Source organism: Lygodium microphyllum, chromosome 13, assembly GCF_053477565.2.
Source record: "Lygodium microphyllum isolate KBCC chromosome 13, Lygodium_microphyllum_v1.1.10, whole genome shotgun sequence".
NCBI lineage: Eukaryota > Viridiplantae > Streptophyta > Polypodiopsida > Schizaeales > Lygodiaceae > Lygodium > Lygodium microphyllum.
Window position 1 is genome coordinate 128,740,576 of NC_141147.1, and position 72,089 is coordinate 128,812,664.

A 72,089-nucleotide genomic window follows, 5' to 3' on the forward strand; every position below is an offset into this window, starting at 1 on the left:
TTCGGCTTCTCCACAAAGTGGACTAGAGCGTCACTCAATGAATGGGTCATGTAGGGTCTAGGTGGTCTAGGTATGCCTGTAGGGTTTATCTCCATCATCCTAGGAATGGCTAGCTTGGCGTCATTGGGTGATGGGAGCTCCCCTTTTAAAGAAGTTTGGCAACCTATTCGCTGGGTAAGGTTGATTGTACGGTTGCGAGTATATGAGTCTCCTTGGTAGTCTCTGCAATGCATGGCATCATGGCTGACGAACCTAGCACAATTGGCACAAGGTTGAGACCAGGGGTCTTGACCCTCAGCTGGTAGGTGGTTTCCACTACAATACATGCATTGTACGTGAGGGCGTGTTGGTTGCCTCATCATCTCTTGTAATCTAGCTAGCTCCATTTTCACCCCCGCTAGCTCCTGGCTTGAGTCAGTGCCCTTTCCTTTATCCTAAGTACTTGGACTTGTTCTTTCGCTTGTCATTGAAGCTCGCTTGGAATTCCTAGAGGTAGTCTCCTCTCAATTCCAGCTCCTAGAACTTCTCTTCTTGAGCTAGTCATCCAGTCTAATGGCCTCTTCAAAGACCCTAGCCACCAGCACATCCCGCTATAAGGTTGAGTTGCCTGCTAAGGCCTTGTAGAGCTCTTCACTTCATATTCCATTAATGAATACTATGGACACTACTCTCTTGGTTGGTCACTCGTCCACTGGAATTCTCTTGAAGAGAATCTGCACGTGGCTGTCGTAGTCTCTTATGTCCTCCCTATATTTCTACTTAATGTTCATCAGGTGCACAAGCAAGTTATCGGAGTACCCTAGCTTGGAGAATCTCTTAATGAAGAGATTTTTAAGGCTATTGAAGTTGGCTCACTCATCACCAACATCTAGACTTGTGTACCAAGTCCTTTCCTTGTCGCCTAAGCATAGAGCAAATGCTTGTGAGCATTGAGTAGGGTTGGTGAGGCCGTTGGCCTCACAAACTTGCTCAAACTGCTCCAGAAACTGTACGGGTCGTCATTCGGTTTGTATTTATCCAGCTATTTCGCAACAATGGGGATTTTCGTTTGGCTCTTGGAGCCGTGGTTAACTCCTAGTTCTGCGAGTAACGAGCTAGCGCCGCGGCACTCTGCTCTACTGCTGTGTTATCTAGCAATCACTTTTTCAGAAGCTCACTCAGTATGAGGTCTCCTTTTGGTGCACTCTCCCTCTCTGTGTTGTCTGGTCCTGTCAAATTTCTGCTCACTAAGGCTAGCATTCATTGGATCTCTGCATTTCCATGTTTTGGCATAAGCTCCTAGTCTGTTGATCCTGGTTATAAGCCACTATGCCTTGCAAAGCCTTGCATGTTAGCTTTCTTTCCTCTTCAAGATTTTCTATGACAACCTCCACAGGTCTGACATGGTGGTCCAACCGAGTTTGTGCATCATATTCGTCCATCATTTGTTGGATCTTCTCTAGAAAACCTCCTAGATCAAGCTCCTCGTTGTGTCTACCATCTGAGATGGTCTTTGCCATATCTGTGGTCTCGCGCTACACCAGGTTGTCGATGAGATTGATTAGGTCGGGTAGATCCACTTCTTCGATGGAGAGTGCCCTTGCGATGCCTGGCTTCTATCTTCCTCTCCAGTCCATTCCATGACAATTAATTAATTAATTAACTAGTTAATTAAAAAATATTAAATTATGTAATCAACCTCTAAAAGAACAAAAAAAAGATACCAATGCCTTTCCTCCAAAAAAATTCCCTCCACAAGAAAATATGGACCGTATCATTGGCATGGATAGAAGGATAGAGCAAGTTCGTCCAGATCTTGCGATGGAGAGGCTTACCTTCACACTTTTTTGAACTTTGAGACTTATCAAGGCTATGTATAACATGAGGAGGTCCACTACAAGCACAATTAGACAAAGAAGGCCCTAGTTGTTGAACGAAAATATCATAATCAAAGGTCATGGTTGATTCTGTCATGTTTGCTGGAGGCCTTCTCTTTAAGAGAACATAGCATGATTTTCTACCAAGAGCATGCCATCTTCTTCCGAATAGAAGGAGCATGAAGATGATGGCTGGAATGATGTGTTTGAAATGACACAACGTTGAATGTGTTACTCATTGAAGACGAAGGAGCCACTATCTGCTTTGGGCCACACAGACTGGAAATCAAAGAGGTGATGGCTTGAAAAGCTACGTTTGCTTTTCAAAGCCTTAAACGCAATGAAAAGCTTCAAGGCTTCTTATCAAAAGTAAAATGAAAAGGAAAAGCAATAATTTAAAAAAAAAACACATGTCGTATATGAAGGAGTGGGAAACTATATAAGGAGGGAAGAGTAATAGGAGGGGACCTTCGCTTGAGAATGTATTTTTTTCTTTTCTATAGTGAGGATAGGAGGGTCACACCCAAGATTTTTGGAGCAAGGCCTATATTGTTTAAACATTTTCAGGCATAATGAAAATTGCTCGATGTATCACCACAATCAAAATTTGAGGTAAGAATATTTTGTTTTATTTTTTAAAGGCTAAAGGTGCTTTATATTGAGTGTGTGCCCTCTATGTATTTGAGGCTACAAGAGGCATTGTCATTGTTTATATGAAAATAGGATTGCTGGTGTTCAAATTTTGTATTGTCAATGTTTCTCGTTGAGTTTAGCTCCCAAAAAAAGTCAGTCACCTTACTAGAACTCCTTTTCATCTTGTTTTTGGGTTGTGTGAAGAGGATTGTCTCCGACCACTGCCCATAAAACAATGCATATTACATAGCACCGAGATGGTAAGCTTGCTTATGCAAAAAAACTCATTATGTGAAAGCATATTAACCTTGTTCATCATTGAAGTAACAACAAGAATGTTTTGTACTATGTAAAGCGTGAAAAAACTGAAGGTCTTAGATCTATAGTGATAGCAAATGTGGCCCATACATAGAATGGTAAAGAAAATATAGTGATAGCAAACGTGGCCCATACATAGAATGGTAAAGAAATGATGCTCATGAATTTCACATGTCATGATCAAATGATGTGAGAGCTTAAAAACATTATATCATTGCACGATATTAATAGTGATGTTTCACCATATGTAAGGGAGGAAAGAATGCAAAAATAAGGACTAAAAGTGCGAAGATGTGGCAGCTATCAGTGAATAAGGGTGACTTATGTTCCCTCCCTCCCCCCTCCCCCTTCTCCAACAATACAATGTCAATGAGGATGATTTGTCGTTTTGTGGGGGGAATAAGATTTGAGATTATGGACTTACAATAGTAGAGGATGTGCCAACCACACACATAGGTGAACTGAGGGTTGATGAAGAAACTACAAACACAACATGTGATATCATGGTGATTCATCTCCTCGAAGACAGTGTCGTGCATGGATTAGGGGATGGAATTTTGTAATGGAACTCCCGACAGTTGATGCCATGCATTTTGCTGATCATGTGCTCAAGGACATAGGGATGTTCCTTTTCCTTGCCACAACACATTCCATGGTAGAGTTCATCAAGCAAATTGTGGAGGATGGACGCCAATAGATGGAGTCAGGGCAAAAGTGTTGGGCCTTATGCATGGCATAAGTTGTTCATTGTAAGACATTTGTCTATGTCATTGGAGGTAGAGCAATGAGAGTTTTAAAGTCATAATATGGTCATGCTGGATAATGTTTACATATCACGCTTACACTGGCTCCATCCACTGAATGCAATTGCTAAAATTAGTATTTCATGTTCAATGTTGTTTACATATCACACTTATTACTAGCTCCATTCACTGAGTGTAATTGCTAAAATTAGTATTTCATGCTTTAAATGCATGTACATGTGATATATATTCTAGCATGCATGCGATTAGACGTCACTTACAATGGAATTATCCCTATTAGCCATGGCTTTACACTTTATGCATTATGTTTGCCCTTAGCATGGTTTAGAGCCTTAGTCTTTACTATTCCTGTGTAAAGCAATCTTTAAATCCCTCGTGAAGTGCAGTTTGTAGAGAGTTTTTAGTGAGACCTAAAGAGGAAAATAGGGTGTCATTCTTGTTTTTCGATCATTCTTGATGTTCACAACTTGTTGTATGATGGATTTCAATGAGATATGGGATCTAACAGTTGTTGGTGATATTGTCTTTCTGTATTTTTGTCCATTATACTTTTCAATTTGTGTCTTACATTCTCCAAATAATAGTGTTGTAGTATGTATTTTCAAGTTCCAATGTCATTATATTTGCGTTTCCTATGAATTTCCTAATACTAGATTGTGTGTTCTTTGTACTACTTATAGTAATAGTGAGATTTATTTTATGTATGAGGCACAGTAGTCCTATTATGCATTTCGCATAGATTAGGGACTGCAGCACTTTGGCGATCTTGGTTACTCACTTTATATTGCTTTGATTAGCACATCGGTACCAACCTTCATATTCACTAGTCATTCCTACACCTAACATAAGCTATCACACCATTGTTGGTTCTTCTACCACATATAGCTTGCTCGCCTTGTATTTAGGTTGGTAAACAATAAAATCTAATTGCTAGGCATCGAAGACCTTCCAATCCACATATTGCCATGAGATCTGAAAATTTGGAAGTTGGAGGGAAGTAACTAAATAGTGGCACTTTCTTGTTCCATTTCAATTTGAAGGAGCAACATGGGTTTCAACCAACCAACCATTAGGAGAAATATGGACTTAGAAAGGACCCTCAACCATCATCTCTCATTTGACCAACACAATTTAGATAATTGCCAATTTGGGCTTCCTCTTGTAATTCGGCCCCTTTGCATTGCTATTTGACCCTATCTAGGCCAACATTGGCACCATTGCACGTATTTGGCTTTGGATACCCTATATAGCCCAATTAAGGCTACATACATTCACCCACACTCATATCCCTTTGCTCCCTACTACGAATCTTTGGCCACATTGATCTTGGACTTGAGAGATATTGCCTAAGCTTAGGACTTGAACGTTGGCACACATTATCTGATCGAGGCTAATGCAATTTACTTGGTTAACTTGGGGCAACACAAACACTTATTGTAACCTTGAACTATTGGCAACTAAAGTAGCCACCTCACTTGACTATGTCATGCCCAAATGAGTGCTCCATTAATATAAATTGTCATTGGTTCAATCATCATCACCCCAATTCTACAATGCAAGGGTGGCATTGTTATGGAAGAGTGACTACAAAGAACCGGACACCTAGAGGAAGAAAGTACCAGACAAAGATGAGGACTTTGAGGAGGAGGATGGGATGAAGCCCACAAAGTGCTTGAAGAAGGACAAGGGTTGCAAATCCTTAGAGGGCACTTGGAAGGCTGCACCAAAAACCCTCTAGTGTAACAAACTTAATAATTTGGAGCACTTGGAAATAGATTGTGGTCTCAATCAGCAATGGTATGCGATTTGCAAAACAACAACTCATACTATGGAGGTCCACCATTATAATGTGCCCAATTCAATGGCTTGAAAAGGGGGATGGCAAGGGCAGTTGGAATGCTTTGAGACCCATCCACTAGGGTTGCATCAATAATCTCCTATACTGGGCACCAATGCCCTCAATCAATATAGTGGAAATAGAAGAGTTCATGGAGCCTACTGTGAATGTGATAACTTATTCAAGGAAGCCACTCAAACCAACACTAAATAAACCTACATGGATATCCTAGTGTAGTGGGAGCTCACGCTCAAGCGCCAAGACCCACGGACCACTTATTACTTCAAGCGTTTCAAGCCGAATGCTAATGGCTACCTCTCACATAGCCTACGCGCTCTCACGCTTACCGGGTGTAGTGAGCTTACCTTCATGCCGATCGAGTTGCCTCCTCTCCCGCACACTCCGGTAGCTCCACGATCCAAGTGCAAGCTTCAAGCAAGCTCGATCCTCCCGCTCCAAGCTCCAAGCTCCATCACCATGAGCAAGATAAGAGAAGAGAAGAGAAGAGAAGAAGAGAGGAGAAGATGGAGAGCTTCTCCACCCCACGGTCCCTCACCCTCACACACTCACTCCCTCACACTCTCACACTCCCTCTCTCAAGCACAAGCTCAAGCAAGCAAGAAGAAGAAGAAGAAGAAGAAGAAGAAGAGAGCTACTTTTGGCCACACACAAGAATGAGCTTCTCATTCCACTTTTTGGCTTTTATACATGCCCTACTCCTCATTGGGCGGTCATCCCCTTTTAACATGACCGGCCATTGGCCTAGGTCCTCTTTTCCTATTTCCTTCCTATCCTTCTTGCTTCTTCTCCACTGCCCGTCTATCTTTACAATTTGCACAGGAGAGAGCCTGGAACTCTTTTACAAGATTTCAGGGTGCGCCTTTGTATTTTAAAATGCACCTTTCCCCTTTTGCATTTGCCTTGGACTTTTAAGGTTGCCCTTGCGCTTTTGGCCTTTTCTCCTCTTCTTTCTTCAATCAGGCTACCTTTTTTCCACCTTTGCCCTGCGTCTTTTTTATTTCCTTTTGCTTTCTTCGTGTTGGGGTTAACACCTAGGGAGAGTATGAGAAAGTTCATCAGATTGAATGATATCTCAATGGTTTCCCATTGTGGTTAGGAGAATTCTCATGGATTTTATGGCCTTCAAGTAGCTCATAGACCTAAAGTCTTGTAGTCATATTATCAAGATGATTTTTTGGCTGGAGTTGGACTAGAGCTCCTAAGTCATAATGAGCCCATTGGGTGGGGTGAGAAAGGAAAGAGGTAGGAATAAAATAAGGTGCACTTAGCTTTAGATCCAAGTATATAGCCATTGGTATGGTATAAAGTTTGAGGAGTAGCTTCATTTCCAATGTATGATCTTATCTCGAATTTCCAATATTTAGTGTTCTGGCAATCTATCCATTAATGACTACTATGGATTGAATATTATTGAAGCTCTTGGATCTATTAAAGTGCTAGTTGATAATGATGATATAATGGCTGCATGTTTGGATAGCTTGGGTGAGGAGTACAAGAAATTTCGAACCTCCATCAACATAAGAGACACCATCCCTGATTTTGCAAATCTAATATCTATGTTGATATTAGAAGATAAAAATTTGGGACTTGCTACATCTTCATCACAAAGCAACAATAGTTTAGAATAGGGGCTCTATTCTAATGCAAGGAGAGGTAGAGGTCATGGTAATAGAGGTTGTGGTGGTGGCTATTATGGGAAAAATCAAGGATAGTCTCTCACATGAGTAGTCATATATAGGTGGTAGCGGCCACTCTTGAGGCACAGGGAGCCATGGAGGATGTGGCAGACATAATGTAAATTACGATAACATACAATGTTGTAATTGTGGTCTAAAAGGCCATATTTCATATGATTGTTTAGAAAAAAGAAGTGGAAATAACTGAAACGGGGGAAGATAGCATAAAAATTATGCATTTACTAGTAATCAAGTTGATAATGAGAAGTTCACTAGCACGTGTACGTGTGCATGCGCGCACGTGTATGTGTGTATTTGTGTGTTGTAAGAAGAAAATGATATCACCAGTTGCATGATAATGGAATAGAAATTTGCTTGGGAGGCCTTCTCCAATGCATGTGATCTCACGGATTTGGCCATGCTACTTGCAAATGGTGTCCCCCTATCCTTCACTTGGCACAACAAACATTGGGGGTCAACCTAGAGGGCAATGAGGCTTGATTGCTTTTATGTCTCCCTAGGTGGTTAGTGGTTGGCTAAGCGACCATCATATTTGGCCCTACTAGAGGTAACTTTGTCTGATCATCTCCCCACTTTGCTAAACTTTAGGATCATCATTATAGGTGAGAGCTACAAAGACACTCCCCCATTCCACTTCAATACATCATTCCTAAGTGATACGAAGTTCATGGCTAAAGTTAGGGAATCTTGGGAGGCAACTAGAGATTGCACGATCACTTCTGATTTTTTATGGAAGAAGTGTCTGGATGCTCTCACTGAAGCAATCCGTTAGGTACAGGAATGATAATAGCCACTGTCTTGGCTCAACAGTCTACTCTAGAAGTACTATAGGCAACCCCATTAGATTTCTATCTTTAGCACTTCCTAGTGGACATGGAGTTGTATATGAAGGCCCAAGAAGCTCTTGTAGTCCAATCTGCCAAGGTCCAACTTAAAAGGCAATGGCAAGTGATTGTGGATGCACCCTACAAGTTTTTCTTTGATTCCTTCAAGTTGAAGCATCAAAGGGAATTGATTACAATAGTGGAGGATCAAAGCCATTTGCTACACATTGATGAAGTCACAATCACCTGAATCTTTGAGCAACATCTTGTAGCAATAGTTGGCTCTAAGTTGCCAAATGTAGAAAATTATGATGAGCACCTCAAGGAGTTCCTTCATGATGTCATGATCCCAGTTCCTCTTGAAGAGGCCCTCCTTTTGAAACACCCTTCCTCTTCAGAAGAAATTGAATTTACTCTCTTCTCCATGAAACATGGCAAGGCACTTGGCCTTGATGGGTTTTCGGTAGAGGTATTCTAAACCTTGTGGGATTGTCATGGCAATGACTTGGTGGTCATGCTAAACCATCTTAGATCTTCGAGCATGATGCTCAATTCTTTTAACCATGGCATGATGAACCTCACTTCACAGTCTCCTCTTCACAGGTTTATCAGAGGGATATTGGTTGCTTTGCAGTTTGTCCTACATTCTCAGGCTTTGGTGGGCACACTATTCACCAATGTTTTAGCTATAATCAACATAAATGGTAACTTCTCTAAGCCATTCCAGCTTAGAAGGTTCATCTACCAAGGATTCAAGATGGTACCATCAAAAGCCTTTTTCTCCCATATGCATATATGATGGCAACTCAATTCTTTGCAGATGACAACATTTCCATTGTTGTTGCAGGGAAGGAGTCAATATATGGTCTTTTGGAGGTTCATTCTGAATTTGCTATTTTTTCTACCTCACTTATAAAGCAATCCAAAATAGAGTTGATTCTACTTTCATGGAAGGAGCCTATTGACTAACTGAAAGATTATGGTTTCAAGGTGGTTCACTACCTAGGCACCCCGATAGATTTTAGCTTGACACTTAAACACAGGTTTGACCGGTATAAGAAGAAGCTCCAAGCCAACGTCAATGAGAGGTGGGATGTCCCCTTATCCTTTGTTGGCACAATCATAGTACTTAAGAGTGTTTAAACTTCTACCATTGTCTATATGGCATCCCACTTAAGTTTTGTTAAGTCATTCTAGCTTCAAGTGGAGAAGTGATTCAAACAATTTTAGTTGTCTCAGAAAAAGGAATCTTTGCAATCACGTAAATAGTCATTCAAGTAATTGCATGCCATAAAATTGTAAGTGATTGGATAAATGAGGCATGTAGAATAGCCAAGCTTACTAGGGGCCTTACATGAGGTCAGTATTAAGGTCTAATAGACATATAAACTCTAGCTATTTGTACCTCTCGGCCATTTGAAAAAAGCCTATTTTTTTAAAATTAATCTTACAATAGCTCCAAAGGCTCTTGCTTGCTCCATCTTTCTCTTGTGTATGGATGAAAGTGAGGAAGAGAGTGTGAGAAGTGTGTTAACTAGTTTCTCATTTTCATCTTCTCTTTATGTCATAAAGCATGGTCAAATTTTTGAGCACTCATTCATGATGCAAGTGGATATAATGGTTGTACGACCTATTAGGATCTATTAATGGATGAATATGATAATCTTCAAAACCTAGGATCTCTCTTTACAACCTGGGCTTCCTTGAATGAACTATCATGATCTAATGAATGAATTAGTGGAAGCCTTGAAAGAAAATAGTTAATCTAACCTTTGCCACCTAGATACATTTGCAAGGTATAATGGCTCCTACAACCTCTCCTCCTAGCACCAATCAAAATGCGGGTCATGTGCATCATCACCAACTTCCTAATGATTTTGAAAGGACTCAAGGTTTTTCCCTTGCTCACTCATCACAATGGAAGTAAAGTTATCGTAGAACTTTATTTTTCACTTAGCATGAAGCTACCGCAAAGCAACATCACCATGGAAGCAAAATTATCATACAACATTTATTTTTCTCACTTTTTGCACCCCCCCCCCCCCCCGAAATATCATGCCAACCTACCATGCAGTGGAATCACACCATCACCTAAAGCTATGGTGAAGCAACACTACGATGATAACATGGCAACATGGTTTTCTTGGCTTCTTTCTCCCCTACATACAAGAGTTATAGATGATAAGATTCTCCCTCATCTTTTTTCTACTAACTCTCTCTCCCCCATTTTCTCTCACTTCATTTCTCTCTCCACACACACACACATGCGTTTTCCCTCTTTCTTTTTTACACATATAAACACGCATGCATGCAGACACACACACACACACACACACTCTCTCTCTCTCTCCCTCTCTCTCATTTTTTTCTTCTTCCTCTCTCTCTCTCTCAACCCCCTCTCTCTAAACCCCCCCTCAATCTTTGCCTTTTAAATTTTTTTTCCTTTTCCCCCCCTCTCTCTCTAATTTTTAAAAAATTGAATGTTAGATCAAACGTTAGCTCTCTCTCTCTCTCTCTCATTTTTTAAATTGAAGGTTAGTCTCTCCCTTTCCCTCCCTCTCTCCCTCCCTCTCTCTCTCTCTCTCTCAAATTTTTAAAATATGACTAGTTGAAGGTTAATTCTCTCTCTTTTCCCATAACTTTTGTTTAGATGAAAGGCTAGTTTTGGAGAGAGAGAGAGAGAGAGAGAGAGAGAGAGGAGGAGGAGGAGGAGGAGGAGGAGGAGTAGGAGTAGGAGTAGGAGTAGGAGTAGGAGTAGGAGGAGTAGGAGTAGGAGTGGGAGTGGGAGTGGGAGTGGGAGTGGGAGTGGGAGTGGGAGTGGTAGTGGTAGTGGTAGTGGTAGTGGTAGTGGTAGTGGTAGTGGTAGTAGTAGTAGTAGAAGTAGAAGTAGTAGAAGTAGAAGAAAATCTGAATAGGAGAAGAAGAAGAAGAAGAAGAAGAAGAAGAAGAAGTAGAAGAAGAAAATCTGAATATAGTTTATGGGTTGTCAAATTTATGTGATGTGAAAATTGCTCCATATACATTAGTGAGTGCCACATCCCCATGTATTGCATTTTGGTGCATTCATTCAATATTGTATTTGTCTAAGTTGGTTAAGCTTTCTAAGTTTGGTTTTTATTTCTTATGCCAACGTTGCACGAACCCTTTTGCTACATGAAACATGCTTTTGAGAACTTGGTGGAAACATGCTTTGACAACTTGGTGGAAACCATCGGAAGCACCAAGAGAATCTAGGCTTGGAGCATCCAATGAGATATCAAGGGAGGTAGGTAATCCACATGACACATTGACAATGTCATGACAATATTAGTTTTCGTATTTGTTTGTGAAGCTTAAAAACTTTCTTGGAGAGCACCTTGGGGAAATTAGATGTTCTCTTACAAGAATAGCCACAAAGTTTCAAATACTTTTGCTCACATCCGAGCATGATAACTAAAGAGCAAGAATGTAAAGGGCAATGGCCAAAAGCTCTAGCCTCTATGGCCAAATTGCATGTGCCGTCGATCGATCATTCGATGTGCAACAATGGGAAGGGAGGGCATTAATGGTGTGTAGAGTTCCAGTTCGATGTGGGTAGCTAGCTAGCTGTCAAATCTTGACCTTGCTTTTCCATCCTCTCAAGACCCCTCAAGCAATGCATTTCAGTGAGTAGAATCTCTTTTCCTGGTGGAGTCTAAAAGGCAAAAATGCTACCTTCATCTTCCTTGTCTAGCATCTCCGCTCCTTCCTTGTGCAAAAATTGCTCTTGGAGAGGCATCTGGTACGTTTTATTGACGTCCCCGGCCGGTGATGTCGGAAAGCTGGATGTTCTTCCTTTGAGCAGACTCTCAGAGGAGAACAGACTCTCTCTCGAGCGTGGAAGCCTTCGTTCTCAGAAGAGAACAGACTCTCTCTCGAGCGCTGCCTGTATCGCTCCCACGGCCTTCAACCTCAGGGCCTTTCCATAACGCGGTTATGCTGCCTTAGCTCGGACGAGAAGCAGCGTGGAGCCTTCCTCCTCAAAAACACGCGCTCTTTTATCAGTCCCATGGTTAACCTCAGGCTCTCGCCGTAGGCGCAGGTACGCTCCATTCTCATGTCCAGTCTGCATTCCACTACGTTTCCTTTTTATATGCATTCACATAATAGTTGTGTATGCTTATCCTCATCTTTGCTTCAATAGTATGACGCTGTTCTGCCTTCGCATAATACTGCAGGCTCTGCGTCGAGCCTTTCCTTTCCAGCAGTTGTGTTCGTTCATCTCGTTATTTGCTGCAAGTCCTTTTCGATTATTTTGACAAGAAGTTCTTATAGCGCGAAAGAGAGGACTGGTTGTAAAATTGCCAACTTTCAGTCATTGCGGTGTGGCCGGTTCAGTAGGAGATCAGGCAACATTACAGTGCCGACTTTGTGAACGAGCACGTAATCATAATTTGGAAAAGGACCTGTTCATGTGAGCACAAAGGTTTGCGTTCTTCATCTTAGCAAACCTTGGAAAGAGCAGTTTCAGGTTGCAATGGTTATTTTTGTGTGGCATTATGGAGGGTAATGGACTTTTGTTATTTCTCAGCTTTATGATGGCATCTGATGATATGCGCACGTCCAAAATTTCGGTTTGGTGGGATATTGAAAATTGCCCCGTTCCACGCAATGTTGACCCCCATCTAATAGCTCAAAATGTTAGCTCGGCACTGCATCAAGCGAACTTGAAGGGTCCTGTTACAATTGATGCGTTTGGTGATACAAAACATCTGGAGCAGAAGACGTTGGAGGCACTTTCCAGTACAGGCATAACAATCAACCACATCCCGAGTGGTCTCTTTTTCTAACCGTTCTCTTATATTGTCTTACACTACTAGCAACCAAAGCAGATCTAACAAAATTTTGGAAAAGCTTGTTTGTAATTTATAACTAAGTGATTGATATCTTCTTGCTTTATGGTTTAGTATGTATTAGGACTATTTGAATGAGAGGAGGAGGAATATGTGAATGAACGTTAGAAAATAGAAGAGCAAAAATGAAGTTGGCCTATATCATATGTCATAGTATGTGAATAAAGTGAGGGTGCTAGGAATGCAAAGATTGAAGACGGGAAAGAGTGTGACTAAAGAATACAAGATGCCAATGTGACAAGCTACCCCATGATAGATATATGATTAGAATTTAAAATGACACAAGATGTATTTGAGGCTCAAATAATGTAGGGCTTGCCCAAAACGACCCTAACCACAAAATAGGTAAAGTGGACCAAAATGAACCTACATGACCACAATTCGATAGAGCTCCTAACGTTTCTCATTGACTTGATGACACAAGATGTGTCCAAGCTCAAATAACATAGGGTGGGCCCGAAATGACACTGACAACAAAAATAGTAAAATTGAAATAGTAAAGTTGGACCAAGATGACCATTGTTGGAATGAGCTCCTAATGTCTGTCATTGACTTAGTGGAGGGTCCAAAACCAAGAGATAATTGTGGCCATGAACACTCCCTCTCACAACATAATATTCTTGATATTGGCCAGGCAACTTTGATTGTTACAGTGAAAAATGGTGTGCTCTTGTTGAAGAAAGCCAATCTCAGTCAATATCTTAATCAAATATCATCTTTGGTTGTAGAACAAGCAATTCTATACTCCATATTTGAAAAAGAAAGAGTGATGGTTGGTTATTGCTTGGTACTCCAAACAATAGCACTATGTTTAGACTAAAATAGAAACTTGTAGTGGATGTGTGAGTGTCTTAAGTAGCTTGCTAAATTTGAATCAATGCAACTTGGTAGAGAGCCTCCCCTTGCCATACATAATTTCATTTCTCGGGGTGCTCTACAAGTCTTAAAAACTAGCAACCCTTTCCAATGGAATTAAGAGGCATCTATATGAAAGAACTCAAAATGATGTATAGAAAACATTGGGTATGAATAAGCCAAATCGGGGACTCAACCAATCTCTTGTATGTTTTGACATTTATCATAGCACTTGTTGAGAAACCAAGTCATTCAGCAAATTTCCCCTCCTTCACTCCTATTTTGGTTTCCATTTAAAGCCCCAAAAAAGGCTTTATTTGGATCATTATTTAGTGTTCCGGTGCCACCCAAGAGAGCTGGGGCACCACTCGAGAGACTTCAATGAGTACCACTCGAGATAGTTTGCACTATAAAAAGGCACAGACTTCCCTCATTCATCATCCCCTATTCATTCCTTCTAACACTATGTCATTCTCTTCCATATTCGTCTCTCCTTTCTCCCTCCTCTCCATTGCCGTTCATACCTCAGGGTGTGTGAGGAGGACAATGGTTTGAGGCTTTTGCATCCATGTCCGCATGGTGCTTTGCAGCCTACATCATCTGGCATCAACCCTTCTCATCTGGTGTCATCATCAAGCTTTGTTTGCAGCAGTTTCAAGCCACCTATAGCAGTCGCTTGTCTTTAGCCACTTACACGGAGAGATCTTCTTAAGATATTCTTGCGCTTTCTTCTGCAATTGGTTGTCATGTGGTCGCCTTCATAGCAACCATCATCTCATTGGGATTTCAACATATCCTTCATCTTTGACACTTCCCGAGGATTGCATTTTGCTCCCTCTACAATTGGCTGTCCTTTCCCTAACCATTCAACATTACCTTCGATATCTATTGCTAGAGGATTGCATTTCGCTCCCTTCATTGTGTAGATTCCTTACAGGTGATGCTACCTGATCGTACGGGATGGTGCAATTATCAAAGCTTCGACTTTGGTGTATCAACTTGATTCACTTAGCATGACTCAGTGATTCATTGTTCATCATCATCTTCTTTTGTGTTTCTCCTCTCTCCCAGCGTTTGCCATACACGTGCTTAAAAGACACGTTGTAGAAGGAAGCAGTCAATTTGTTGATACCAAGCTGAAAGTGCCTACTTCATGCCATTGAAGACTTTCCGCAAGCAGTCAACAGGATCATGTGATCCTAGGTCATTGAAACTTGGTGGTTGGTCAACTCAAATCTTCTTGAGGGACAGCATTTAGCAAGAATGGCATCACATCCACTGTGTAGATAACCCACTTGTGATGCTATGATGAAACCTTGTGGTCTCTTCACATCCATTCCATAGATAAGCTACTTGTGATGCTATGACGAAACCACCTAGTTGCTTTACAAAAGATCCTCTTGAAGGATACCATTTAGGAATGTTGGCTTTGCATCCATTTGGTTGATAGGGCACATGTGATGGGAAGCCAATGCCATGATCATCCAAGTGGTAGTCATCCGAATGATCGATAGGCCATGGTTTGATCAAATCCTAGCTTTTGGGAAAATCCTCTTAGAAGAAGCCTAGATTTGTGTTTGTCCAAGGTCTATTACCCTTGTACTTGGTCCTATAGATCCATATGACCCCAATCACCATTCTTCATAGAGCACAAAACCAAATTATTAGGCTGATTCTGTTTCGGGAATCGAGATTGTCTTGCATGGGGTGTTGCCATCTATCATGTGATAGAACCTCCTCAATAGAAGTAGGCATCATATCCTTCATAATCTTGTGCATAAAGGCATAATTGACACTAGTTGACCCAACATGTTTGTCCAAGGTCTATTACCCTTGTACTTGGTCCTATAGATCCATATGACCCCAATCACCATTCTTCATAGAGCACAAAACCAAATTATTAGGCTGATTCTGTTTCGGGAATCGAGATTGTCTTGCATGGGGTGTTGCCATCTATCATGTGATAGAACCTCCTCAATAGAAGTAGGCATCATATCCTTCATAATCTTGTGCATAAAGGCATAATTGACACTAGTTGACCCAACATATTGTAGGTTAGTGGAGTGTAGTGTACTTCAAGGGTGTGAAGAAATACTCGAGCATAGAAGGTAAAGGTTGAGTGTACGACAAAACACAAAGTGATAAACAGTAGAACTGAGATGTGAAGAGTAGCTTGGAGATAATGAAGAATGAATCAATGCTCAAAGCAATGAACACAATGCAAGAGTAAATACAAGACCTGCAACTCCCATACCTCAGAATGGACTGGGGCAGAGATGAGCTGGAGATTGTCTCATACTTTGAATGGATCCCAAATTGCAGTAGGCAGTCTTCATGCAGTGACCAACTGCTGTAAATGCTTGGAAACAACAGTGAGGCTATAGTGTCCCAAATACGCTGGGCCGAGGCAGAAGAATGCTCTGATGAAGTTGGCAGCAAACAATGCAGTAGTCGTCAGCTCCTGGAGGTAGTGTGTGATCAGGGTGGCAGCTATAGGCAGAAAATGCAGGTGGCAGCAGAAACAATGACATCAGCAGCTGTACGGCAAGGCTGATCAGCAAACACAGTCTTGGTAGCAATTGCTTGGCAGTGAATAATGGCAGGGCTGATCAGCAAACAGTCCTGTTTTTGTGCTGCATGATCATTTTGCCTCTTCCTTATGCATTTTGGGATTTGCTGCACCCGCTTGAACTATTTCAAGCTTGCTCCAACTACTGCATACTAGCTCGTGGTCATCTCTGTGATGCTGAAAGCTCTCTTCTTGTAAGGTAAGGTAAGCTTTAGTTGTGAACGTTCAGCTTGTTTTCTTGCAGATAGACCTGAATTTTTGCAATTTTCAGACAATTTATACACTATTTCAGGATCTTGTCTTGTTTGTTTGATGTTTGGGCAGCTTGCAACCAACATTAGCATGGCCCCCGATCCTAATTGCTGTCATGTAAACTCTTATAAACTCGTATGAGGGGTTAGGTGGCCTAGACCCAAACTAACATCAAGCACCCACAAGTACCTATCTAGCATAAATTTATGCAACTTTTGCCAATGTCACCCAGCTCTCACTTGGAGTACTTAGGCCATGATTGTGACTTAATTGGTGTGCACTTCACATGTGAATCTCACATGTACACAACTAGGGGGCCCCGATCTTCTCGATCATTTAGAGTGAGAATGTGGCTCTAAACATCGATCTTTGCGACAAGCTGATTGATGGGACCACCTGTTGCAAGAGGACTAATGGTCTCCTCATCTGGATCATCAAACTTGTTAAATTGGTGATCCATAACTCTTCAAAAGAACCTACAAACACATATGAATATTATGTGTTTTGGAGTTGGGCTGCCCAAACGAAAGAGAAATCAGCTATATCTTGCAAAAAGAAATTGAAAATGCCTTGCACAATTTGTAGAAGGCTTGAACAAGGTAGAAAATTTCCGTTGTTTGCGACAAGTTTGCTCTAAACAGTAAGCTGAGGGTGGTCTTCCCCTTCGTAGAATCTTGGAGTCCTCGCTTTGGCAATGATACCATGTGAAAGTGTGCAATGGAAGAGGAACACGAACATGGAGACAGAAGGGAAGAGAAAGACGACAATAAAAGAAGAGAATTGAAGAAGAAAATCTGCATTGAACTCCAAAAGAATGCTGAATACAAAAGTGGACTGATCAGTTCCTACATGCAGCCCAAAGCACTAGTAAGGCCATTGGATTAGGTTGATGATGAAGGAGGGAAGGGTGAAATGCAAAAAATGGAAGAATTGAAAAGAGGAAGGTAGCACCAGAAGATGAAGGAGTGCTCTAAACATTGAAGTGTGTTGAATATCTACAAAAGAATGACGACCAGCCGATTGGGGGGCAGCTACAAATAACTAAATCTGCCCAAAATTGACTGATTGCATACATCCAAGGCCAAAAAATGCTGACGGACTTGATAGTCATCAAAATAATAATAAAGAAATGTTGATTGCCGATGTATAGCTGGTTGCCCTCATCTTGGCTAGTGTGAATGCAGTCCAAATCCACTGAAAGAGAAATGCAGAAGCTGGAAAACAGCTATCCAATTTGAACATACCTAAAATCAACTAAAAAAGAAATTCATGCTTTAGACAGAGCTGCCTCCTCCGTCAAAGCACATGACAGACCAGGTTTCAGAGCTCCTAATGTTCACATCTACCTTAGATTGAGGGTCATAGGCAAGAGATGATTGTGCAAATTATACATTGACTGGTAACAAATATGCCCCAAAAAGTGGATCTGATGCAAAAAGAACTCACTTTTCTTGTCATTAGTAACCCTCTGATGTTACATAGATCATTGAACACTATTCTTGAATGTTTTCTATGTTCCTCATCATTCTTTGATACACTATTATGGAAGGGACTCCCCCTCACCAAGGGAATGTCTATTCTCCTTATTTGAAGAAGGCTCCCCCTCGGATGGTTGAGTGTCCTGAGAAGACTCCTGAGGGGGGGAGGGTGAAGGGTTGGAAGAACTCAACAAAGATGTAGTCATATCCACCAAAGATGGAAGGGAAGCCAAGGTAGAGGGTAAAGAAGGAGGAGGAATAGGAGAGGGAGGAGCTGAAGATGGAGGGGTGCTAAGAGGCAACTTGAAAGGAAGAAGAGGCATTGAAGGTGAGGGAGGGTTAGTCAACAACAAAGTATCACTTGGAAGAGAACCATCAATCGTATCCTCAAAGACCACAGCCTCATCGAAGATCGCATCCCTGCTCACCTCAATCTTCCATGTCATTAGGTTGTAGAGCTGATATCCCTTCATGGTGGCGCTATAGCCCACGAAGATAAGCTCCCTCGACTTCGAGTCGAGCTTCGTCTTCCTCTTCTTCTTGTCCACATGGACAAATGCATCACATCCGAAGATGCGAAAATGAGATTGGTTGTGGATGTGAACTGCATTAGCCACCGCCTCACCCCAAAGAGAATGAGAAAGACTTCTATGCTCCAGCATCGAACGGGCAATCCCCAGTATGGTCCGATTCGCGCGCTTCACCACACCATCTCCGATGGGGTGTTCGAATGGGAATAATCCACCTGGATGTTGTGTCCCTACAAAACTCCGACTCCAAAATTAGGAGTACGCCTCGGTCTTGTACTCTAGAAATCAAGGCCACATACAACGACTGAAGTTGTCAACAATCAGCATCAAATACATAGCCTTCCCAAGGGTTGTGCCCATAGGTCTGCAAAAATCGGGATGCACCAACTTCAGTGGTGAAGAAGTCCTCCTAGAGGCAACGTGTGGGTGAGGTTGCCTATGTTGCTTGCCCCTCAAGCAACTAGGGCATAAAATGTGAAGAGGAGAGAAATCATGAAGTCCCTCCACCATTGTCTTTCGAGAAGCCCATTGTGTCGCATTAAGATGAATATGCCCATAACGAGCATACCAAAGCAAGCCAAGCTCGTGGGAAGATCGCACAGCTAAGGTTGTGAGTTTGTAGAGCCCACCCTCCCGTGTACCTGTCCAAAGAGGTGCACCTGTAGAAGCATCCTCCATGGTAACTGCATCCTGGGTAAAAGTGACTCGGGTACATGGTTGTGTAAGACCATGGACAAACAACAATAGGTTAAAGCCCAAATAGAGTACATAAAGAACTTTGGCAGAAGAAGACTACTTGTTAGGGAATAAAGGTAAGTCTCCATGCCCCGAATAGGAACAATAGAGTTGTCACCAATGGTGACTGTGCCCCCTCTAGAATGGATGTCCTAAAGCCAATCCTTCCTGAAGGTCATGTGAGAAGAAGCGCCACTATCCACGAGCCAAGGTTTCTCTTGAGTGGTAGAAGCAAGGGCTATGTCCTCCTCAATAAATTCATGCACAAAGACAGGCTTTGTCGTGGCTAGCTTGCCTTCGAATCTTTCTCCTTGGGCTTCAAATGGGGGTACTTCTACAAACACTTGCTCTCGAGATGAGTGCCCTTTCCATAGTGTGCGTAGTTGGGCTTCTTCTCCTTCAAGTCCTTCGTGTCCTCTTCCTTCTTGTCCTTGCACAAAGACAGACTCTGTTGTGGCTAGGGTTGTCTTCGAATCTTTCTCCTTGGGCTTCAAATGGGGGTACTTCTGCCAACACTTGTTCTCGAGATGAGTGCCCTTTCCATAGTGTGGGCACTTGGGCTTCTTCTCCTTCAAATCCTTTGTGTCCTCTTCCTTCTTGTCCTTGGCCTTCTCCTTTTGCTGCTGCTTCTTCTTGCCACCTGTACATGTAGTAATAGCCTTGGTGGAGCCAAAACCATTGGCCCCCACCTCTCTGGGTTGCTCGTCATGCTCCAAGACAAGTGATGAAAGCTCCTCCCATAAGAGTTTCTCACGGGTTCTTGAGGTGATGAGGCTAGTGTAGAAAACATGAAACCGGGGAGACGGCAGCTGAGTCAGGAGCATCATTGCCATATCCTCGAAAGGGATCGTGATGTGCTCCTTCATGAAAGAAGAATCATCAAGATTGAGCATCCGCAATTTCTTCTCAAGGGAAATCTTGTGGGCAAACGTCTTGTCTTGATACAAAGACGCAAGCTTCTTCCACACTTCTGCCATGGTGTGCAACTTGCGAACATGTACAAGAACAGAATCCCATAGACTCATGAAGAGAAAGGATTGAGCTGGAGAGTTGAGCCGATCCAATAAGGCTGCACGGTCCATGGAGACCCCATCATCAGGGTCCTCCTTGGGATAAGCAATGGGTGAGGAAACAAGCTCCCATAGGTTGAAGGTGTTGAGGATACACTCCACCTTACAAGACCATAATGAATAGTTGGAACCATCCAATTTGTCTTCCTTGGGTAAAGAAGGGAGTATAAGCACCTGAATAGAGGGAATCAGAGAAGGCATGCAAACATCCAATGGAGGCTTCTTTGACGGAGCCTTCACTGTAGATGGATCCCTTTGAGATACATGGACAAAGGAAGGGCGGGTTTGAGGAGACTCCTCCTGTCGTCGATCATGAAACTTCCGATATTCACGTCTTTGCTCAGACGAGTGTTGAGAAAGGAGCTCCTCCTCCAAGTCATCAAAGCTTGTGAATTTGTAAGACATCTTTCAAATTTGCAATCACCAAGCAATCGGCAATACAAGACAGAAAGAGAATGTGCTGACTATATAAAAACTATAGCCAACCACCATGGATGCTGCCACCTTGGCCCAGGAGATACCGCTTACAACCAAATGCAATGCTAGATGAGGTCATCTCCTCCTAAGGATACCGCGTGCAGCCAAACGTAATGTCTGATGTGGTTGCCTCAGCTGCATTTGAAGGTGGAAGGTTGGGGGTTGATGGCTGGTGTCCTCTCTAAGAAATCTCTCTTCCGTGCTCTCAGGTAGGCAATGATACCATATGAGAGTGTGCAATGCGAGAGAGAGAGAGAGAGAGAGAGAGAGAGAGAGAGAGAGTGGAAAATGAAAAAAGAAATAGTGCATTGACTGAAATGAATATTGAATATAATGATGTGGACTGATCAGTCCCTGCACGCAGTCAGGAGCGTCAGTGAGGGCACCAAATTAGGTTGAAATGAATGGTAGCACCAATGTTGGAGAGGAATGGGACATAGAGTGCTGAAATCTGCAGAAGAGAGTGCATGAGTGACGGGGGGGGGGGGGGCTTCTATATATAGTCCCAACCCCCCAAATCTGGTTGACTTGCTGGCAGCCAGCCAAAATTGGCTGACCACCCCTAAATCTGGCCGACCTACAGAAAATGCCCTAAAATGGGCTGCCTGCCACCTAAAAAGGAAATGCAAACACACACAAATGCTGAATGAATTGACAGAGCTCCTCTGTCTTCTGCTAGACTCTGACATGAGATCACAACTAGGAGATGATAGACTGACTGACATGCTAAAATAGGTAGGCTAACAGAAACAATGCTGAAGCTTCAGTAAGAAGCACATGGAAAGTTCACCTCTACCTTTACTTGCCTCAAAACCTCCACTAGGTTCTAGGTTTTTTTCCATCTTGAGCATTGTGATACTTTATACTTTCACATTGTTGCAATTCCAACTTAACTAATAGGTAACATTGTATCCGATTGACTAGCCCCTTATGTATACGTGACATGCTAGGAGCACCAAATGCATTAGGAAACATTCTTATTTGCATACTTTGGACTAGTGTAATGTGATTATGCATGGGAATTTGCGTGCTACCAGTCTCCTCTCTATGCCTTTGTTGCCCTCTTTATGGGGTACAATAAGTGCATAAATCGAGAATCTTTTGCCAATTGCATAAGCATTTCAGCTAATACTCTTAGCTAATCTTTAAAGCATTCATCAAATTTCTCTCCATCTCTAGGTTGTCAATTTCTAAAGGCCTAGAAGGACCCACTTTTTGGTCTAAACCAACATTATCAGCTTATTGCCCATGCTATGTACCTTGTCGAAGATCAAACATTACATTTCTCCCAATACTTTGTGAATTTTTCAGATTGGGAGGCTTTGTCATTGCTTGATTCCATCTCACTATCTAAATACATTCTTATTGTTATGCTCAACTGAATACAATTTCAGCACTAGAGCAAAGCTTTTGACCTTTAATCAAGTACCTTGGGGAGTCGATGGTATCCTTGCAATGGAACCATGAAACTAGCCTTTCTCCTTGGATAGGGTTGTAAATAACTTGATTAAGCACTAATTACGACGAGTAACCAAATCACATAAATTGAAATGCATACTTTACCACTTTAATCTTGGACAATGGATAACTAGTTGTTGGTGCCCCTTGTAGTATCTCTTTGACTTTTATCGCATATGGATGGAGTACAACTGAGATCCTTTTATCTCTTTTGCTAATCCAAGTGCCTCTTGCTGGTAGAACTAACCAGCAAGCCTCCAAACCAATTTGCCTCTTGGTTTGCTTGGGGATTGGCCGTCACCCTACTCCTTGAAAGACAAATTAAGCCCCAAATCCGATATGGGCTGGCTGGCCTCTTGAATCTCCCTGAAATTCTTTAATTTCAATTGTTGGAATTCAAGTCCTAGGCCCTCAATTCGGAGCACATATCTCGAGGTGGCTGTCAAACCCTAATTTTTGTTGTAAATTAGGGTTAAAAATTTATAGCAAAGATTTCCCAATATCTCGACCTTTGATGACTCAAATGGTTGGATTTTTTTGAGATAACTTGAGGGATGACTGTAGGATGAGAGAGAATTCTGTAGAGAGGGAAATGTTAGAGTTTTATCGCAAGAAAGGCCGGAAAATTGCTACTACCTTGCTCAAACAGCCATTAAAGTTGTTACCTATAGCTTAGGACTGCCAGAAAGGCTGTTGCCCTGTCCTCTATGCTATTACTTGCACTAGAAGGAGCTTGAGCTGCTGCCACCTACACTTTGAGGGCTCCAAATTGCTGTTGCCTGTTGTAGGGCTGGTTCTCGGTAGCTGCAAATCACAATAGTAGCATCTCCTTGCTCTCTAACAACCTCCTTCCCTCTCACAATGGTTGGAATAGACTTCCACTTGCCCCCCAGAAACATTTTTCCCACTTGCATGGGCAAGTTTTGCCAAATGGTAACCTTTTAATCCCATTTTTCAACATTATCTAGTACATAAATTGGCTAAGCCAATTTGTCTTCCAAGTATCCTTGAGCAGTTATTAGCCCTTAGATTGGCATTAATTAATTAATTATACCTAATCTCTAATATCATCATTGACATTAGTGGCCAATAAATTGGTCTAGGCCAAAATCTTACACAGGGTACCACCTAGTACCTATCAGACATAGCTTATCACAACTTTTGCCTTTGTTCATCAATTGATATTTCGGGGTCTTGGGTCCCGCAACTATGAACTAATTAATGTGCATGTCACGTGCAAGTCACTTTTGCATGTTTGAATAACTTTTAATCAAATGCTAAGCAGAACAATAAAATTTCACATCCTCATGATAGTTGGTCAAGTCATATAAGGTGAAATTGTACAGCATCTTTATTGTCACTGATTAGCAGTCCACCATGACCTCCCATTACCATTAAGGGAAGCTCTCATGCTGCATGCACTCTCTTGTACAGTGAAATGGTTTTTAAGATGTTTTGATGAGGGGGATTGAAGTGGTGAGCATGATATGTGAGCTTAAATTTGGTCATTTAATAAATGTAGAATAAAATGAAGGACAAGGCGAATACTTAGTAGGTTCTGTTTCAGAACATTACTATGGCTTAACAATTTGCATGGTTGCTTCATAGTTCTTTTCCAGCATTAAATCAAGGCAACTGGTTTACCTACAATGTTGCAATACATGCATGAAGCAATGAAACAATTGAGCCTTTCTAGTTTGGCTAGCTTCTTTGGTTTTTGTGTTTTGATGGTGAAAGCAGCAGTTCTCATCTCAAATGCTAACAATCTGCAGTGTGCTTCATAGAATTTTTTACTAAATCAAATCAAGGCAACTGCTTATCATGCAGAGTTGTACTACATGCATGCAGCAATTAAACCATTGAACCTTTCTAGTTTAGCCACCGTCTGTGGTTTTTATATCTTGTAGTCAAAGCAGCAGTTCACATCTCAAATCTTGTGCATTGTTTCACTTTGCACCAGGTAACAAGGATGCAGCTGATAAAGCTATTTTGGTGGCCATGTTATTCTGGGCGTTAGACAATCCACCTCCAGCTCATTTTCTTCTAATTTCAGGTGATGGTGATTTTGCTAACGCTTTGCATCGCCTCCGAATGAAAAGATACAACGTTCTTCTAGCTCGACCAGATCAACCCATCAAACCTGCGCTCCTTGGAGCTGCTACAAGTGTTTGGTACTGGACAAGCATAGCAAAAGGACTTCTATCTTCCTTAGAACATTTAGACGCTAAGGATGGACCTGTTTCAAAGTCTCATTCAGTGATGAAGCCATCTGACAAGAGAGAGGTTTCTAGGATTGAACCTACTTATTTTTCCAGGTTAGATAATTCCTTTGATTTGAATGACCTTGTTCCTGATGAGAAGAAGCATGTAGAGGGAATCTGTCGGGAAGTTGACATGCATACGGATCGAAGTGTATACTCACCTTCACCTAAAAGCTTGTCCGATCAGGAATTAAATCTGCAAGAAGATATGCCTTCTTCCTTTCCATATTCTGGTCCTCGACACGGAGCAGATCCCAACACAAGGTTCCTGAAGCCAACTGATACACAGCTGAATTTTCCAGGGAGGTTGCAATCCAGCTCTCTAACGGGTCAAGGAGCCGTGTATCCATCATCTCATGACCTTTCGAATGGACATGTTGCTAATCTTCACACTGAGGAGCCTGAACGAACTGTAAGGAACATTGCAGAAGATCATAAGTCATCAGTGGACTTAGTCAGGAAGGCTTTGCGAATCCTGAGCCAGGATGGGCTTTCACCTACAGAGGTGAACTTGCAAGAATGCATGTGCTTCTGGGACAAGAAGCTCAAAGAGGCCAATGCCTTGCAGATGCTGCAGCTAGCAGTAAAACGGGGGGATATTGTGGAATTGAAAAATGGACCTGGAGGTTTGAGGATGTTTCTCCCATTGAACTGCAGACTTTGGGACTGTACCAACGTAGAGGATATGCATCACAAGTACCCAGTTGAGGTGTGGATGGACTTGCACCAGTTTCTATGTTCTGCTGATACTTGTCGAATGTTGCTCGAGTCCCAAAGCAAGTAAGTAGATTGAATGTTTGTGCTGATACACATTTTCCATGTTTTATTTGGGAATTGAAGGAGCGCAACTGTATAATTTTCTTCAGATATGAAGCAGCACAAATTCTGAAGAACAATGGGCTACCAGGGATACAATGCCTCTCTGTGGCTGAAATCATTCACCTCCTGAATCAGGCCATCAGGAAGAAGTGGCTGAGACTTGACGGAACAGAGTGGCCTTGCGTGTGTACCAATCTAGATATAGCCACCAATTATTATAGAATTAGAAGTAAACCAGATGTCTATAGTGCTAAACGAAATTGTGTTGGAGGCAAGCCAAGGAAACCTGTTACCTGTCTTACAGTATCTGAAAAGCTTCAGAAATTAAGGGCTTGGCTCCTTGAAACCTCAAGTTCAGTGGTCAACTATGACGTATCTGGGATACGCAAGGACTTTGAATCTGACACTGGTATTTACCTTGATCCCAGCGAATTTGGTTGTTCAAGGTTCAATGAGCTTCTTGCTAAGTTCTCTGACATTGTGTGTACTAAAGAAGTAAGGAAAGGGCTACTTGTGCTGTGCCCTGTAAAACACAATGGAATTTCCAAGCTTCCCTTTAAGGCTGTGGACAAGAAAGTGGTGGTAGATGTCCATTGTGACAGATCTAAACAGGCCAAAGGCATTGTAAGACCCACCACAAATCCCGTTTTAGAGAGGCTCAAGGCATGGCTTATTGAAGTCCCGAGCCTCAACACTGGCTATGATATTTCCTTGATAAAGAGGGATTTCCTACGGGATACTGGCATTACTCTGGATCCTGAATCTTTAGGCTATTCTAAGATCAAGGATATTGTTTGTGAGTTCTCAGACCTTATTCGGATGGAAAGTCCGAGTAAAGGAAATTGTTTACTCTATCGGAGTGTGAAGGGTCATGTTCCACAAGTAGTCTCTTCCTGCAAGAGTGAGCCAGCTAAGCAGTGGAAACCAGTACAACAGGAGCAAAAGAAAACTGCAGAAGTCAAATAATAGGAAGTAAACCATGGAGTGGAAAGTGGAAAGCTACAGCCTGCAATGCTGTGAGCACTGCAAAATAAGGTCCTGAACAAGAAGTTGGACCTTACGAACTTTCTGTAATTTATTTTGCTGCAATAGAAGATGCAGCTCAGACACAAGGCACAACTATATATGGATCGAGGTTTGGTAACATATGCGAAATCACATAAACTCAGCATTCACTGATGGAGTCATTGAAAGGCTCACAAATGCTTCACCAAGTTTCTTGTGTAATCACTCATTTCCTGCCACTCTCATAAAGTGCAACACAGAAGACATGCATCATAGAGGCACGCACTTCAGCCAAATTAAGCTTTCGTGGAATAAAAGATAAAACTAAGTTCGATAGTGGATATCTAGGCATGCCTTGTCTAGTACTAGACGAAATTAAAAAATATACTTTATGCAGAAGAAGACTAGCATTTACTTCAAAGTTATTTGTAAAACCTTGTCATTCGCTATGACTTCAACCATTGTCCATATAAGGAGGCCAAATGCATTCCATTTGTTCAATATCATGAGTTATCCACCAATCATAACATTCGTTGCTTCTAGAACAAATTACAACACTCAAGTTTCTAGCATTCCATGCCTAGTGTGTGCTACAAGCTATCTCCAAGGATTTGACACTCATTTAAGAGGGGATAAATATTGACCTGATTCCAAAAAAACAAACAAATAGCAATTGCCTTAAAAATTAACTTTTAAAAGTAGTAAGTGATGACCACAATTGGAAGTAGCAACGAGCGACTAAGGCTGGGTTTGTAAATAGTGGAGTAATTCTTAGAGACATTTAAGGCCTTGGGCATTTGTTAAAATTGTATCCTTATTCATTACTTAGGCTTCAAGTTTAGGTTATTATATTTAATATAGTTGTAAGGTATTTGCAATATGTGAAAAGTAGTCATTGTAAAATTTAATCATTGGATTCACTCTTGTGCAAATTGTATAAACCTACAACTAGAACTAAAATATCTAGCACACTTGTACACACTAAACGTCTTGTAGGCTAAATATGAAAATCTTATGCATGCATTTCAATATTCTGTGGGTAGGTTACTAGGGCTTAGTCTAAACATCGAGCATTATAAGGGGACATAAGAGATTAAACATGAAAAGCTGGATATAAGAGACCAATCAGAGAGTCGACAAGGTTGAGAGTCCTTCCCCGAAAGTAAACCCTATGTGTGTAATGTGTAAAAATCTTTTGTTCTATCAGCTTGCACCTTCATAACTTGAGATTGAGGGAGAGGATGAGGGAAAGAGTGATATGGAGTGAGGGACTAGTTAGAGAGAAGCCCTTTCTCTCTTCTTGCTTTCTTTTCTTCTTTCCTTCTCACTTCCATACTTGAGAGGTTAAAAGGTCAAGTGAGAGAGGGAGAGTGTAAGAGAGTGAGGGAGAGATTGATGGGAGAAACTATCTCCATCTTCTTCTTCTTGCCCTTTGTTTCTCTATTCTCTTCTCTTAGCTAGGAGTGATGACATCTTGGGGATCGAAGGAGTAATGTTGGCTTTAGAAGTGTATCACTTAAATCTTGAGGCCATCAACACTCTCTCGTCCATTCGGATTACAATGCTAGAAAGATAAGTGTGGTGAATCTAGTAAAACTCATGAGTGGCATGGCTTAATTTTGTTTCATGGCAACATAGTGGATGAAGCATAATAGGTTGGAGCTAGAGTACAAGCTAGTTGTGTGAGGTATATCATACATTGGGAGTTGAACCCTTGAAAGAATAAGAGCTTCACCAATATTTCATTATTGGGCATAAAAACAAGTATATAAAAAAGCCTCAAAATCATGTTGCAGTAAGAGAATCTTAATGAAGTGATGAAGTCCCTTGTGTCCTAGTTTCATGAAGAATCTCTTAAGATTTGAGTGATATCTTGAAAAATCTTGCGAACAACTTGTGAGAAGCATGAAGGGAGAAGCTCGAGTGAGAGCACAAGCAAGCGAAAGCAAGAGCAAGTGTAAAGAAGCTCAACATATAGCCAAGCAAGATGAATACATAACTGACAACACACTGACAAAGATACGTGTCGGTTCAAAACATGAATCAAATCAACCCACTAGGCAATAATTGCATCCAAAGAGCATATACATAACTCAACGGAGTCCCATGATGTTATTGAAACAAGCTTAAGCTTAACTATGAATATCCAAAGCTCTATATAACATCCAAATGTCATGAAAGCTCCCACTAGAACAAAGAGTGAATGCCAGATGAGCAATAGAAGCTGAATACATCATGTGTATAGCATCCAAACATCCAAGATACATATGACATACATTCGAGATCATAAGAACCAATATCTTCTTCAAGCTCTTACTGTAACATCCAAAGTAGCAACCAATAGCAGAAATCACAACCAATGTTAGTGTAACCAAGCCCCCAAATCACAGCTCAACAACTCTCAATAAGCATGATCCAACATGTAGCATCCATGTAAGATATCAATGCATCCAATAGAGTATTCGAATAGCATATGAGGGCAAGAGGCATAGGAGCATAATTTGATAAAATGGTGTGCTGACCTGTTATTATAGCACTCAAATGATAGTAAAAGCTAAGCTATTTTGATCTCAAATTAGTCCCAAAAGCATTCCAAGATATTAACATAACAACCCCTAATGATCTGGCATCAATATGCGGGTATACATACATTACTAGAGCTCTAGACAATGAAGTGTATGTTGTCCATGTGTGCATTACAACATGTTGCCCAGTTTTGGCTAAAGCATATGTGCTCCAAACTAATGCTCCAAGTTGATTACCAATGCCAAGAGGGGGCCAACAATGCCCGATGAGTATTGGAGTGTTTAGAGTAGGCAAAGGAGCTACTATAGATGACAGAGGAGCTGCCCAAGAAGCCTACAAAACAGACCCAATGTGCTTGGGAAGTTATTGATGGACTATTGGTTGTGCTAGGACCGATGGTGGTGGAGGCAAAGCTCAATGCACTCCGAAGAAGCCTTGGTACAAGCCTTGAGTAGCTAGGAAGAAGTAGAGCATGAATATTTACCTCTTCAAGTTGAAGAATTGGTTGCCATTGGTGAAGTGTTGAAGCTTTCAAATCTGGGATGAGACAATGTCAAGTGAAGCTCCTTGATCTTGTCTCTTATATGAGTTGATGGGAGAAGCCCGAGTGAGAGCATATGCAAGTGGAAGCATCAAAGGTGTGAGCTATGGTGGATGGAGCAAGAGAGCAAGAGAGCAAGAGAGAGAGATACATGTGGGAAATCTAACAATCACAAGGTGTGATCATCCTCCCTTATTCTATTAGTTATTGAAAGAATAAAGAATGCAGTGACAGTGATGGGCATTGGCCACCTGCAGTGTATAGGTGTATAGGTACTGTTAGTGTAGTGAATATACATGCGGCATAGGCACAGGCGCCTTTACCCTCAACAAAGCATACCTTAGGGATGACGAGGTAAAAGGAATGCTAGTATTTCCTAACTTTCCTTAAGGGAATTATCTTGTGTCAACTTGCTTTTCATAATCTTAGCATCTCTACATTTCCTCCGTAGCTTCAAATGTAGTGAATCACCATATGTCGTGTCATTGGATACTGAAATTTCATGGATTCTCTTGTTAAATTGTAAAGCTCTACTGAGTAAAATGATACTATGCCTCTGAAGTTTCATCCCTTTCACAACCTTGCTTTCATCGAATTCATGATAAATTCTAGTTTATCGTCATATTCCTCCATAGCCAAATTGTAGTAGATCACCCTTTTAGTCTACACCTTACATTGATGTAGAGAGTAGTTGTTAACGTTTATAAACTTGACCTCATATGTATGCTTAGTCCTTGCCTTTAATGTTTTCACACGCATACCATGCATATGCTCTCCTATCAACTCCAAAACCTCAACTCTTAGAATCTTTTGCTTTTCTATTATTTGTTACATTGGAGGATGAAGTCTACTTTTTTTTCTCTTTACTATAGGACAAAATCCTTCTCTATCACATTTTCAAAATCTAGTGTAAGTCATTGTATTGATACCAACCCTATCACGAATAGTTTGTGCATCCATGGCGGCAGACACTTGGTTTGATATATTATTCAAAGTAGACTCAACAACATTGCCATGTCTAGTCTTGAACTTAGGGTTGTTCAAAGTGATTTCTAATCTACTTGCCTTCAATAACTTGCAAATGGATGCTCCAACCTTCCCTTCAACTTTTTCTTTTTTTTTTGGGCAATCTTGCAAGCCTTGATGTGCCACTTCCATTGTCCACTATGCTTAATCAACTCAATGATAGTTCTCTTTGTATTTGATGTTAAGGTCATCCATGTTGTCTACCATTGTGTTCATTTCACCGATTCTCTCATTCATCCGTCGACATGCATAACCTTACTTGATAGTTATTACACCTTGAAATTTTTATGCTTCAAAAAAATCATCATGACCCTTGATCCTATTCGGTAGTTATCATTGCTTGATCAGTGAAATGCCTTGTGTAACCATTCCACCCATTTGCATTGTCACAAAGATTTATAAAAAAGGTTGTGAATCTGGAGAAAGTAAGAGAGAGAATAGTGAGAGGATACACTAGATATGATGCTCCATCCTCCCACAAGTCAATGTGCTTTAAGCCCATGTCCCAATAGCTTTGCATGACCTAAGGATAGCTTGGACAAGCTATGTCCTCAATAAGTGAGCACATTTACACCAATATTAATTTGTAGACCCGTTCTTATATTCATTTTTGTCAATGGGAGAGAGAATGACAAAGTTAAATGGAGATAGACAGAAGGATCAAAGCTCAATGGAGGTAGAGGGAAGGATGCAAGAGAGTTCAAAGGGAAGATAAAAGGAGGCTAAGTGAGAAAGTGAAAGGACTATTCTCTACTTGGTAAATAAATCACAAAGAAAACTCAAATAACCTCAAAAACATGGCTAAGAGCATAAAAAATTATAAGTAGGTATCCTTTTTGGCCAGAAACCAAGATATTAAAAATTTATTCAAATTTAAAAAGAGAAGTCAATATATTAAAAAAGTATCATGAAGTCAATATATTAAAAAAGTATCATGAGGTGTCCTTTATGACTAGAAGTCAAGGTATAAAAACTATCAATAGGTGTCCTTTATCTATTGAGGGTACTTCCCCCCAAGACTAGATGTGGTATGAAGCTATGAGATCCTCTTGTTGACCATCAATGTGGTCACGAGAGGAAGGGTGAAGGGTTTGACGAGAATGTTGGTAGCTTGGGGGTGGGGGTTCTTTTGCTCTTTCTAGTACTCAACGCGGTTCTCAAATGTAAAATTCAACAAGAAGACTTTTCTTAGTCTTAGCAGCACTCACCCATAAAAGGACGTTAATCTACTCTACGATCTTTTCTTCTCGTGTCTTCATTCGCTATTAGTTGCTCTACCATAGTCTTAAGGTTTCCACAATATCTATGTCTTGGCAATGGAACCAAACTTTGAGTGGAAAAGGTTACTCACCTACCCACTCATAGTAGTTCATTGATACCTTGTCTTGTTGTTCATGCAATCGCCGTTGGTAGCAAGAAAGAGATTGAGTTATGCTTGCACTCAAGCACACCCATATAGTAGTCTATTAGGCTATGCCTAATGCAAGAAGCTTACCACCTCACATGGATCATGTCAAAGATGGCACTCTCCTTGGATTTGCATTCATCTAGGCTCTGATCATTGGCTCTATGTGCTCTCTAAACACTATGGTTGTGTAGAGAAGAAGGGGAGAAGATAACACTGTCCCTTGCTTTCTTATGTCCTCGCTACTACAATCTTACAACCACAAGAAGAGTGCAAGAGTAAAGACAAAAGTTTGTTTTAAGAAAAATTTGGCAAAAAGAACATTATTGTGTACGGTCAACAATTGTCTCAAGAGTGGTTGCCAACCAATTCCATTCAAACGTTTATCACAAGGGCATGTAGTCAAGGAAATTTGGTGGGACTCCTTTATTCTTGTTTCTTGATGGAGCCTCCAAATTATCCATAGTGTGGTATGTGTGATGATCCTAGGCCATTGAAAATGCAAACCTTTATTATGTATGTGGGGTTCAGACAAGCATTCAAGTTGCCCATAAAGGGGTTGGGCCATTTGGTCTATGCATAGAAAGTTTGTGTTTAACGCTTACATTTATAATTCGAATAAAACCACTGAGGAAATGTTGATATTTGCATTATCCTAAAATCTTGGGGTGATATGTCTACTGCAAAGCGAAAGCTGAAAATTTGAAATACCATGCTCTGAAACATGCATTCTCAAAGTCTAAGAGGAGTGATATCAATGATGAAATTGTCTTGATTTATACCAAGGGACCGTTACTCATAATTGAAATCTTATAGAGAAGTTATGTCATGTGGATAGAAATCAACCTAAGCATTCCGAGCAGGCCCCATAAGCATATGAGGGGTGTGTGTCTGTATGTGTATAGAAGTAGGTATGTTAACGTCCACAAGAGAGAGACAAGAAATGACCAAAGTGCTTATATGATGGCACTCGAGTTCGGTCTTTCTTTTTGCAGCAGACATTCATTTACCATCAAGCGCATTCTCCCAAAACAACTGTCTTCGACAGCACATCCATCATAACAAGTGCATAGCTTTCTGCAAGCAACCCATCAATTTAGTTGTGCAACCGTCTTAAGCTTTTGCATGGCAAGGAGAGAATAAAGCTTGAATAACTTCCGTTCAGGCGCCTCATAGGTGTATAGTACCAGCAACATATGCCATTATATATCCAAATACAATCCACTTTAGCGTTGCTAAACGCGTACCTAAAAACTGTATTACAATGAAAATGAGAAGCCCAACAAAGGAGATCCTCTAATTAGAGAGCCCCTTAAAACTCTCAGATGAGTCTTGCGTGCATAATTTTCTTGACCACTTGCCACTGACTCGTGCTTGAAGAAGACAAAGCTAAGACTACTGCGATTCGATCAAGTCATCCATACAAAACACCCAGGTTAATTAAAGATAGCCCTATAATTTCATGTGAGAGTTTGAAAAACATTAACTGTGTGCAACCCTACCCGCTCAAATAGGCACTATTTGCCTAATCTAAAACAACATTAATATGAACACTCCCACTTTCCTGTGAGTTCAAAAGGCATTCACCATGCACAACCTCACCCACTCAAAGTTACTATGAATCTTTGAAATAGGCACTATTGCATTAAAATCCCAATCTAAAACAAAACTGCTATGAATCATTGCTTGTTATGGGGAGTAACATGCAGTGCTTGTTGATCTACATACATACATACAAGAATTACTATGTACAGATTGAACAATGGATTCTAAAAGCTCAAATGCCATCGTGGGTACAAGCTTATGAGGGGATTTGGCCTCCGTTGCTAGCACATGGGGTCAAATATATCTCTTAAGCTAGAGTTCAGTTACCTACAGTAATTTGGTTCATTACAATCTTCAAAATTGCTTATTCTTGCCCTAATCTTCAATTTTTTGCTATTCGGAACCATTTATGAGACATTTTCTTCACTAATGATATTTACAAAATCCGAGTCACTATTTTTACTCTTGTTATCCATTTGTTGCGATTTTGTTTCTTTCCCATTCAAAGAGCTCTTAATCCTCTCAAATTCAGTGAGGTCTAAATCGTATCTTCTCTGACCGTTGCATTAAAGCGGTACAATAAGAATGTTCAACCTATTTCTGCCATAGAAATATATCAACAAACTCCATATAAAGCACCACTGCATTAAAGCAGTATGTTCACTCAACCGGTTGTCTGCAATACATTTTGGACACAGATGAGCTCACCTTGATGAAACTACTTGGCTGCAAGGTATCAGAATGCGCGATACTGTTACAAGTTACTCTCCAAATGCCTGATCAGTTATGTAATACATAATTGGCTTTACAGGGGATTCCTTGAATAAATTTTGTATATGTATCTATATGTATTGAGTGCCTGCTGAAAACTCTATTTCTGTTGTTTCCAAACACGAGCTTGCCTCTAATGTGTGGAAGTCTTTGGAGCACACCATTCTACAGTAACACGTGGGCTGCCAGTTTGCCAGCCTGAGTGTACAATGACTACACTGGCTGCATGGCAAAAAGATACCGGAAACTGAAGTCATAGGGCATCACACCCACCGCTTCCAAAATGGCCTTGCTCTGCTTTTCTGCCAGACATCTCTGTATTGACTTGCTGAGGGAGCTAGGTAGTTGGTCAGCTATCCAGTCTAACAGGGATTCCGCATCCTTGGCAAAGTCCCTCATGTACCAGTCCAGGAGCTTAGGTATCACTACTTTTGCTGGTGTCACCCCAACTGCTGCTTGCAAATATTCAGTTTTTGCAATTTCAAGCTCGTTCTCTACCTCTGCTGGTGTATAAACACGCACCTACAACCCAAAATGAATCATTAAATTCTTCTGGATTACCTGATGTATTGTCTTTTTCAGTGCACAGTTGCACACGTCTAGCCCTCTTGAATGACCATTACGATACATCTAACTTGTGTTACTTACAGCAGGTGATGACCAACTTCCACAGCAAAGAGCGAAGGTCACCAAAGGCTCAGGCCATTCTAACCCGTATGTGCCACACATGAGGCCTTCTGTTTCTCTCCCCCTCTGTTTCCATTCAACCTGTGAAGTAGTTGTGCAAACTTCAAAACGCCGTTTATTATAGACCAGTACTACTGTCTACTTGAGAACCTACAGTGAAATACAATTACAGCACACATTGTCAGGATCAGATGGGAGCCGTAAAATGAAGTGCTCTATAGCCAAGGCACTGAGGTAATGGCCTCCAACGTTTATTCCTGCCTGCAGAGTTGCCAGCAACAGAAAGTCAATCAGTTGCTCAAATTTTATCTTCTCGAGTCCTATATGCATCACACTGGCAAATGCATGCAAACCCAGTTAGTCAATAGTGTCCTTGAATGCAAGGGCTTTCCCATCCTTAAAAGGAAAGTCAAACATGATCACTCACGCCCTCAAGGACATAAACATGATGGAAGAAACAAATTAACTTAAGGGGGGAAGTTGATGCTATATTTCTACCTTTCCCATCAAGGCAACAACCTTGTGAGGACTGTTTGGTATCCCATGCTCCAAAAACGCCTGCATTGCAACTGAAACAGAATGTCAAGATCAAAGAAGTTCTGCACATTGATCCCAAAATCTTAATTCCGGAAAGATTGCATACATGCATCATGCAGACATTGTAAGTGTTGATCCAGAAGGCCAACTTCTGTTGGTGTGTAAGACCTTGAAGATCCACTATGCTCAGCTTCTCTACTAGGCCCCTGTAACAAAGGCACAGCAAAGAATGTTAAGATGGGATCATGAATGCACTGCTGAATTTTTGGAAACACATCCAAAGAAGAATGTGGCCCATGATAAAACACAAGCACGGTTCTATTTTTGGGTAAAATCCACTGTTCCATCCAACATGCAGACATGCACACACGCCACAGGTGCACTCTTCTTTTAGGTGGAACCACTGTTCACTAGTTCATTAATGTACAAGGGGAATAGACTTCATGACAAATCATCCACAAAGCTCTATGCTCTGAGCTCCAGAAAGATGCATCAAAGTTCCCAAAATACCATCATATTGACCAGCAATTTTACATGCTAATGGCACGGATAAATCTCCAATCTGCCCAACAAAAAGGCAAAGCCCTGGTCTATAATTCTCTTATGCATGGTCAAGGCATGAGTATTCTGAAACCAAGTGTGGCCGATCACAGAAGTCTCTTTTGGAGCACTACTTTGGTGTGCCAGATCCTGTGCTCCAGGCCATGATGAAGTTTTCCAAATACTTGATCACTCAAATACCCCCCTGGAAATATGAGCAAGAAACCATGAATGTGAAGCAGCCCATAAGCTTTGATTTTAAGTGCCTATCAAAAAGCACATGTACATTAAGTCACTACACTTAATCACACTGTTTACCGGTCACTCTAAAGGACTGAAGGGTATGATAAGGATCTATATCATATTCTTCAACTGTATGCCTTTGACACCTCATGTAATGGAGACCAGCATCAACTACACAATCAGATATGGAGCAGCCCATAAACTTTCATCTGGAGTGTGGGCCCCGAGTAAGGGACACCAGCATCAACTACACAATCAGGTATGGAGCAGCCCATAAACTTTCATCACACTATTTAATGGTAACCCAAAAGGACCTGAATGATACAAAACATGGGATCTGCAAGACATTCTTCAATTGCATGCCCTTAACACCTCTTGGCACACTATTCAACTACCCCACGCAAAGTAATACCGAATTTGTATGCCAATCCTTGTCCTTATTACCTTTTGCTTCTCCTAACAGCACCTCATGTGTTTCCCTTTAAAGTTCAGTTCAATCCATCTTTTACCATGGAATCTGATCTCTCCGTCCTAAGTCACTGATTCTTGCCAATATGGGGGTATGGTTATTCGACAGGGAACCCATACTCAATACTTTTAATAGCACAGTAGAATTGCATGTTTTTATCCAAGTAGCGACTTGTCTTGTTTTGCCACAGAGATAAATAAAATGGCATATTCTGCCAATCATTCTGTTTTCTCTGCCTACATATTGGGTATTTGTGTGGAATAAAAAGGTTTTCAATAAGTCCAACTCGAATAGGTTGAATCAAATAGGAAAGAGTGTCAACTCAGCAAAATGAACGGCTTTCAACATTCCTTGGATGAATCTCAAAGGACGGTTTGTAATCAATGGACTTGTGAAGGCACTTTTCAACCAAGTAACGAGGTATCTGTCACAACTGCAAATCAGACCGTGAGTTTCTGCATTTAAAACGAGTTTTTTTTTCTTTTCTTTTTTTTTGGGGGGGGGGGGGGGGGGGGGGGGTTGGTGTGTGTGTGTGTGATCAACCCCTGTTTAGCACCTGCATCTCTTACATCAAAAGCATCCAGCACATCAAGCAACATCACAATGAGTTTGGAACATAGAGACAGGGAATGCCTGTTCCGGCACATAGGAACGGATTAACGCGTTCTGGAAGGTCCGAACCTAGGAAATGCTGGCAGAACATTCCACCCGTTCCTTGTCCCGTTCTGGGCTGTTCCCTGGCCATTCCAGGTCCGTTCCCTGTTTGGAACGGCTGTTCCAACAGTGGACTTTTTTTAAAAGAAAAAATTGTTTGAATGGGTGCAACTCCCTGGCCTAGCGTCGCCCATTCAGTCGCACGACTCTCGCCTCTCCTGCCTCTCCTGTCCTGCCTGTCCTGCCTGCCCTGCCTGCCGCCTGCTTGGCCCGCCTCTCTTGCCTGGCATGACTCCCGTCCGCAATCAGGTGAGGATCATTATCTCCCCCAAATTTGGGGCATTTTGGACAGACTTCAATTGTTGGAAATTGCCCCAAATTTTGGGGCTTTCTCAAGGATTGGGGCCCAAATTTGGTTGCAATGTCCCCAAATTTGGGACATTGGGATCCATCATCTTGGGATCTAAAAGAGCCCCCAAATTTGGGAGTTGAAAATGTGCCAAATTTTGGGGCATTTTCAGCAAGGGAATGTAGGCTGGAAAGCCCCAAATTTGGGAGCTGAAAATATGCCAAATTTTGGGGCATTTTCAGAAAGGGAATGCAAGTTGGAATGCCCCAAATTTGTGGCATTTTCAGTAAAAAGAATGCAGGCTGAAGTAGCACCAAAGTTCGGGCATTTTGAACAAACATTTAACACATGCATGTTGAAATTTTGGCTGCAAATTTCTGCAATTCCATTGAGCTTTACTGATTATTTGTCACTTTTGTATAGATGGCAGCCTTGACATCTATGGGATCTTCATCATCCTCAGCAAGTACTTCGTCAACAACTGGACGAAGTCGAAGCACTACTTGGTCATGGTGGGATGAGGTAGATGTAGGGGTGCCATTGAGAGGTGGAGGGGCTCCCCCTAGGAAATGCAAACTTTGCTCTTATGCTCACACTAGTGGGGCTGATAAAGTGAAAGCCCATCTTCTACATGAGGAGGGGAAAGTGGTGCATTTTTGCACCAATGTATCAATTGAGGAAAGGCACGAGTTACTTGACCGAATAGCCACTTCTATGGGGAATTCACATGCCAGGAGGACTCCAAATATAGCAGTGGATCCAACAACATGGACTCCAATGCCAACAGGGCATGGTGCTTCATGTAGAAGACCACCAGGATTAGTGGCTACGCAGCCTTCTCGTGGGCCATCAATAGCAGCAAGTCGTAGTGTTAGATAGAGTTCATTGCACACTTCATGGGAACCAAAGAAAAAAGAGGAAACAGACGCAACAATGGCACGCTTTGTTTACCATGACCATATTGCATTCAAATCAGCCACATCACCTTATTTTTTAAATATGGTGACAAAGATTGTAGAGTATGGACCCACATATAAGCCCCCTTCATCAGAAACTATCACGACTACATTGGTTCAGAAGGAGAAAGCAGCCATAGAGATTGCAACAGCAAGTAGTGTAGCATTGACTTGCTAAGTGTCCTTAAAGACAAGATACGTGTACCACCATCATCAGAGCTCTACAGGTTAGTGGGTAAGTTAAGAGTGACATTAGAGTTGGGCTTCTCCTTGTCTCATTTGATAGATGAGTACAAGTAGTTTTGGCTAAAGCATTCCCACTCTTGGCTTGAGTTTGTCTCACTTCTCTCATGTCCTATTTTCCTTTCACCATTATTGTGGCTGTGGTTAAACCATTCCTTTTAATCACTGCAACTACAAAGGTACATATTCCAGAAGGGAAATAAAAGATAGATGATACTATAATCGATTGCAAGTAAACAGGGGAAAGGAAAGATAAATGACACTATATGCAATTATAGACTCTTGTAGCTCCTCATCTATCCCATTGTGGAGTCAATGCTTTGAGCTCATCTCGATTCTCTCATGTTGGTGTTTTCCTTTTCCCAACCATTGACCCTTGATGTTAGGGAAACACAATCTCAAAAAATAAAAAAAAACAACAAACTTCACTTTAGAGAGCTCATTTTTCAATCCACCATCTTCTCAAAAAAGGAATTGACATGTATGATTTGCTAAACCCAACAAAAGAAAACTTGTCTAAATTCACATGTTCAATTAGCTGTTAAATTTGTTTTCTTTGGGATTAGCACAGTTCTAAGACTGTTTTTGTAAAACACTCAAAAAAAACTTTCGGATAACACCCGTATTAGGGATTCTTGACTTTTCAATAATACCCGTATTAGGGATTCTTGTTTTTTAATAACAAACATGTAGATTTACTATAATACCTCTTTTTGAAGTTCATCTCCCACTTGGGAATCATAATAAATGTATATGCATGTGTGCATGTATACAACTTTTGAATGATCTTATGAGAGAGAATATTTTCTCCTCACTTTTAAGTTGATTGTATCTAAGCTCAACCCTAAAGGACTCAGATCTAGGCCTTGTAGGTGGTCTTGATTGGAATCATGTAAGCCACCTTAATCAATTTGTCTACTACTACCATGATTGAATTATATCCACTTGCAGCAATAGATGGACCAACTACAAAACCCATGCTTACGAACTCCAATTTCATTTGCAAAATGTCATGTCACAAGATGATAAATTTCATGTTGGTCCTTTCTGCCATAATCCTTTGACAAGACAAGCATGGGTTTACATAGATACCACATTCCCTTTCATTCTTGCTCAATAATAGCACTTTTGGATAATGTTAAGAATCTTTGCATATCCCAGGTGTCCAACTACGAGTTTATTGTGTGCTTCCCACAATATATTTGCCTTAACTTCCTAACTCTTTGTAAATATAAAGTCAATTTTGAAACTAAAGACATCCATCGCTCACATGATAGTTCAATCAAGGGAGCTTTACATCTTCAACCCTCAACTCATCTCAAACTCTTTTATGTGTTTATGGCTGTAATTTATTTCTGAAAATTTGTCATATTCAGCCTTGATTGTTCATTCTTCTTAATGTCTAGTTGCAAAATAAGTGAATGTTCTAACTGTTAAGGATACGATATTGTATGGGGTGCTTATAGTGGTATCACACGTTGGTTAGAATCTAGATCCTCCACCAAATCACTTGTAGTGCTGACAATTATCTATATAGATTGCTTGCGTATGCTTTTCTTTGGAGTTTTCAATGGAAGAGTCTAGTGCTATCCTTCTAGCCATCAAAGGCTTAGAGGGGAGAATCAATATATCCTAGAGAAACTTCTCAAAACTAGAAAGAGTTGACAAGCCTAAAGAATCGAAGGGAAGAAGCCTGCCTACTTCTAGGAGACAAAGCTAGAGCAATGAAAGGAGTGATCAAGAAGCTCATCTACTTCTGTGAGGGGAAGTGGATTAAGTGAAAGACATGTTTTACTTCGAGACAAACAAAGAGATCACATTGAAGTCCATCCTCTTCTTAAAAATCATCCAATGCCTATTCTAATGGATTCTCATCGAGTGACAAAGAGTCATGCTCTTCTTGTGGAAAATTTTATCATCAAAAAAGGTATCAACCTTCTCCATCTTCATCCTCATCAACCACTTCATAGTCTTCAACCTCAAGGTCCAAGCGAAGTTATAAGAAGAAGAACACGTAGTCACTATTGCAACTTAAAAAGAAAATCAAATTCAATATGTACAATGGATCATGTAATCCTAATCTTCTTCTTAAGCTTATCCACTCAAAGTTTGTAGCTTTCCACTTAACTAATCCAGCCCACCCTTGTTGGACAAGGTTGGAATATGATCATGCTACTTCAAAGTTCTGGAGATCCTTTGTTCGCATGATATAAGGCCAATTTCTTCTTGACATTTCAAAAGAGATGTAAAAAGGAAATGGGATGGCTTTGGCAACAAAACAATGAGTCATTTGGTGACTATGCAAACTTTAAAGAGGTTGTGGGAGCTACTTTTGAATATCCAACTTTAACAAAATCAGCAGCTCCAAGAAGCTAATGAATTTCCAATGGGGTTTGCATTTCACACTTTATACCGCTCTTGATCATTATCATTATTCTAGTCTTAGGAAACTCATTGATCATGTTGAGACATAAAAAATAGAGCACAATGGCAATAAAATTATATCAAATTTTTGAAAAGGAGAAACAGATTGATCAAGAGGGATACTCAACCCCCAAAGAAAAAACAAAACAAGTGGTGAAAGTAACCATCAAGTCAAGACAAGATGGAGCCTATGCACCTCCTAATGCTCCTCAATTCTGATCCAATCTATATGCACAAGGCAAGCACCTCTTTGAAGAAGAAAATCAATGCTTCACGAAAGAAGGGAAATATACTAAATGTGGAAAAATGGGTCACATTGCCAAACATTGAACAAACAAAGGACAAAACAATGTTTCTAACAACAATCCAAGTCATCAATTACAATCAATGCCATGATGGACATGTGGCAAATGCAAATCACAATTCAAAGATGAATAAACTATTAAATGCTTTGGAGCAATTGCAAAGTAAGCAAGCCCTATTCTTGATAGACCCTAGAGCGAATGAAAACTCTCTCCTTGTAATTGGTTAAGAAAATTGGCTTAAAGAATAAAGACATGGAGGCTTCAGTAGAAGTTTGCCAAGCTTTGAGCCCATGGCCACGTGTGACGGATGGGCCAACTCATCTAATCTATCCTCATCAAGTACGACACATCCAATGGCGTTCATTAGAAAGTATCAGACTGTTTCAAAGTGCCTATTTGTGCCCATTTGGGGTCACTTTTTATTGTAGGTGTTATTTAGGCTTCCTCTCCACAACACACTTGTAGATACCCCCAATCTTCAGCCGACATCCTACGACATTTGCCCATCTCATCCCCATCCATCAACAGCCCGAGGTCTTGAATGGCGAATCACCATCCAAACCCTCCAGATCTTGGTCATTCCCTTGACCTATATGTTGATCGAGGAAGGCCATGTCGATACCATTTGATTCCTGCAGATTCTCCATAGCAGCATCAGATGCCGATCACAAAAGTCTTATTGAACCCTGACTAGGTAGTCCAACCAAACTCCTTGCATGAAAACTCTCTGAGAACAGTCTATTCTGCATGCAAATTGGCAAACCACACGCTTGCTCGATCTCTCGCCTTCACACTCTCTCTGTCATTCGGTCAGATGCCACGGGAAGGAAGAAGGACAATGTGCAAGTCATCTAGTATTCGGGAGCAGGTCATGTGTAGCAAGCATGGCAGGCGTAACCCTTTGTAGAAGTGAAAGAAGGAATGAAGACTGCTCTCAACCCTCCTGAGACTCGGACGCACCTAATTTGTGACTGTTGCCGGTACCGCAGAATGGGACACTCACACACACACAGGTCTGCAAAAGATGGGCAGATGGGAGGCAAGGTAGGGCGCAGCAGCTGGTGTGTAGGTCAGTAGCATCACGCAGACTGGTGACCAGGGTAGCCGAACCTCTTGTCGTCCTGGACGAACAAGAGACGCAGGGAAATCCGCCGCAGCAGAAACGTCACGTCACAAGCACATTCACCATCACTCTCTTCTTCTCTTTTTTTTTTCGTAATACTCTCTTCTTCTCTCTCTCTCTCTCTCTCTCTCTCTCCTAGCAATACACTCTCTCCATCTCCTTCCCTCTCTAATTTCAAATTCAAATTTCAAGCTTAAACTTTCAAGCTCTCTCTCCTCAAGCTCTCTAACCCCACTCCCTTAAGCTCTCCATCAGCCATCCTCTCTATCCTCAAGCTCTTGATATGTAAACTCTTGGTATAAAGTCTCTAAATGTTTAAAGTGTATTATTTAGAGTCCCAACATTAAGTATAGGTTTTTTTTTCATCGAACGTAGCATTAGACATAGGTCCAAGATTTATTAGTCCAATTAGTACGTACTAGTATCGGATGGTACTAAATCGGATGCCATCGTGTTGTGCTAAGAATTGCTCTTAGCCACTTAACAGCCCCAAAACATGCTTATTTTGGGCTTATTTTAGCCAAAACCCTAAAACGGAGATCGGATTGAGAGAGTTAAGTGGGAGAGGATCTAGAATCCTAATTTCCTATAAATTGGCAGCCAGCCCTCCACTCTCCCTCCAATCTCGTTTTTGCAGGTTTCAAGTGTTATCAGCTTGCGCCCACACCCCATTCGCAGAGGACATCTGAGCCCTTGCTGTCCATCATTGTTCCCTACAGTTTGGCGCCTGTTTCTAGCCCTCCACATGCTGATTGCTGCTGTTTCTGCCTGGCGACTGACTCCTGATCATTTACACTGTTGTCATACAGCTTGCCACGTTAGTAAGCTGCTGCATTTGCAGGCCCCAGCTGCCACCCTAATAGTTTTCTCTCTCCTCTTGCAGTCGCTGCAGTCTTTCTCTCTCCTGCAAGCTATCCTGCTTGCATTTTAAGTTTTTCTCTCTCCTGCAAGCTATCTTGCCTACGTTTTGTCTTTCTCTCTCCTCATTGTTGTCTGCATCAGATCTAGCTTCTCACTGCTGCGTTTGCTGGTGTTCGACATCCGGAGGCTGCTTGTTGCGATTCGAGATCTGTTCGGAGTACGACACACTCTCCTACTCATTACCCCTGCCTTGATCCTTGAGATACACGAGTTCAAGGTTCAGTATTCATTCACTGCATAGTGTGTTTGTTGCATGAGCACCGTATTATTAGTAGTCATATCATTTCATTTATTAACTGTGTTCATTGTCTCTGAGTTACCCTAACCCTAACCCTAACTGTGTTCTTTTATTAGTCTGTGCTTTGTCGTACGGTTTCTGTTTATGCTTCTGTGTTAGGGTATTTTCTTTACATGGTATCAAAGCATGGTACTCTTTGAGAAACCTAGGCCTTTGCTCTGAGAGCTCTTCGCAAGAAGCAAGAACAACAATAGGTTCAAATGACTTCGAACATATCAACACCGATTCAGTCTCCAGAACAGCCCATGCCGAGAACCGAGCAAGAGTGGGCCAATCAGTTTGCTCCACAAAGTTCTGACATGGTGGAAAACACATCTGAGTATGTGGAAGAAAAGATAGGCAAGCTGACCTCTGAAGAATATAAATTGATCATAGCCTATAGATAAAAGAAGATCAAGGAGCTCGACCGAAGGATTGCCCTTCAAGAAAAGCTTCTGAATGAAGGTATGCATGATTTTCACTCTTCAAATGTTGCGCGTAAGTCTAATGATGCTGCAGGGCCATCGAGATCTCCATCAGGGATGGGCCCCCCTCTTGGAGAGCAAGATCCTAAGTATTTTTCCATTTTTTCAGACTCTTCTGTCCTCTCCGATGCAAGGTACTTTTGATTCGTCTTTTGTGCCTTCTTTTACCTCTTCTGTTTTGCAATATACTAGTAGAGATCATGTGGAATAAAGAGTCCAGTTTGTTGACTACGGAAAAGGTCCTCTTGAGGACCGATTCTTGTATGTTAATAAACGTCGCGGGGATTATAAGAAAAAGTCAAGTACCTCTTCTTTTGCCTTTCCTTCTTTTCCGTCTACTTCACATAATCAGAATGAATTTGGTGTTCCTTTCACTTCATTACATGGTGCATCATCATCTTCACAGTTTCATTTTCAGTCTTTAAATGATAAAATTGAACAAAAAGAATTTGCACCTCATACACCTCACTTTCAAAACCCACCCATCCCACCACATTCTTCCGCTGTTGCACCACTTCTATTTACACCATTTACATTTCCATTTCAGACACCTCATGTCGCACCGCACATCACACCGGGGGAGTATAAAAACATAGGCACATCCTTTAGGACCTCATCCTTCCCTCAGTCGGGTGGTGTTCCACCTACCTCATACATACTTTCAGGATCATTGCAACCTGGGTATCCCACTCAGTCTCTCCCGAGTGTGGATCACTTGCCTCCACAGTTTGCCTCCATGGCATTGTCTAGTGGACCTTCTGGTCATCCTGTTGTGTCCCAGTCTCACTTTGGACAAGGCTACCGTGTCCTAGTGTCTCCACCTACACCAACACCTTATGGAAACATTCATGTTCCAGTGCCTCCGTATCGATCGGCACTCATTGGACACTCACAGCCTCCTTTTGCCTACCCACCTCTTTCCCCTCCCTCTTTCTCTTATCAGACACACCCACCTCCATCATCTTCCCTATCATCATCTTACACCACCTATCCGACATCTCATGGTTCTAGCTCATCTTCTGCCAAGAATGCATTTAATGACAAGACTCGTTTTAACGGGTCAAACTTTACTACTTGGTCGAATTTGATGAGACATGTCCTTGACTCACAAAACCTATGGGATCTTATGCAAGGGTTGGAACCCCAACCTGATCCCGCATTTGTTCCATACGAGATCGTCCGCTCATGAAAGGCTAGAAATGCCTCCGCTATTGTCGAGCTGATGAAGGGCTTATTGCCCGAGTTTCATTCTCAGCTTCAGTATTTTGACTTAGCGTCAAAGCAAAGGGCACACTTGACTGACCGCTATGCGGCTCAAGATAGGACCCGTCGTATTAATCTTGACCATGAGCTTCAGCTTTTCAAAATCACTGACCGGGATGACTTGAAAGTCAAGTTGGCTGAGTATTGGCGTCTCCTCATTGAATTCTCCACTATGGGGACTCCCAAGTCCTCTGACGATCATGTCACATTGTTCCTAAATAAACTCCCCAAGAAATACTTCAATTTTGTGGAAGGAATAGTTTCAAGCCTACCATGCTTACATTCTATGAATTTGAGTGTTAGTTGTTGTGTTACGCACGGTTATTCGATCAATTTCATATGAATTCCTCTTCAAAGGGGGCTCTTCTTGCTCATTCTCAGAAAGGGCAATAAGGGAAGGGCAAACCAAACCAAACCTCCACTCAAAATCAAAATCAAACTCAAAAGCTAAATCAATCTAGGGATTCTCAAGGAAACTCCTAGTCACAACTTAAACCAGGGTGGTAGAATGTACCCAAAAAGAATAGGTATTGTCAAAAGGCTAGCCATTTTGATGACGAGTGTCCATCAAAGGCACGAGGCACAGCACCAAAACCCCTTGATCGAGCAAGCCTCAGCAAGGGAGGCAAGGTGATGGCAAGGGGCAGTTTAAAGGTCAGACTCACACTGCCACCGCACAGCCATCTCAATTGACAACGTTCTCAACTCCAGAGGGCTTGTCTGACTGGCCTGCAGAGACCCACATCGTCTCCGTAGAGACATCTGATGCGAGTCTCGTTCACATCTATGAGTTGCCTCTTGACGAGGTTACTGCAGAGGCCCACTCGTCACAGCCGAGCACTTCAGCTCCAGTTTGGGTTGTGGACAGTGGAGCTACATACCACATGACTCCTATAGAGAACATTTTCCGTACCCGAGCCCCTGCAGCCGGGTAGGTCCGTGTAGGAAACAACTCCTCGGTCAAGATTCAGGCTCAAGGTTGCATCAGTTTTGCCACTGACAAGGGTCCGGATTTGGCTTCGCTGGACAATGTATATCATATCCCTCAGCTTGGGGTAAACTTGTTATCTGTTCAGCAGCTTTGCCGGTTGGGGCGAGCAGTTTTCTTTATAGCAACCACAGTCAAGGTCCTTGACTCTCAGACTGGTTTAGTGATTGCTCGCAGTGAGGCACAGCCTAATGGCCTATACCACATGACTCACTTTCTCACCGAGCCGACTGTCGAGGGCTCCGTGCTCCATAGCTTCTAGACCTTAGCCACATCTTGGGAGCCTACGCACAATGAGCGTCTTTGGCATTTTTGCTTAGGGCATCTTGGTTATGACTCACTTTGAGTTGTCACGCCGTGAGCTGGTTGAGGGCCTTCCATGCCTGAAGCTAGCTCGAGATGTCTGAAAAGCTTGTTAGCTCGGGAAGCAGCACTGTATCCCATTTCCTCAATAGTCTACACATAGAGCTGAGGAGCCTCTTAGATTGATTCACGTTGACCTTTGCGGGCCGATATCCACTGCCGCTTTGAACGGCGCGTTGTACTTCTTTTTTATAGTGGATGATCATTCTCGATACATGTGGGTGTACTTCCTCAAGCATAAGTCAGATGCTTTCACATATTTTTCTGCTTGGATGCTGCTGATTCATAACCAGACTAGTCGTCGTGTCAGATGCGTGAGGAGTGATAGCGGTAGTGAGTTTATCTCTCGCGAGTTTTCCAAGTTTCTACAGAAGCATGGCATTTCTCGCCAGCTCACCTCTACCAACTCCCCCTCTCAGAATGGAGTCGTAGAGCGTAGGAACCGCAGAGTCATGGAAATGGCACGCTCTATACTGTTCCAGCAGAGCTTCCTGAGTGCCTTTGGGTCGAGGCTGTTAATACTTCTGTGTACATCCTCAACTGGTGCCCCACTACGGCTCTTCCTCAAAAGACCCCCTATGAGGCATTTTTTGGCTCTCGGCCTGTTATTTCCCATTTCAGAGTCTTCGGGTGTCATACATACACACACACGCCTAATGACAAGATAGATAAGCTTACTCCCCGAGCTGATCTACTTATTTTTATGGGATATTCCTTTAAAATGAGCCTCTTAGATTGATTCACATTGACCTTTGTGGACCGATATCCACTGCCGCTTTGAACGGCGCGTTGTACTTCTTTTTTATAGTGGATGATCATTCTCGATACATGTGGGTGTACTTCCTCAAGTATAAGTCAGATGCTTTCACATATTTTTCTACTTGGATGCTGCTGATTCATAACCAGACTGGTCGTCGTGTCGGATGCGTGAGAAGTGATAGCGGTAGTGAGTTTATCTCTCGCGAGTTTTCCAAGTTTCTACAGAAGCATGGCATTTCTCCCCAGCTCACCTCTACCAACTCCCCCTCTTAGAATGGAGTCGTAGAGCGTAGGAACCGCAGAGTCATGGAAATGGCACGCTCTATACTGTTCGCAGCAGAGCTTCCTGAGTGCCTTTGGGTCGAGGCTGTTAATACTTCTGTGTACATCCTCAACTGGTGCCCCACTACGGCTCTTCCTCAAAAGACCCCCTATGAGGCATTTTTTGGCTCTCGGCCTGTTATTTCCCATTTCAGAGTCTTCGGGTGTCGTACATACACACACACGCCTAATGACAAGATAGATAAGCTTACTCCCCGAGCTGATCTACTTATTTTTATGGGATATTCCTTTGAAATGAAAGCCTATCGTTTGTTCGATCCTCGAACAAACAAGGTGATCCTTAGATGGGATGTCGTTTTTGACGCAAGGAATATTGTGCAGTTTTCTGCACCAAATTCCGTTCCACTTTCTTCTTCCACATTATCAGAGATCGTACCTACTGAGCTTGGTCTACTTCCTGCTCCTGACATTCCTGTATTTTCTTCAGCTCTCAAGCCCCCTTCACGAGACCCGTTACCTCGCTGGTACCAGCAGACCATGCAGGATTCGGGGATCCTACCACCGGATTCCACTCCGGAGGGACCTAAAAGATCTACCCGGCTTGCTCCTTAGGCATCATTTGTATTGCTGTTTATAGCTGATTACATAGCGTATTCTAAGCCGGATACATAGCAAGAGGCTCTTCAGCATCCTCAATGGCGAGAGGCCATGGAAAAGGAGCTAGAGAGTATTGACAGAAATGAGACTTGGACATTGGTGGATCGTCCGAGCCACAAGAAAGTCATCGGGACAAAGTGGATTTTTAGGACAAAGCTAAAAGCTGATGGGACTTTAGACAAGTATAAGGCTCGCCTTGTAGTGTAAGGGTTTCGACAAAAGCACGGCATTGATTATGAAGAGACATTTGCTCCTACTGCACGTCGACTTCCTTTCAGTTGCTACTCGCACTCGCCACTCACCATGACTGGCTAATACATTAGATGGATGTTTAGAGTGCCTTCCTGAACGGATACTTGAAGAAGGAAGTCTATGTGGAGTAGCCATCGGGCTTTTCTTCAGGGAACCCTAGGGATCAGGTATTCCGCTTACAGAAAGCTCTTTATGGGCTGAAGCAAGCGTGGCGGTCTTGGTTCCATAGAATGAATGAGTTCTTACAAACTCATGGATTCCATTCTACCCCTTATGACCCGAACTTATATGTTCGATCCACACCAGAGGGGGTTAGCTATATCCTGCTATACGTTGATGACTTACTTATCACAGGTTCAGATTCTATTGCCATAGCAGAAATTAAGGCTAATCTTAAAGCTACATTTGAAATAACAGACCTTGATTTGTTGTTTCAGACACGGCCAGTGGCCACACCTCTTGATCCCACTATCCACTTGTCGAAGGATACCCTAGTACAGCCCTGGTGATTTCTACTCTTGATCGTGACAGTGATGATGCTTACAGTTTTTAGACATTAGATTCACTTATTCTTTTATATTGTATTATGGGCATTTGTAACTTCATCCGCACTGCCAGGATAACCTAATTATAAAAGGGCACTTGGACAAGTGAACAATTCCCCTGCGAGGGCACTGTCCCAATGGCACCGTTACATAGCATATTGCATGAGCATGACATCTTGCATCTCCCTTTGCATTACCCCATGCATTGGCATTCTGTTCATGTAAACATACATCTATACGCATTTATCCCTTTTCGATCTTTTGGAGTGGTCGACTCTAGGATCCACCATATTCGTAGCATAACACATGGCAATTCTCCTAAAGGTAGTTTCCCTACCCTTGCTTGCTTGCTTATTTTGCTTGTCTTACTAAGCCCACTATCCTCTTTTTTGCCTATCCACATATTCACCACATGATTGGCACATACACACACTTGTTCTCATCATTAGGCACTTAGTCTAGTCAATGCGAGGGATTGGTCTACTAGTTTTATGCTTAAACTCTCTTTACCTTTTTCTATCTGCCACTTAATCGGTCATTGCCTCTATATTACTTATGTATTTTCAAAACATTTTTTTAATACTTTTTTTTTAAAGTTCATTGATTCCATCCACCTTTGTAGGACTTGGTAGGCCCTTGGACAGCCGCCGAGCACCCTTGGTCTGATGCCCTGGCCTCTTTGGGGTGATCACTTGGGCTCCCTTGGTAAGATAATCATCGCCTCTGTAATCTTGGTAGGCCACTGGGTAGCCGACGTGCACCCTTTGTCCGATGCCCTGGCTGCTTTGGAATGGGACGCCTTGGGGTAAATCAAAATTTAGACTAGCCTACTTTTCTCGCCCTATTTGGGGCTTGAGAGGGGGTGTTGTGCTAAGAATTGCTCTTAGCCACTTAAACAGCCCCAAAACATGCTTATTTTAGGCTTATTTTAGCCAAAACCCTAAAACAGGGAGCGGATCGAGAGAGTTAAGTGGGAGAGGATCTAGAACCCTAATTTTCTATAAATTGGCAACCAACCCTCCACTGTTCCCCCAATCTCGTTTTCGCAGGTTTCAAGTGTTATCAGCTTGCTGCCCACACCCCATTCGTGGAGGACATCTCAGCCCTTGCTGTCCATCATTGTTCCCTACAGTCTGGCGCCTGTTTCCAGCCCTCCACACGCGGATTGCTGTTGTTTTTGCCTGGCAACTGACTATTGATCATCTGCACTGCTGTCGTACAACCTGCCACGTCAGCAAACTGCTGCATTTGTAGACCCCAGCTGTCACCCTGACAGTTTTCTCTCTCCTGTTGCAGTCGCTACGGTCTTTCTCTCTCTTGCAAGCTGTCCTACTTGCGTTTTTAGTCTTTCTCTCACCTGCTGCCTGCATTTTTAGTCTTTTTCTCTCCTCACTACTGTCTGCATCAGATCCAGCTTCTCACCGCTGCGTTTGCTAGTGTTTGACATCCGGAGGCTGCCTTGCTACCATTCAGAATCCGTTCGGAGTACAACACACTCTCCTACTCATTACCCCTACCCTGATCCTTGAGATACAGGAGTTCGAGGTTCAGTATTCATTCACTGCATAGTGTGTTTGCTGCATGAGCATCGTATTATTAGTAGTCATATCATTTCATTTATTAACTGTGTTCAATGTCTCTGAGTTACCCTAACCCTAACCCTAACTGTGTTCTTTTATAAGTCTGTGCTTTGTCACACGGTTTCTGTTTATGCTTTTGTGTTAGGGTATTTTCTTTACACATCGGACATGACAACCCTGACAATGACACAACAAAGACTATAGTACCTTACATTGGCAAGCTTAAAGTTCAAATACAAGGCATGTGGACCACGCTATCTTCTATACCGCAAATCTTGATGGTTGCATTGTGATTCTTAGTACGCACTAGAATCATGGGCAAACTTGACCATCTTTTTCTGAAAATCATGTGTCAAAAGCCTCTCTCCTATGCTATGCAGCTTGTTTCTGCCAATGACTAGGATACTATGAATCAGCTAAGTTAAGCAACACAAACAGCCTAAAGATCTCGATCAATTCTAAGATAGAAAAGCAAAAAACTCCTCCCTCCATCCTCCCTCCTTTGCCTCGCTCCATCCCCCTCAAAATACCTTGACCAACTTCACACCAGAGCAAAACCCAAAACCCAAAAATAGATTCCTGCTTCTACCCTTCCACCCACAAACCCCCCCCCTCCCCACACTCTTTCCTCCCTCCATCCTCCCCTCTATCCTCCCTCCTTTGCCTCGCTCCATCCCCCTCAAAATACCTTGACCAACTTCACACCGGAGTAAAACCCAAAACCCAAAAATAGATTCCTGCTTCTACCCTTCCCCGCACCCCCCCCCCCTCCCCGCACTCTTTCCTTTCCCTTTTCATGTCTCTCAAAGTGAGGGGTGTTTCTTCAGTTTCAAAAAAGAAACAATGAAAACCTGATCCCCCCCAAAAAAAACACAAATTTTCTGCATACAGTTGTAATGTGGACCCCCTTTTCCTTTCCCTTTTCCTCTCTCAAAGTGAGGGGTCTTCTGTCAGTATCAAAAGAGCACACTGAAAACCTAATCCCCACCCTCCCAAAAACACAATTTTCCTGCATACAGTTGTATTGTGGAATAGTTGAGGTAACTTACATCAATCGTTTTAGAAGGCTGGCAGATCTTGGAATCTTGGTGTAATCCAAAGAATCGGTTAGGACTTGTTGGTAGTACCTATATGGACCAACATCCCTGGATGTCGAGTATCTACAGATCCCATATGGATCAAGACAATCTATGTCTTCAGTTAAACCTGATGATGTATTGTAGCTAACACTGTTTGTAGAGTTGAATCTCCATGCACTAGAGAAGGTTGAATGTAACATAGTAGATGACATTTCAGTGTCAACACAAGGGCCTGGTTTTGCCAGCTTCAGAAAGATGCTCGAAAGGCAGTATACCATCTCTTCAGAAAGAAGATTGGGATCCATGACATGTCCAGCATCTGCATTGCCCACTTTGAGCAAAGTAGGGACATTTCTCACTGTGTCAACCTGAGCAAAGAAAAAGCACAGGTGAAGAGAGCCAATTGTGAGTTAGATGGACATATTATATAATGCAAACAGTCACCCATCCCCTATCTTTCTACAGTCTGCATATTAACTTCGGCAAGTTTGCAAACGTACATTTGTAGTGGAAGACTGAGAATCCAACTTGCCACCTGCTCTCTGTTCATTTTCCTTATCCAAGCCCATGCCTTGATCTAACATGGTTATGTTTTGATATGACAAAATGACCCTTGGAGTAGCAACCTCACACTCTGAAGATTGATAATGCGCACTTTTAACTGCATATCCTGAACCCATTTCAAAACTGGGCTTCTCAGAGCCAATACTGTGGGTAGCTGATTTCTTAAGCTCACCATCATTTAGCTTTTCAACACCAACATAAAGTTGTTCAGTCTGGTTGTCTATGACAGGAGGAAGGAGTTTTGCAATAACAGAGTTTCTTTTCCCTTTGATACCATTTTGCATGTGCTGTACTTGGAGTGGAAGCTTTGGACACAAATTGTCAGGGTTTATGCTTGACTCTTTTTCATGCTTGGAAGCTGACAGGTAAACTGCTTCATTGTACAACCCTTGACGTAATGATACAATACTTTCTTCCAGATTTATAACCTCTTCTTCAAGAACAGCAACTTCTGCTAGAAGTTTTTGGATCTGTCCAAATGTGATAAAAGGTTTGATTAGGAAATGTTCTGCACTTTGTAAAGTGACAAACTGAAAAATGAAACTATAAGTCAGTACCTTAGGTGCAAGACCAGGGGAGATGCGGGGCAAAACACCAAGAGTTCGCCTAAAGGCCCGTTCTAAAGCTTTATGTGTATCAATTTCCTGCCTCAATTTCTTTTGTAACTGGGCAACCTGCCGAAGAGCACACCTCAGAATCAAATTTGGCAATTATCTAAACTCAGTACACCAAGCAGAGATCAAAGCCTATGAATTCTAGAATCACAATCTAGCTAAAAGAATACTTAAACCACATTTTTATTAATAACATAGATCTAGAAGCAACACAAAAAAAAATGTACTCTAGGTTACAAAGGGCATAAATTGTATTGACTTCATGCAACATTACATCTTTCTCTAAAGAGAGCCTGTATTCCCGAATAGCACGTCTTTGCTGCTGCCCGTCCTCATTCAAACCAATAATGTTGACCTTCACAAGCCAAGATACAGTTAGTCACACTTCCAAGTTCCAATAGAGAATCACTTGTAACACACATTTTTTTGAGTCTCGCTTCCCATAGAAAGCCACTTTTAACACACCCACACGCACATTTTTTGTGAAACTGCAGTTTGGTTCATTTATAAAGGAGGGGATGATGCTATCAAGGAGGTCCACACCACACAAAAGTGTACTGAGAATATTAGGAAAACAGAGGCAAAGAAAATAATGATGAAGATGAAGATGGCAGAGCAGCAATGACAACAGAAAACAAGATTATAGTGGTGACAATGAAGAAAAAGAAGTAAAGTAAGAGGAAAAAGACAAACAAAAGGGGGGAGAGAGAGAGAGAGAGAGAGAGAGAGAGAGAGCTGCTTTGGATTACGAAAAAAACAAGAGAGCTGCTTTGGAATGTTTCATTCAGCCAGTGTTAACTTGAACCCCATTACTCCCTTCAATGATTAGCAACCATCAAGCGACTGCTCTTATTGAAGGATCTACAAATGCACTATATCATATAGTGGTAGAAAACAGATGTTGGGTTATTGATAATGAAAGGGATGCTTGGAATTCCAAGCTCAAAATGTTTTTGTGCAAATTATTGGTGGAAGGATTACCAATGGGGGTCAGCTGAGCAAAAGGAAATTTAGTTGGTGTTGATGTTTCTTTTGTATAATTTGCATGGAGAGTCCATTGCTCTTATGGAGGTTGTTCCTACTGGCTCATTAGTCGTGGTTTACCTATCTACTGCATGGAAAGCCATTAAAACTCAGCACATTAAGCCCAGAGACTGGATATTTAGAAGCATTCCCAGAGGGCCTTTGGAAGAAGAACAGCCAATTCTATTTCATTTCTTCTATTGATAGGCAGTAAGGCAGTAATTCTGCATCTTCACATGTGGCAGGAATTCAAAGAACACTACTCTTGCAACTTTCTTCATTGCAAGCAACTAGAATATACCGAAAAAGGGAAGCTTCAACCATGGTTTCAGGTGGTCAAAGATGCTAGATTGGACACAGATGCACAGAGAACCTAATTGCAGGCTGCCTAGGATTAAATAAACGATTGTGACAGACGAAAGGTTAAAAAATGTTCCTTGTACCATAGAAAAAGACAACCACCAGATTATTGGCAAAATGACAAGGATAGACAACAACCTACAAAAGTAAGACCACTTGATCTCCTCAACCCTCCAACCAACTGAATATAGCCATGTACGCAAGCATCAGATGACTAAGTTGTAGTTGTGCCATTTTGGCAGGATAGATGAACATCACTTTCAAGACATTAAAATTGGTCAGGTAATCAAGACAACACTCTTTCCAGTAAAATTCCTCAGTAACTTCAGGTTAAATATTCTAAGAACTTGACCTTCAAATTATAAAAAGAAGAGAGGCACTGAAGAAGAACATCAACAAGGCACCTTTTTCTTCAGATTCCTTTTGTTGGACTGATGTGTTCCACGACCCCAGCCTTGCATTGAATGAACTTCCCTGGTGGCATGAGTTCCACTTCAAAAGTGCAAAAATGGTGGATATTTGTTCTCTGTATAGCAGAGAAACTTTGTAACTCTCTCTCTCTCTCTCTCTCTCTCTCTCTCTCCGTAAATCTCTCTCTCTCTCTCTCAAGTGCAGGCTGCAACAGCCAGCCATTACCTTCATCAAATAAGCTTTAAAGTGTCGTTATATCCATGTCTATTCCAGCATAATCATAACTTTTAATTTTACCTAATACTTAGTACCCCATTCCCTTGTTCTGTATCCCACTGGTTCCTATGCTGTTTTACGAAACCATTCCCCATTCCCTGTTCCATGTTGTGATGCAAAGAACATATTGTCACGTTTGTTTGTTGTCCAATTACCAAAATTTGGCAATAATTTTCTTTCTCCTCCAATACCGAAGTTCCTAATCTCCATCATTTGGTGTAGGGTTTGGGCTCTATGGACTATAGTCTATCACACACTACACAGACTTTGATTTTTCACCGTGTGGTCTGTGTATGTGTGTGTGTGTGTGTGTGTGTGTGTGTGTGTGTGTGTGTGTGTGTGTGTGTGTGTGTGTGTGTGTGCGTGTGTGTGTGCGCGTGCTGATGCACAGGCACATCGAATAAAAGTGAATGGCATGCTTATAGAATTAATAGCTTCCACATTGAAGATCAAATATTTTGCCAGAAGGGGATGACTTTGTTCTTATCTTTGATGGCGAACCAATCATACCAGCTGATTCCATGTGCAAAATAGTGTGAACTGTTTCATATGACAAAATCTACACTCTACAATCCCGTGGCAGGTTAATTTTCAATCATATCCTACCTGTCTTTCCACTAGAGCAGAGTTTGTGTAATTTGCTTTTTATACTGATACTTGAGCCTCAGCATTCACATGACCAGAAAAGCAGACCCACAAAGAGGGAGTAATGTCATCTCAATGGAAATGCACAAACTTGGGGATCATCAGCAAGCTGTGTGCATTCACGCAAGAGATGACTACTCTTATTTGGTTCAACGCTACGGAAACATGAAATGCATTCATACATCAGTCAAATGGATGTCTCACTTATTGCTAAAGTTAATCGTCATCCATAACTGCTAACAGGTACTGTCTATGTTGTTCTAATAGCTGTGAATTGCTCGATCTACACTCACAGACATATGTTACTGATTCAGTTATTTGGATAGCTCGATCGACATATAATCTGATAGACCATTCGCTAATTGAGCATCTGTACACTGAGCTATATCATCCGCCCATCATACTGTCACCAACTTCATGCAAGCTTGCCGCCTACTAAACAGATCCTTACAAGCTATGGCACTGGGATCCTAAAAGAGGGAAGACATTTGTGGCTAGCATGCATGGAATACAAGATGCTTGAGTGAGTTAAGAAAGAAACATACCTACCACTTCAGCTGAGTAGTTCCAGCAACATTTGTGAATGTTAAGGGAATACCCTGATTCAGCATTGGCTGGAAAAAGAATGCAAATAAGTTACCTTACAAATGTGCAAAAGAAAGCAATTAGAATGAACTTACAATAGAGCAAAAGAAAAGCAATTAGAATGAGAGATTGTTACTGTTTTGGTTGCCTGTGGAAAGTAGCCACGGATGGAAGGGGATACTCACCGTCCAGTTTCCTCTGCTTCTGCATCAAGTACTACTCGTATCGAGATGCTGCAACCACAGTGATGGATGTGAGTGAGGACAAGGAAAGCTCTGCTTGTGCATGAATTGGCCGGTACCCAGATGATGCAACGGATGGCGAGTGTGAGTGTGAGTGAGGACAAGGAAAGAAAGAAGGTGTATATAACGTAAGGCACAGTGGGAAAATTGGGGGGGGTCCAATCAAAAGCGAATTGTGAGAAAGAATGATGGGGAAGGAAGGTGCAGAGAGGCACTTGTGGGTTGTGAATGGAAGTTGTGAATGGGAGGGGAGGCGTGATGATGGGTGGTGGTTGGAACTTGGAAAGAGGGGCTCTCTCTCTCTCTCTCTCTCTCTCTCTCTCTCTCTCTCTCTCTCGTAAAGCAGGGGAGGGGAGAGAGAACTGAGAGATGGCAAAGCATGGGCTTTCTTTTGAAAGAGACAGGTTTCCAGTTTCCCAAAATTGGAGACAATTGTACTCCGAAAAAATATTTGGGCAAAGATTGCATTTGCACCCCTCCCACCCGCGCCCCGCTATGTATGTAGTGAATCATGATCTCTAAAATGGAGAACATTTTGATGAGATCTTTGCACTTTGCAGGCAGAAAAGCCAAACAAAAGCATCACCCCCATCATCCAGAAAATTGCAATGCTTTCTGTAAGCATGAGAGACAGAGAAAGAGAGCGAGCGCTGGTTAGCAACACATGCTGCTGTCTTGTGACGTGGCCAGGGATGTCTCTCTCTCTCTCTCTCTCTCTGCCTCTCCTGCGAGCTAAAATGATATTGCCCCCCCCCCCCCCCCCCAACCCCCCGCGAGCTAAAATCATATTGCCACGCGTGCAGGATCCCTAGCCAATCATCACCCATCGAACTGGGCGTCATCATGTTAGCCTGTAGGCTGTACGGGTGACGTGGCCAGATGCAGGGCTGGCTGGCTGCTGGCTGGAGGCTGGAGCATAGCAGCCTAGGCCCTACCGCTACGCCCCCTAATTTGGCGCACATACAGTCTGTGTAGATGTAGAATGTTTGTTTGGTAGCGCTTCCCACAAGCACGGAGACAGCCTCCCGAGTCCCAAATTCCAATTTGGCTTGGCTTAATTTGGGGGCCCTTCAAAAAGACTTCAAAAGAGTACCGTTTAGCAGATCAGTTTGAAACCCTGACAAGGCAAGTTCATGTGCATGTGAGCGAGGACACCCAAAACACACTCTGCCCCTATCGCAATTGCTTGCAAATTACTCCAAAGTAGATGATGCAAGAACCCAACTCTTTGAACTCCGCATGAAACCTCCTACCCATGAAAAGTCCCCTAAGGCATTTCACATTGATTCGAAAACCTCAATGCGCACAATAGCATTTTTCGACTCTCTTTCTTCTAAGGGGGATGAGATGCTAGCATATATCATAGGACTACCCTTGTCATCTCTACTAGAAGCAGGTTATAGACCTTTTCGTAGCACCCTCCTCCTCACACACATCACAAGCTACATTAGTCACCTCAATGAGATCGTTAACTGTAATTGGAAGGCAATTCCAAACTTCTTGTTTTGCATTTGAATCTTTGTTGTCCTTTCACATCCCTTTTCAAGTTCACAATGGGAAAGTCTTATCACATTAATGCCACAACAAGCTCACAATAATTTTATTAGTTGTTACACACTTGAAAAAAATTCGCTTGCTGCGAAAGTCCAATCACACCACTACCACGACAAGCTCAAGCAAATGCTCCAAGATGTAATGGCAAGTAAGATGACTAAGTTCCTAAACACCAATTGCAAGGGGTTCCCAAAATGATCAAATTAGGTTGGGAAACTTTGCTAGTTTGCGATATGCATAAGGCACCCTATTTTCATGGCAAATGGCCTAGGAATATGAAGATCCTACACAATTCTAGAAGGGACCTTAATGGAACTTCACTTGTGAACCCACAAAGGCAAACTTATTATCTCAATCCACTTCATTGTGGCCATAAGCTCTCAAAAAGGCACATTCTAACACAATCTTAGAGATGACCATTAGCAAGATGTTTTGCATTGAATTAAGGAGATGTAGAGTCCATCAATGAAATCATATTATCATAAGATAGAACTTACACATAACATCATATTCTCTGATGAGTAAGATGGTTTAAACATTTCTTATACTTTAACAAAAAAAGAAGGAACGGTGTTTGGGAATTGATTTGCACTTACACAACTTTATGTATAGTGCAATAATAACAAATCAAATACTCAATATAGAATTATTTAAAATCTTACATAATGAGTAAACCTTTAACTACAAGAACAATGATGCAAAGAGATGATATAAGCCTTGTATTTTTTGTAAGGGTTCTCCATCTCCAAGGGAGAAAAGATGCACTAGTGGTAGTCTACTAGCATATCCAATTGCTTCATGGACATCTTCTTGAATTGAGTATCCACACTTCTAAGTTTCAACCTTCTAAACATCATGTTGACTTTCAAGTGGCGCTTAAGTAATCCATGCCTTTTAATCTACAAGCTACCACATGACACATTCAGTGGGGTAGTATGCTAGGCCAAAGCAACTAATGTGCAATAAATATGCTTGAAGCTTTTATCTTGCAGTCAATGCATTATATGCTCCATATGAGCACTCATAGATGGATTTATTGCTTGCCAAAGTAAGCAGCTTTATAGAGGCACCCTAGGTGTTCTTAATGTTTGTGGCATAGATGTGATTAATAAAGTTTTCCTTGCCATCAAAGGCATCACCTCGAACTTTACCCTTTCTTTTCATGACAGTCCTCCTTTGAAGAGACCTCTTTCTTTTTACAGCTTTTTCACATGCAAGCTTCTTAAATCCACTTTTTACATGCTCACTCTCATTACACATAACTTCAAGGGATTATTTGTTTCCTTCTTTCTAAATGTGTGATATCTTGTGACTCATTTTGATCAACACACTAAGAGGGTTGATATGATATAACTTTAAAGGCAAAATGTTTCTCTCATGGATATTAGCCTTGCAAAAGAAAGAAGTTTAATATCAATGAATGATTAAGACATCCAATAAAACAAACTTAAAAAGACAATTAGACCAACTAAAATTTTCTATCATAACACTCAAAATAGTAGAACGTTTAAACATCCAAAGTTGCTTGGACATGTTCTTCTAAATAACACAACCAAAGTCAAAAGGCATTGCTTTAATGTTTGTTAAGCTCCTAAACTTTCAATCATACTAGGAAATGTCAACCATGTTATGGTATTTATTTTATTGCTATGAAAATGAGATGTTTTTAATTTATTTTGTGGAGTTTCACTATTATTTACTATTCCCCCAATACAAAAGCAAAGGAATACAAATCATTAAATCTACACATGAGGAAGGTGCTAACTTGTGCTTGTGCAAAGATTGTACACAACCTCTAATCATGTGCTATATTTCTCTATCACTCTCTTGTGTTCTCAGAATTGTTGTGGTTAATAATTCTTTATTACTGTTCTGCGCGCGCTTCGCGCACACAGAATGCTAGGCCGCTTGGCGGCAGCTTCGCTGCCTCAAAGCGGCAAGTGAAGTTACCGTGCTATCGCATGGCAACTTCGCTCAACAATCCATTTCTCATATTTCTCTCTCCTCTTTTTTCTCTCTTTCTCTCTCTCCCCCCCAAAATTCCCTATGTCTAATTTTCTCTCTCTCACTCACTCACTCTCTCTCTCTCTCTCTCTCTCTCTCTCTTTGCCTTCTATTTTAGTTTATTTTTTCCTCTCCTGGTTCTCTCTCTCTCCTTTTTTCTCTCCCCACTTTTCTTCTCTCTCTCTCTCTCTCCTTTTATTCTCCCCCTCTCTCCTCTCTTTTCCTTCTCTCTCCCTCTCCTCTTTTTTCCTTTTTTTCTTCTTCTCTCTCTCTCTCTCTCTCTCCTTTTCTTCTCTTTGTACTTTTCTTCTCTCTCTCTCTCTCTCTCTCTCTCTCTCTCTCTCTCTCTCTCTCTCTTTTCCTTCTCTCTTTCTCCTCTATTTTTGATTCTCTCTTTTTAAATTTTATCTTTTCTCTTTCTATAATTCTCTCTACATGTTCTCTCTCTCTTCTTCTTCTTTCACTTTCTTCCCCCCCCCAGTCTCTCTTAAAGTATGTAAATTTTATCTTTTTCTTATATATAATTCTCTCTTTATATTTATATTCTCTCTCTCTCTCTCTCTCTCTCTCTCTCTCTCTCTCTCTCTCTCTCTCTCTCTCCGTCCCCTTTTCTTCTTCTCCCCTTTCTCCTATTTTTTCTTTTTTCTTCTCTTCCTCTCTCTTTTAAATTTTTTTTCTCTTCTTCTCTTTTAAAATTTATATTCTCTCTCTCTTCCCCCCTCTCTCATTCTCTCTCCCTTCCTCTCTCTCTCAAAAAAAATATTTAAAATTTAAAAAGACTTTTCTATTTTTTCTTTTTCTCCATCTCTCTTCCTCTTTTCCTCTCTCTTCTTCTTATTCTTTTTCTTCTCTCTCTCTCTCCCCCCTCTCCTCTCCTTTCCTTCTCTCTCCTCTTTTTTCTTTTTTTCTTCTCTCTTTAAATTTATTTTCTTTTCTTTTTCTTTTTCTTTTAAATTTTATATTTCCTCTCTCTGTAATTCTCTCTGTGTTCAAATTATCTCTCTTCTTCTTTTTATTTTCTCTCTCTCATTTTCTTCTCTCTGTCTCTGCCCCCCCTCTCTCCTCTTTTTTTCTTTTTCCTTTTCCTCTCTCCCTCTCTTAAATTTTATATTTTCTCTCTCTATAATTCTCATTCTCTTTGTTCCCTCCCTCTCCTCTTCTTTCTTTTTTGCTCTTTGTGTGTGTGTGCACGTGTGTGTTTCTCTCTCCTTATTTTAATTAAATAAAAAGTTTACATTAAAAAGTTTAATCTGAGGAGAGAGAGAGAGAGAGAACCTAGGCCCTACGCATGAGAGAGAGGGGGGAGGGGGAGAAGAAAAATGTTTAATTTAAAAAAGACTATTCTATTTCCTATTTCTCCCCCTTCTCTCTCCGTCTTCTTCTTTTTATCCTTCTTCTTCTTCTTCTTCTCTCTCTCTCTCTCTTATTCTATCTCCTTCTCAAAGTGTATGAAAAATTATGTTCGAAAAAAATTAAATTAAAAAAGTTTTTAAAATGTTTAATTAAAAAAAGTTTAATCTAACACACACACACACACACACAGAACCTATGCCCTACACATGGGAGAGAGGGGGGAGGAATTTAATTAAAAAGGGAAGGGGGTTTTAATTTAAAAAAGGGAGGTGAGGAAAGGAGGCTTTAATGAAAAAAGGGAAGAGGAAGAGAAAATGAGATATTACAAGTGAGAAAAAGAGGAGGGGAGGGGGTTTTGATTAAAGAAAAGAGGTTTGGAAAAGAGGGTAGGTTCGAGAAGCCCTCTGGAGGTTCGAGGCTTTCTGAACCTATAGCTAAAATAATATAGTAGTAAGATATATACTGAAGGTGAATAGAAAATGGGGCACACACACCCACCCACCCACACACACACACACACACACACACACACTCTCTCTCTCTCTCTCTCTCTCTCTCTCTCTCTCTCTCTCTCTCTCTCTCTCTCTCTCTCTCTCTCTCTCTCTCTCCACAATGAATTTTTACTTAATTTCCAACTATAAGCATTATCTCCACTATCAAGCTCACTAGAAAGTTATATTTAGGCTTTTCATATGCGTATACATAGAACACATCACAATAAGCAAATACAATCACCAACAATATTCCATTTAGGCTAATATATGCAAAATTTTCAAGACATCCACACGTCTCCTCCAAAGTGGAAGGCATTTCATTGTAACTTGGAATGAATCATACTAGAATGGGATCTTTTCATGATATAATAGGCACAAATCTTATCCATCAACACACCTCAGACTCATTTTTTGGCTTAAACTCATCGTTTAAAAGTTTTTCATGGTTGTTTAAATCTATTATACCTCAAGGTCAAGCTCCTTGTTATGCACATAATATTCTATATTGATGCATAGACCTCATAGTCAAAAGAAAACATGGTGGCCTTGTTGTAGCCCTTAGCACTAAAACAAATCTTTTGAATGGACCATTGTAATATGGATTACATGGAAAAACTCCTTACAAGCATAAATCTCCAAAGGTGATTTGCAAATTCTATTTTGTATAAGCTTGGCAAAGACATAGCACTGTGAAAGAGTTGCCATTGTGCTAGGGATCGCCTACTACTAGAAGTCTAAATAATGATCAAACCAAGAGATCATGTAAGATTGGCTAAGGTGTCACTTTTTACACATATATGTGGGGATGGAGGGTTACAAATATTGAGAAAGAGAGAAATGAAGGAGAGTGAATGCATCTAAATTGGCTCCTTATTGAGCAATGTAAGTTAGATATCTGACATTACACTTTTTTTATTTGGATATATTGATTCTACATTTTAATACTTGCAAAAGCTTCATCAAGTGATGTTTATTATTTATGTTGCTTTACAATACTATGATAGTGTAAATTAGACCTAACATTGCACATTTTTATTTTTGATATATTGGCTCTAATTTTCTAGTGCTTGTTATCATCTCATTGGTTTGTTTTAAAATAAATCATGGGCTTATTTATGTGTGTTACAATACCATGAAAATGGAATTTTGTTTATATGTTTTTTTACCACCCTTTACCATACCATTTTATATAACCTTAGATCCCATTAAAAGGGGTGCTAAACTATTTATGAGTGGAAGGACAGGTTGAAATTTTGAGTAGGTTTCTATATTAAGGTGTAAGCATAAAGAATTGGCAAATGGGAGGGATAAACTCATTGCAAAATAGAAATAGGAAGGATGGCTTCCAATTTTCTTTCAAGTAGCACATTGGAATTAAAAAGTGCTTTGGAATATCAACTTCATGGAACTCTCTCACTCAACATCGAATGGTTGAAGCATCCTTGTGACTTGAAGTTAAAACCATGGGCTAGTTTGAATATGCCTTATTCATAGAGATACAACTTCTTTTCTAGCCAAATTGAAAATTGCCATTCTTTTAGCTTATAAGTTTTCACCTCTATGGAAATAATTCTTAACCCAGAATTTGTTGGAATTGACAAATGTATAGCCAACTTTATGATATTGTTGGAGCATTTGTGGAAATTTCATATCCTACCATTTAAGAACTAGAATGTTTACTTTATCTAAACATTATAAAGTATAATGTACAAGCACCAAAAAGGGAAGTATTAAAAGATATATTAAATGCACCCAAGTTTCTTTAACATTGAGATATCACTTTCACTTTCATTGCTTATAGATATATGCCAAAAGGCCCAAGAAAAGGTGCTCCAGCACAAAAGCTAACAAACCAATGAGTTGCATAAATGCTAAATATAATAATTGAGGCATAAGAACAATAATGAGTCATTGATATGGTTTAGTATTGTAACCTTACATCGATAAAATTTTGACATATGAAGCAATTAAAATGGCTTAATGTATTGCAGTCAGAGATTGCACAAACTTGGCCATTATAAGCCAAATATATATTTTTGGTTTAGGACATGGATGCTCAATGCTTTGAGGACATGGAATTAATGAATTTTGATAGAAATGACTCTATATAGATGTTTAATATAATTTGTGGCCTTTAATTATCTTTTACTATTTGAACATAAAAGAAATAGATGTTTTATTCATATAATAAATGTATTTTTGTTTGATATGTGATATATGCTTAACGAAAGGTAATAATAAGAAAAGCTTAACAAACCTTAAGCAACATGGTAGACATGTGCTAATGCTTTGGTTTTGTGATTCTCATTTGAACTTAGCTTGAAGTGTTGCCTATTAATAAAAAAGATTTTGTAGAACATTTCAAGAGCAGGGGAGAAGAAATGCGACCAAGAACAAGATAAAGTAGCTCTTATACATTGCCTTGGAAGTTGTTTGACAAAGTGTTTGAAAGTTTTTTATTTTTCCATTAAGCACACACCCAACCACAAGGAGGTCACCTCCGGTCTAGCACCTCCCATTCAAATATTAGAGATGAAACAACATATGCATCTCCTATGGATACCAATGATAATATGTAAGCCGAGCAAATAGTGGAGCTTAATCACAATTGGGGTCCTCCTCCTTGGGCCACCTACCAAAGGAGGAGGTTCACTTGAGTGTTCAAGGGGTAAGAGCCCTAACTATATGAATGCTTCATGTGAACATAGGTATCCCTATCCATGACGAGCCATGTTGGGCTTGAGCCTACAACCTCTAGGTTATGAACCACAAGCTTTAACACTATGCCATCACTATTATGTAAATTTTGATCTACTTCTTACCAAGTTTTTGAAGGACTTGGTAAGAAGAAGAACAAAAGTTAAATAATAATGATGAGAGTTGAACAAAAATGATTTGGTGAGAAGTAGAACAAGAGATCAAAGATAGGGAATCATGTTCCTTACATGTAAAACCTAGGCAACTTTGCGGTTGTTGCAAATCGTTTGGTGTGGAACTGAAGTTCCATGTGGCTTCAGTTCTCCTTCACTTTATTGACATTAACTAATACTTACTCTTTCTCAATTCTCATTCCAATATGCAATACATTACACACATTCAATATATCACTTTGCATGCAAGGATATGTGTATGGAAAGTTATAATGCATCATCCATCATCGGACCACTATGATCCTCCACACAAAGTGTAGCATCATAATGCATGAAGCACCACCCTAGCCAAACCTTACAAGGACAATGTTTGCGAGTATGCATGCAATTAAAGTAATTTTGAATAAGTATGAGTGTGCACTATGTGATTACTCTCCCTCTCTTCTCATGTCACCCACCAAAAATCATTGTAGTATAGGAGAATAGGAGATGCAAATTCTAAGGCATCAATAAGCATGCATTGGCAGCTGTTTGCTTAACTTTTCCTTTACATGAGATGTATGAATATGTAAAGGGAAACATAATCTCACTTATTGGGACATTTATGCATGTTTCAAAACCATAGGTAATCATGCTATTACATTTAGTGAGTTCATGTTCATTGCATCACACACACACACGCGCGCGCGCGCGCGCACACACACATGCACGCGTGACATGTGTGTGTGTGTGTGTATGCACGTGTGCGTGTGTGTGCGTGTGCGTGTGCGTGTGTGCGCGTGCATGTGTGTGTCTGTGTATAGCTTTTAATGCATATGTAAGCATGTGCTTTTGCATTTTATTGCATTGTAGCCATGTCATTTATGATTTCAATGTGAAAGGTAGTTTATTACTTTGTATAAAAGAGATATGTTCATCATTTGCTAGGGGCAATGGACCAAGGTTATGCCTAGTTGCAAACTTTAGCTAAAATTTTACAAAAATGTGCTAGATCCAATGTTGAGAGCTAAGTGTCCTACACATAGTTAAAGCAATGTTTTACAAGTTGGAGACTCTTTCCATAGGATCTAAGGACATTATCAACCAATGCCACTACATTCCTATATTTCCATATGAGCTTCAATGTTAAACCTCTTAGTAGATCCACAAGTTTCATAGTTTGGTCATCAAGCCTACCCTTTGTCAAGATTGTGGGAGAGAAGGAAGGAGTCTCGCTTGAAGCTTTCTTGCTTGCACAATGGGGGAAGACACACAAGGGTGGAGACTGAAAACAATTTTCCTCTTCTTAGTTGTGTAAGCCAAAAGAACTCAAGTACAAAGAAATAGAAGAACCCTCTATATGGGTCTCAAACCAAACTCAACTAACTAAGGTGGCATACTAACTAAGCCACGAACTAGAGTAGATAAGGATAGCTATCATGTAGCTATTATTCATGGGCGGTGTACCAACCGCGTCTGCAACTGACAAGTCGGTGACATAAATACACAACGGTCACCCTGGCGTATCACGAGTGGAGCTCGATATCTCAACACTCCCCCTCGAGCTCAATCCCAATTCCTGCACACCAACCAGGTCTCTGAACTTGCGCAGCTTCTCTGCGCCCAATGCCTTTGTGAATATGTCAGCTACCTGATCCTCTGTGCTGACATAAACTAGATCAATAAGACCTAGTAAAACCCTCTCTCGCACATAGTGATAATGCACCTCAATGTGCTTTGTTCTAGCATGATAGACTGGGTTATTTGCCAAGTGTATACTACTCATGTTGTCACAATAAATGACAACTGGTCCATCTGTAGACTGATGCATATCATAAAGTAGCTTATGCAACCAAGCTACCTCACATGCAGCCATTGCTGCACCCTTGTACTCAGCCTCTGTGCTCGACAAGGCAACTGTAGGCTGTTTCTTGCTGCTCCAAGTGACTGCAACACTCCCAAAAGAGAACACATATCCACTGGTAGATCGTCTATCAGAAATACTACCAGCCCAATCAGCATCAGTGTATCCATGCAACTGTATCTGAACCCCAGTCTCATAAAATAGTCCATACTGCAATGTGGACTTCACATACCTGAGTATGCGTCTAGCCGCATCCAAATGTGGTTTCCTTGGAGCCTGCATAAACTGACTTACCAATCCAACAGCATAGCTCAAATCTGGCCTGGTAATAGTCATATAAATCAAACTTCCTACTATGCGTCTGTACATAGTAGGGTCTTCTAGAAGCTCACCTGCATCTGTGCTCAGCTTCACATTCTGCTCCAAAGGAACTGAAATAGGCTTACAGCCTGTCATCCCATATTTGGACAGCATGTCCAATCCATACTGCCTCTGCAAGAGCTGTATCCCACTTGGTGATCTAATCACCTCAATGCCCAAGAAATAACACAGCTCTCCCAAATCCTTCATCTGAAACTTCTGCTTCAATAGCATTTTCACATGAAGGATATCTTCATCACTATCACCTGTCATAATCAAATCATCAACATAAATGACAAGTAGCATAATACCTTTCTCTATTTTTCTCACATAAAGTGAGAAATCTGCCTTGGAAATCTGAAAGCCAATAGTGACAAGATGCTGTCCTATCTTGTCAGACCATGCTCTAGGTGCTTGCTTCAAGCCATACAAGGCTTTCTTCAACCTGCAAACAAACTCAGGATGAATAGCATGCACATAACCTGGTGGCTGCTCCATATAGACCTCTTCTTGCAAATCACCATGCAAGAAGGCATTCTTTACATCCATCTGATGTAAAGACCATCCCTTTGATGCAGCCATAGCAATGACTGCTCTTACGGTTGCCATCCTTGCAACCGGACTGAATGTTTCTTCATAGTCAATGCCATATGTTTGTGCATACCCCTTGACTACTAATCTTGCCTTGTATCTATTCACAGAACCATCTGCATTGTGCTTCATCTTATAAACCCAATTACAGCCAATTGCATTTTTACCTTTAGGCAAAGGTACCAATTCCCATGTAGCATTTGCTTCCAAGGCATCCATTTCTTCATCCATGGCTTTCTCCCATTTTTCTTTTCCCATGGCTTCCTCAAAAGAAGTGGGTTCTGGTTCCTGTATCACTTTAACCATATATGCATAGTGAATGGCTGTAAATCCATCATATTTCAACCTATCCACAGGATACCTAGCTCTCGTAGACCTGCGCAAAGTAGGTTCACTCCCAGGTGCTCTCAAAACATCCCTGGTCTTCCTTACTCCAGGTGTAACAATAGAAGGAATACCCAACTCATCATCAATGCTCTATTCTGAGCCACTGGATTCACCATCCACATAAGAGTGACCTGCATTCACATCAAACATGGACTGATCAACCTTCTCTTTTCCTTTTCGTGATACCTGCATACGACTATCTGCATTACTTTGAGAAGATTCTCCTGATCTCAATCTGCCTGTCCATGGTGAAGAATGTGAACCACTACTAGAGGACGCTCCAGGTCCACTAATATTTTGTGACTGCTGCTGTGAATTTTGTGCAGCATTACCATTTTGTGCATCTACATCATCAATCACATTTACTGGTTTATACCAGCTACTCATCTCATAAAAAACAACATCTCTGCTCACTGTAAACTTACGAGTAGAAGGGTTATAGCATCTATACCCTTTTTGCTGCAGAGAGTAACCAATAAAGATGCACTTCTCACCTTTTGGATCCAACTTGGATCTCAACTCATCTGGCACATGTATATAGGCAATGCAACCAAAAATTTTCAAATGAGAAATATCTGGTTTCCTACCAGTATACCTCTCCTCTAGAGTCATTCCATGTATTGCTGCAGTGGGAGTCCTGTTCATTATGTAGACTGCTGTAGCAACTGCTTCAGCCCAATAAAAATCTGGCAAGTCTTTTTCATTGAGCATGGCACGAGATACCTCTCCAATATGCCTGTTTTTCCTTTCTGCAATTCCATTTTGTTGTGGGGTATGACTGCATGAATATTGCTGCTTTATGCCATGCTCCTGCAGGAATCTTGCAAACTCATTTGAGAGGTACTCTCCCCCTCCATCTGACCTTAAGCATTTTATCTGCAAGCCTGTTTCTTTTTCAACTATAGCTTTAAGAGTTTTGAAATGCCCAAAAACTTCACTTTTCTTTTTCATAAAATACACCCAAACTTTTCTGCTATAGTCATCAATAAAACTGACAAAATAATGACAGCCTCCAAGAGATGCAGCTTTAGTTGTCCACACATCAGAGTGGATTAATTCCAATGGCTTCTTACTCTCTTGAACATGTCTAGGAAATGGTTTCCTTGCCTGTTTTCCAAACTGACAGGCTTCACGTACCTTATGCATTTCTGCAACCTTGAATTTCGGCAAACCTGCAACAATATTTTGGGCCTGCATTGATTTAAGTCGCTGTACATTAACATGACCAATGCGTTTATGCCAGATATCAATATCTGCAACTACACCGGTCCCATGTGCAAACATTGCTGCACTCAATTCAGACATGTCTGCATCCAATGTAAACATTCTACCCTTCTTCTTTCCTTTTGCTATCAAGCGACCTTTATTTTTCATATCCTCAACAAAGCATCCACGAGGATTAAATCTGACCTGCAAGCCCTGTTCAACCATTTGACCAACAGAAACCAGATTCTTGGTGATATTCGGGACATGAAATACATCGGACAGGTATTTCTTTTTCCCATCCTGCATAGACAAAGGAAATTTTCCAATCTGCACAATAGGATGTGCAGTATCATCACCAGTCTCCACAAATCCTGGTTTTTCCATTTTCCTTGCATCCTCCATCCATTCTGCATGACCTGTCATGTGGTTTGATGCACCTGAGTCAACATACCATACATCATTGCTTTCTTCTGCACTTGTCACAGAATTGTTCATGTGCTGCACCATAAACAAGTGCTCATTTCTGTCATCACCCTGTCTACTAGAAGATGCATAATTCCCTTGTTGTAGTTTTCCATTCATGATGTCATTCTGCTTTTTATAGCAGTCTTTAGCCATATGACCCATTTTACCACAGTAGTAGCATTCAACATTACTGTTTGCATTTTGGCCTCTTTGCCATCCACCACGACCTCTTTGGCTCCCCCTACCTCTAGAGTTACCACGTTCTCCTCCATAGGACTGGTTTTCTTGAGTTTGCTGCATATTCTTATTTCTACCACGGCCTCCATATCGGCCTCCTCTACCTCTGCCTCTACCTCTTCCAGCATTTGAGTAGAAGACAGCTTCTTTTGAAGTTCCTCCTGAAGAAGATGCACCACCATTTCTTTGCTCCTCAGAAATTAGAAGAGCAATCAGCTCCTCAAAATCAGGAAATCTTTCACGAACTGAAATGGATGTCCGAAACTGTGCATAATCCTTTCCTGGACCATTCAAGGTCACAGAAACTAAATCATCATCTTCCACTGGTGACCCAATGGAAGCAAGTGCATTTGCAATCTTCTTCACCTTCATGTGGTAGTCGTTGATGCTCATATTTTCTCTTTGCACATTGTGCAACTCTTGCTTGAGCTGCATTTTCCTGGCTTGCGTATTTGTGCTATACATTTTTGACAAAGTATCCCATGCCTCCTTTGGCGTACTTGCATCCTGCATATGCACAATCATAGAGTCTGAAATGCTGATAGACAGCCAATACATAACTTTCCTGGCTCTCTCATGCCATGCTTTAAATGCCTGCATTTGCTGTTGATTGGGAACATCAGGAAGAACTGGTTCTTCTTCATTTCCTGCAACAAATTCCCAATATCCTTTTCCCATAAGGAAATTCGTCATTCTAAACTTCCATGCTTGGAAGTTGTTCTTGTCAAGCTTTTCAGTGACAATCTGTGAAAGAGAATCAGATGCCATTACAGAAGACTGCAAAAATTTCTGTCACTGCAAAAACCACAGCTTCACCCTCACAAGGGAAAATCTGCAAAACTGGCGAAAGTGGTATTTGACCACACAGTCACTTCCTAGTGACGATTTTGCATCAAGAGGCAATAGGGATGATTCTGTAACTCCCAATGTCTCTGCACACAAGCATACAATGCAATTTTTACAGTAACTATTCACCGACCTGTAGAACAGTGGCTGCACAGCATAAAACTGTGCCTTTTTCTGAGTGCGTGCAGAAAACTTCCGCCTCCAAAACAGGCTCCGAAATGGCCTCAAATAAAAAAAACAAGGTCGCCACAGGCTAAAGCCCTTTCCCACAGCATGTACTGCCCTCTTGCTTCACTGCGAAGGGCGTCTCAACCTGAGACAATGCACTCTTGCACTTTCCGGCTGTGCTACCTGCAGAGATCTGCTCCCAAAACAGAAAATGAAAGCAACACTGCTCCTCTTACCAGAACACCACGAGCTTGGCTTGCTTTCTTGAGCTCCTTACCACGAACAAGGCTCTGATACCATGTCAAGATTGTGGGAGAGAAGGAAGGAGTCTCGCTTGAAGCTTTCTTGCTTGCACAATGGGGGAAGACACACAAGAGTGGAGGCTGAAAACAGTTTTCCTCTTCTTAGTTGTGTAAGCCAAAAGAACTCAAGTACAAAGAAATAGAAGAACCCTCTATATGGGTCTCAAACCAAACTCAACTAACTAAGGTGGCATACTAACTGAGCCACGAACTAGAGTAGATAAGGATAGCTATCATGTAGCTATTATTCATGGGCGGTGTACCAACCGCGTCTGCAACTGACAAGTCGGTAACATAAATACACAACGGTCACCCTGGCGTATCACGAGTGGAGCTCGATATCTCAACACCCTTGTCACTAAAAAGAGTTGTTTTCATGCCTAAAGTATCATGTAGATTGGTTCCTTTGAGCATTATTTAACATTCCTTCATCTAAGTTTAACTTTGATGCATTCCCAAAGAAGATGGACTGATGTTTCCTCCTCCCATTTAAACACAGACACGATGAGGAGAATCTTGGACAATAAGCTTTTGACATGTAGCATGTGGGTTACCTTCCATAAG

At 41.3% G+C, this 72,089-nt stretch overlaps 2 protein-coding genes across 5 annotated transcripts; one reads left to right on the top strand and one right to left on the bottom strand.

Moving 5' to 3' along the window:
* Window positions 1-11,464: 11,464 nt before the first annotated feature.
* Window positions 11,465-26,368, top strand: LOC148027197 (uncharacterized). The gene is made up of 5 exons (XM_087691735.1): window positions 11,465-12,010; window positions 12,147-12,394; window positions 12,500-12,744; window positions 24,206-25,286; window positions 25,373-26,368. Exons 3-5 carry the CDS (start codon window positions 12,504-12,506, stop codon window positions 26,289-26,291), a joined length of 2,241 nt encoding a protein of 746 aa, XP_087547861.1. The 5' UTR covers window positions 11,465-12,010; window positions 12,147-12,394; window positions 12,500-12,503; the 3' UTR covers window positions 26,292-26,368.
* A 7,540-nt stretch (window positions 26,369-33,908) lies between these two features.
* Window positions 33,909-57,585, bottom strand: LOC148027198 (uncharacterized). Of its 4 annotated transcripts, none has more exons than XM_087691736.1 (12): window positions 56,789-57,585; window positions 56,568-56,632; window positions 55,091-55,160; window positions 53,578-53,658; window positions 53,247-53,363; window positions 52,626-53,159; window positions 52,096-52,493; window positions 35,475-35,574; window positions 35,330-35,389; window positions 35,009-35,092; window positions 34,793-34,912; window positions 33,909-34,666 (listed from the first exon to the last, which is right to left on the bottom strand). In XM_087691736.1, the coding sequence occupies exons 2-12, from the start codon at window positions 56,627-56,629 to the stop codon at window positions 34,358-34,360; spliced, it is 1,935 nt and encodes a 644-aa protein (XP_087547862.1). In that variant the 5' UTR covers window positions 56,630-56,632; window positions 56,789-57,585; the 3' UTR covers window positions 33,909-34,357. The 4 variants fall into 4 exon arrangements, with proteins under 4 accessions (XP_087547862.1, XP_087547864.1, XP_087547865.1 ...); XM_087691738.1 differs by having other exon boundaries at window positions 55,091-55,212; XM_087691739.1 differs by having other exon boundaries at window positions 56,564-56,632.
* Window positions 57,586-72,089: the final 14,504 nt, after the last annotated feature.

Excerpts from the sequence above, each read along its gene's own strand:
- LOC148027197 (XM_087691735.1), top strand. The coding sequence starts at position 12,504 with ATGATGGCATCTGATGATATGCGCACGTCCAAAATTTCGGTTTGGTGG. Across the intron at positions 12,745-24,205 it reads AATCAACCACATCCCGAGTG|GTAACAAGGATGCAGCTGAT; the intron begins GTCTCTTTTTCT and ends ACTTTGCACCAG. Across the intron at positions 25,287-25,372 it reads TTGCTCGAGTCCCAAAGCAA|ATATGAAGCAGCACAAATTC; the intron begins GTAAGTAGATTG and ends AATTTTCTTCAG.
- LOC148027198 (XM_087691736.1), bottom strand. The coding sequence starts at position 56,629 with ATGCTGAATCAGGGTATTCCCTTAACATTCACAAATGTTGCTGGAACT. Across the intron at positions 52,494-52,625 it reads CTCAGTCTTCCACTACAAAT|GTTGACACAGTGAGAAATGT; the intron begins GTACGTTTGCAA and ends TTCTTTGCTCAG. Across the intron at positions 34,913-35,008 it reads TCCCATCTGATCCTGACAAT|GTTGAATGGAAACAGAGGGG; the intron begins GTGTGCTGTAAT and ends ACTACTTCACAG.